Source organism: Rhipicephalus microplus, chromosome 5 (genome assembly GCF_043290135.1).
Source record: "Rhipicephalus microplus isolate Deutch F79 chromosome 5, USDA_Rmic, whole genome shotgun sequence".
In the NCBI taxonomy this organism is placed as follows: Eukaryota; Metazoa; Arthropoda; class Arachnida; order Ixodida; family Ixodidae; genus Rhipicephalus; species Rhipicephalus microplus.
The window spans coordinates 147974583-148046671 of NC_134704.1; the positions used below are offsets into that span (position 1 = coordinate 147974583).

The following is a 72089-nucleotide window of genomic DNA, read 5'->3' on the forward strand; positions in this document are numbered from 1 at the left end:
TGTGGCCCCGTAAGCTCGTCGGGTCGGTGCTTTTGCCGCCGGAGGTTGTGTTAAGTGATTTCGGCTGACTGAAACAGGGCATAGTGAGACATACGCAAAAAAGATGCCTCGGACTGAGAGTGAAGGAGTGGACGTTGACGGTGAGCTGCGTTGTGGCTGCGGACTGACTATACTGTTATTTTCCACGTAACAATATGATTATGAGAGACGCCGTAGTGGAGGGCTCCGGAAATCTCTACCACCTGGGGTTCTTTGACATGCACCCGATTCTGAGCACACGGGCCTACAACATTTCCACCTTCATCGGAAATGCAGCTGCGACAGCCGGCGTTTGATTCCGCGACCCACGGGTCAGCAGGCGAGTGCCTTAGCCACTAGACCACCGTGGTGGGGTGGGCTTTTGGTGTTTACCATAGACGTCATGTTCGAAAAAGTTAATTCTAAGCTAACAGAGTCACGAGTAGACTGACTCGGACGCACTCAGATTGAAACGCGAGTGATTCCGAGTGAGTCGAAGGGAGCAGTAATTCACCGACCTGAAGCACGAGTGAGTCCTGTTCACAGGTGTTTAGGTGGATTCAAGTCCGAGTGAGACCTAAGTGCAAAATATACTTCATGGGTGGGTGTCAGCGAGCTCCACACTTTTTGCCGACCCTGATGTGCATGAAATGTTAAGATGATAATGCAATCAGCCGCAATACCCGGCCCGACAAAGGTGCCAACCAGCCAAACGCGAAATGCACTAACGAAAGTTTCCTTAATTCAGCTCGGCAAAAACTACCCACAATAGGGCTCCGAAACCCACGACTAGCCACCCTCCCGTTAACTGCTCGGCGCGAACACAACTGTGCTTCGTTTATTTCTTTTTTTTCTTTAGTACATTCATAACCTGCAGAGACGTGGCTAGCTTGAAGGACTTTTTTTTTTGTAAACACCTCATACAGTCGCAGTGTGTTGAAAGATAACTATAGATATATTTCGAAATCACAGCCCACAATTCAGTCATTCTGGATATGTGTGTCGATGTATTTCTTGAAACGTTACGTCAAACCCCATAAAAAAAAAAGATCCATATATGCGCTAGGTGAAAGGCCTGTTTTCGAACTGCAACGTCACCTTACATTTCCTCCCCCTCCCACCCCCTTTAACCTCTTTACTCCCGGCTCTTGAAAAAGACAATATCATGACTACGGCCCACCAGCCGATGTTATTTCGAAGACTGTTACCTACATTAAACAAAGAATAAGACTGCAATTTGTTTTATGTATTTAAGAACAGTGCAGCGTTTGCCTATAGTAGTACCGCGCATCTCTCATGAGAGTCAGTTTCCGAATTCATTCAAACTATAGCAGTAAGACGGGAAGTTGGGCCAGTTGGTTGGGATCCATCGTGAACTTGTTAACAGCGCAACAGTTGAAACACAGGGCAGTATTTGAAACCCTGTCCTGTGTTTGACGTGTTGCGCTGTTAACAAGTTCACGATGGATTCAAACTATAGCACACATACCGCCTGGAGTTCCTGCGAGCCCGTCCTTCGTTGCGAGAGCCAATGGTAGCTCAAGGCGGTCGGGGTCCGGGTGCAACTTCGTGGGGAAGCGAGTGCCATCCCCGAGGCTAGTGAACAACGGCAGCAGCCACAGGGGCTTCAACTGCCCGAAGACCTGTTGCAAGGATACGCGTAACACGCTCCATTAGGTCGTGCGATACTAGCTCTACAACAGACATGGAGAAGAGATCATAGCGATGTGTTACATCACCTTTGTTGTGTGCCCAGAGAAGCATTGCCCACCAAACGCAAACAATAAGTGGTCCATTTGAACACCTAAGACTACTCAACATTTTTTCTGAATTTTTTTTTCTGTGAAGCACTGCTGTATAGTTCAAATGCATCTGTTTCTATCCCTTTTCCAAGTTTCTACTGACTTTACTGTGATACGCTTGTACTGATTATGCATTCCATCAGCCCTGAAACAAGTGAATAGCCTCGAAGCGAATCAGCTGCATCGTCAGTGGGCTAACAAAGGAATGATCGCTCATCTTTGACCTTGATTTAGCGTTCAGAAAAACGAGGGTGCTGCTCATTTCTCGGTTCCCAACCTTGCATGCTGATGCTCCAGTTGTTTGGCGCGGTAGAATATAGGCGAACTTGCTACCGAGACCATTTATTTGTGCAAAGGTCTACCCGTGATCGTATTAGAATAACAAAATTACCGGTGTAGTATACTAGCGTGAATTCAGGTGTCCCAAAGAAATCTGCTCCACTTCTCTTAAAATATCGCACGTAAGAGAACACTCGCTACTTCCTTTTTTGTTTAGAGTGTGCTCGAAAATCCGGTTGTGAACTTTGAAGGAAAAACATATTGCTTTAAATATATACTGAGATCGTGTTCCCTGTGTTTTTGCGCTATATTTCCGTGATTTGCTCAATCTACTACCTTAGTACTTACAACAAAAAGTGATACAAAGTGTTTTTATATGTAAGACAATTAAAAATTGGTAGGTCCAACACATCTTAGAAATCGACGTTATGAATAGCCAGCACAGCAACCGTATTAGACGTTTCACGAACAGGGTCTATTTGAAAAGTAGATCAAGGACTACGCATGGCTCTGAGGTACAATGCTTGATATGTGAACTGCCCATATATGTTTTCGTCGTTTCTAAGTTTCAGTCACTTGTGGCGCATACATGCATACCAGTGGCACATACCCGACCACGAATATGTGCTATTAGAGAGTTTTAGTACTGCGTACGCTGCGTACGTGGCGGCGTTGCGTACGTAAGGACGCCACGTTCTGCGTAGTGCGCATGCGCAGACCGCAACACGCACGTATCGCGTTACGTACGCAGCCGCTACGTACGCACGCATGAGATGCGTGCGGGCGTACGCATGAGCTGATCGCGCCGCTCTCGAACAAGTTCACGACAGCGCGAGACTTCGTTTTGCAAAATGGCGGCATTGAAGGCAAGCACCGACCGGCTCTGTGGCTTAAAATATGGCCATAATCTGGCTATAACACTTGGATTGGCTCACATTGGCTGTCAACAGCACGTGCTTCTATTTTGATCTACCAGATGGCCCGACACGCTTCACGCTCGTTACGTACGCGGGTACTACGGCGTACTAAAAGCCAATTAGTGGCAAACGACGCCACGTAACGCAAGGCGCTTGCGTGATGCGTACGTAGCACCATTCCGCAGTACTAAAACTCTCTATTGACCTGCGGGAAGTCTTCGATGACGTAAAGACGGGATGGCGACATTATTCATGTCTTGACCAGCACTTTATATTCGTAAAACCATCTTACCCTCCCATATTAATATTGGTTCACGCCAAGTAAATGGGGTGATGACAAAAGCACCCACACGTAAGAGGTTATAGATAGATATGCAGGTACACGTCAAAAGTGCTTGCAGTGCGCAAAGAAACGCTTTGCATTTAAAACAAAATTACGGCTTATCCACGAAGTGAGTGATGATGAGTGGGTTGCTGACCCGCAGATCGCGGAATCGAGTCCCGGCTGCGGCGGCTGCATTTTCAATGGAGGCGAAAATGCTGTAGGCCTGTGTGCTCAGATTTGGGTGCACGTTAAAGAACCCCTGGGAGTTGAAATTTCTGGAGCCCTTCACTACGATGTATATTCATATAGTGGTTTTGGGACATTAAAGCACACATATCAATCATGATGATGAGTGGGCCAACCTGTAGGATTGTTCGGTGTTACCATAAATCACCCGTGCCAATGATTCCTCAGTATTGTAAATGACCGAAAAATCAGTGTACAGTTATACGCAATGTTTCTTGGAATTGAATGATATATTGTGTATAGCTGTGAGACATCTTGCCTTCATTACTTCTGCTTTGTGGCATCGGATCTAGCCTGAGATTAGCTAAGACGATGCACGTACATGCTCCCCTGGTGGTTGTTGGTTGTTTGCAGTCATACCAAATGCATAGGAGAGCATATCGAGACGTTCTTTGCTGCACAAGTCAGTCATTGTTTGTGACCATTGTCGTCATCATTTTCATCGTCATCGGCGCCGATGTATCTACGTCATGATGACGTAGAGTGGGTGCCTTGCTTGTGCTGTGCCGTGACGACAGAAAGAGAATGTGTTGTCGGGAACGCACTTGTTCTTCGCCAAGAGCATCATCGCCATCGTAATGGTGAAACGGCGCACATATGGCTGAATGCTGAGAACCTGCGCCTCTCAAATGTTCGTAAGATTGCGATATTCCTATATTGGCGATTTTTCAAAAATGCAGTGACTGTAATAGCGTGCTATGGTTTCTCTGCCATTAGTGATTCTTCCTCGTTATATTTTGCACTAATGTCTTAGAAGACTTTTAAAAGCCTCACACGATCATTAGTAATTAGTGCATGCAAATAGTAAACTTGTCATAATTTTAACTGTTATACTGCCACCCAGCACGACCTCGCAAGAATCGCCCTTCTCTACGTAGCACTGAAGATTATTTCAAATATAAAACATTTGAAATCGGCCTTAGTGTAACGTAGGTAGAAATCAGAGAGATAGATAGATAGATAGATAGATAGATAGATAGATAGATAGATAGATAGATAGATAGATAGATAGATAGATAGATAGATAGATAGATAGATGCCAAAGTGCTTACAGCACACTAAGAAAGAAATGCTTCGAATTCAAAATCATATCAATGACCAAGCACTCTGTATACAGATTGTTGACCAGCGAATTTAAAATGTCCGGCCTGAGTGCTCATCACTAGGCCAGTCAGAAAAGTTGGTGAAGGTAATGTCCTTCGTAAGACTTGATTGATTGATATGTAGGGTTAAACGTCCCGAAACCACCATATGATTACGAGAGATGCCGTAGTGGAGGGCTCCAGAAATTTCGACAACCTGGGGTTCTTTAACATGCCCCCAACTCTGAGCACAGAGGCCTAAAACATTTCCGCCTCCATAGAAAATGCAGCCGCCGCAGCCGGGATTTGATCCCGCGACCTGCGGGTCAGCAGCCGAGTACCTTAGCCACTAGACCACCGCGGCGGGGCCCTTCGTAATAATTGGTTACGTCTATAGAAAACTTTAACTCTCTGTATCTACTGTGCGATATTTTTTCTAGTTGATTGCATCGCTCAAGGCACAAAAATACTAAGGTTTCACAGAATTAGACCACTGGTTAGTTCCATGTTATGACTGTTGAGAGCACCACTTTAATGCATTTCTACGATTATTACCTGCAAACCAATGAATATATATTTTTCGCTCTAAATGCCTGCGTAAGTTCAATAAGCGAGACTTGATGTTAACCGATTGTTATTTTGATCATCGCTCCTACTTTCAACATTTAGTGGCCGACCAGCATTATTTGTGTTTGCCACCCGAATGATCACTTATAAAACACATTGTGTCAGTTGCGAATCGCAGAATTTGTCTGATTTCCATGGCGCATATAGGTAAGACTAACCGCATACGCAGGGCAGACAAATTTATCATAATTTCACCTGGACAGAATATTGTTAATATTGCTGTTAATATTGTTGTTGTTGTTGTTGTTGTTGTTGTTGCACCTCATCCCATCTTAACTCATTCATTACCAGGTGAAAATAAGTATTTTTCATATGTCTTGCGAAGAACATTTTTGTCAGTTCGTAAAGTGCTCCAGCACGCATTGCATCATACCAAATTTCGTGCAATAAAATTCTACTTCTAAAAAATTTATGTTCTAAAACAAAAAGTATTTTGAATTGAATAAAAATGCGATAATATGTAATTTTTGGTTGCCGGCCAGTAAACAGTGCAATAAAAGAAACTGTGCAAAAATATTTAAAAGAAAAAATTCCGAATACACACGTTGAAGAAAAAATGATCCAGGAACAGTGGAAAAGTAATAAAAGTTATACAAAAAGTTTCTGTTCACATAGACAAAGAAAATCAGAACCGAAGCGCTACTTCGTTGCCTGAGCCATGCGGTGAAGCATTGCCTGGTTTTTCGTACGACATCAGTGAACACATAAACATTTCTTAGTAAATTGATGTTCTCTTGGTATTAGAGCCTCCATTTGTTACAATATAGATGAATGCCAGTGGTGCGAAAAATTTCTTTGTAATTCAGATGCCTAATGAACTTCGCTATTTAGTGTCACCTCTTTCCATAGCCACCTCACTTCTCTGAGGTTCGCATTAGTATATATGCGTCCAAGCATATTTTTTAGCATTTTGCACACCATATTACAAAACCAACAATGTCGCACGTAGCTCTAAAACGTATCGCGTTGTTTCGTAGTCCGGGCCAAGATGTGCTCCGGTGGCCTTTTTGTTGTGAGGTGAAGCTCTGCAACTGCGCCAGCACACCACGCTCCAGCGCTGTGTGGACCTCGCACGTAAGCAGAGTAGCTATAATATTTTGCGCAAACGTCAGCAGCGAGCTACGCACCACAAACTGCTGTGGACGTCTCAGGCTGACGCAAAACATCGTCTTCATAAAATCTGAAGCTGAGGGGCTGTTATCCTTGAAATTCAAGCTTGTCCTCATTCGACTCATGTGGGGTTGCCAGACAGTTTTGAGCGGCGCATGAGTTTTGCAGCGCTAGCGTGCACCCATGCGCGCACAACGATTACGCCATAGGAGTGACTAGTGACACTATATGCCACCCTGTGTCTCATATAACAATACAAGCAAAACGAAAGCTGCTGGAAACTGGCTGAGAAGGCCATCACGACAATTAAACATGCGGCGGACCCTGAAAAATACTATTCGTAGAATAAACGTTCTCTGAATCCAAGCGACAGTTTATTGTATATTGAATAGCTGGCATAAATTTCTGGCAATTGTTACTGCTGAACACTATCAAATTGCGAAGCTGAAACTTCAATTCGATATTTGGCTTGCAAAGCTTTTTTTTCTCGTTACAGAGTTTCAATGTTGCTGCAGTATAACTACGAGGGACACGCACGTTTGTCAAGTTTGCCAGCCTAGTGCAGTTTTCCAACAATACACGAACACTGGCTCGCCCAAATGTCTGTCAAAAATCACTACAATGCCCAAACGAGCAAATTCAAATCTATTCTGAAAGTTGAGTGGCTGGACTGATTAATAAAAAGTTCTGGGTGCACAAGAAACAAATTTAACACTCTAAAATCAACGAGCTAAAGCGTCAATCACCGGTGATCGTTTGAATAGGCGGGGTAATGAAAGAGGCAAGTCACGCTTGCCTGCTGCAGGTTGTTCTGGCGGCCCAAGTCGAACGAATCGCCAGCCTCCCTGAACACCGTCGCGCGCATCTTTTCGAGCGTGGTAACGTTGCGGAACGTGTTGTCGAGGTGAAGGTAGAAGAAGCTGCCGATGCCGAGCGACAGGTAGATACCGCCAACGACGAGAGCGCTGACGTTGATTGTGGCAAAGGAGAAACCCGGGTTGAACCACGAGTAGACGGCGTGTACAACGGAGGTGATCGCCGAGAAAGCGGCCAGCAGGCACGCGTACGCCGTGGTCAACAGGAACGACTTTTGGCTCGTGAAGGAGACGCAGTTGTTTAACCACGGGCAGTGGTGGTCCATCTTTGGGACGCATCTGGAACCAGAAAGTACACCGAGTTTGGAATTGTAAGCGACCACGACACTTCCCCCTAAATGTAGATACACACAAGCCAGTATCGATGGACGCGCTCAGTGAGGTCAGCCTATATATAGGGTGATTTCAGGACGACGTGCCTATAGTGGCTTACAACATAAAAAAAGTACAAGCTTCGCCTACACAAGTGCAATACGCCGGTCATTATGTGAGCAAGAGACTCGGTATAGATGGCTTACACTGGAAGCTTTACTACTGTGTCACTGCTGATGGACATACAGGTAAGTGTTCGTCGTTCGTAATACGTGAATTGTCTCGTTACCTTAGACAGTATAGCCAACCGAAAAATACTCTGCACCAAGGCCAAAATTACCCTACTTTACTCTATTAAACTTTTTCCATAACCCCATGTTTTACCCTACACCAAAAGTGGTACCGTGCAACAAGGATAACACGCACTCTACGACGTTCAGACGTATGCAGTGCCTCCGGGATCACCGCACTTATTACCGTGCAAGAGTGACACCTGGTTACGCCATCATTTGACGCCACATGGTGATATCACAATGACGCCGCACTGACTTCGTGAGGACACGAGAAATTCTCGCGATATGTCATGCCACAACGACCTGATGAGGCTGCGTCATGATATCACAATTTTTCGAAATAGTGGCGTAAACACCGAGAATCACTTTTCGTATAATATGGGGCACGTAAGGTTTTCGTCTTAATATTTGAACCCGACCACCATCGCGAAATTTAAAAGACCCTGAAATGACCAAGAGAAGAAGAATAAAAAAACATCCTAGGAGAAGAAAAACAATGAAATTACCTACAAGATGCTAGACGTGTTATTTTTTGTCTGTGGTGCTGGTGACATTGAATGAGGACAGTTCCAATTCAGATCTCTCCAGAAATATAACCTTCGTATTTGTAAAGCGGATCTTCAACACTTTGAACTCATCAGTAAGGAGTCAAATATCGAAATTACCCCGCATCAACACCTCACTAGTCTACGCTGACCAAAAGATTGTCAAAATATTGTACAAGTTGCGCTATTCTCCAACGATTGGAAACCCTGTCCCATAGATTCTTAAAATTTTCGCTGGATTTTACAAAAATTTTCAAGGCTCCCACCGAAACTTAGCTATATGATATGTCTAAGGGAAAATTGCCTGCCTGCAGAAATACGTTAAAGATTTTATATGTCACGAAAGCGAGCGCATGCGATCGGATGGGTCATCTAGACCAATTTTACATTGATGGGGCCGTAATGGTTGGAAGCGAAGCCTGAGTTTACTTTTAGGTTTTAACCGACAACTATTACTTCTTGTCCAGTGCTTATTAATCGAAACACGACATCGTAACGTTTAGTGTAACGACATGTGGGTTGAACTCCTCGACATGACCCCGTCACGTCACTGCGAAATTGACCGCTGATCATAAGGTAGGCTCTGATGTTATCTTTCGAGTCGAAACTGCAAAGTTCACACATACTGCAGATGCTGGCAAGGAAAGTACGCGCAATACTAAGTCCAAAATTGTCATGTTTCAGACCGTGAGCAGTGAGCGTTTCGCGTGTATACACACGACGGATCGCTTCGCGGAAATCACTTCCATATCCGCCGTCTGGCTAGGAAGCGCATCCAAATGGTCAACGAAATAACCAGATGCGCTGAAGAGAGTGAGATAGAGTAAAAAAAAATTCGGCAGATCCGACTTACCTGGGAATTGACGTTATACGGAGCATGTAAAAGTAGGGTGACCGTGTTGCATTTTTTTTACCGAGAGACACGTCATGAAATGGCGCTAAATATATGTACAAATGTTGCACGCAAACACATATGTTCAAGGGTTGCATATGTTTATATAACCTATTTTTTGCGCTTGCGCAACGATGCTAACTCGAACATGCGTATTAGCAACATCAGAAGCTGATATAAAACGCTGATGCTCGCGAGGATACTGAACCTGGGCCCTGCTACATAAATCAACCTAAGTGCATTATAATTAACCACAATTCACGTTAGCCCGACGTGACGGCTCTATCAAAATAGTACGTATGTATTGTTTATAAAATTTGGTAGGCAGCACTGCCACCACTATTGACGTTCCAAAAAGATTAGCATCTATTTGAAAAGTATAGCTTGGAGAGCGGGCGTAGCTCTGCGGTAAAATGCTTCATTGCCACGCGTAATGATTCGGTTCGATTCCAGCTGGGACCCTGACATTTATTCTTTGCATTCGTCGGGTCGACGCAAGCGCACGTTAGAACTGCCCATGTGTGTTCTCGTCGTTCCTGGGTAGATACTAAATGTGAATCACCTGTGGAACATACCCGCATACCAGCGGCACATACCCGCATGGTGGTATGTGCCACTATGCCACTATCTGGCGGGAAGTGGTTGACGACGTACGCGACCAGATTGTGACATTATTCATGTCTTGACCAGTGCGTTATATTCGTGAAACCATATGACCCTCCCAAACATGCTAATTTTGGTTCACGCCAAGTTAAGAGGGTGACCACGAGAGCACCCAAACGTAATCGGCTAGATAGATAGATAGATAGATAGATAGATAGATAGATAGATAGATAGATACGCTCATAGTCGCCGAAGTTCGCTAAAAATGCTTCGCATTTAAAAAAAACAATTGAGAGAAAAATGTGTGCTCATTGCCGAACTTATAATGGCACTCTTGGCTAAACCTGCTGTGTTAGTCCACACGTATCTGCTTGCGAAAAAGAGCTTGCCAGTTTTTTTCCGTCGGCGTGGTCGACTGACCCGGCATGGATGGCACAAATCTGTGACGTTTGGCGACGTATTGCATCGTCCGCAGCGGAAAAAATAGATTTAGTTGGTCATGTGAATACACGTTTACGCCATGTACGAATCTAAAGACATTCCTCTGCGTTGGCGAAAGCCCTAACATCCCGAAGAAAAAAAAAACGAGCTACTGACCAACCAACGCGTCGACAGACTACGTCAAGCATTTATCCTACTGCGTTGCAGTATCCATCAATGCATCATTACGAAAAAATATGGAGGAATAGCTCGCAAGTGCTTTACCTAAAACACTGTAACCCACTGTGTTTAGAATACTGTTGTATTGGAGGCTGGACAGTTTTTTTTTCTTTTGAAGTCCATGATCTTTTTTTTTTGTATGTGAGCGTTGTTGAGCCCCCCGCTTCACTCTCGCCATTTTGTTTACCGCGAGCTTTTTAACAGATTAGAAAGACAAATTGGCGACAAATTGACGGAATGCTCCCTTTCTCGTGATGACTGCTCGCTCTTGGCTGACATGACCTGACGCTATACGTCTAATACCCCGACCAGCAGCAATGACAACTTTGGCGGAGACTGGACTAAGTCCGGTAATCACCCGGTCTTCGCTTGGTGCTTGATTTGTCGGAGGCAATTCTTTAGACGACGGCCGCGTATTGTAGGCCAACTCAAGAGCCAATAAAGGTTCGAAAACCGTTTCAAAACTGCCACTACATTGACGAGAACTCATGACGCAGATATCTTTGGTGTTCTCGGGCCCCCGTCATTTCCCAATATACTCCTCAGCGTGTTCTTTTTTATTTCCCAAAAACAACGCTGCATGCGGCTTTTTGGTGCTTGCAGTAAACGGAGGCCTTTAGTTTCAAGTTCTCGCAAAGCGCTTGTTTTGGCTAGTTGCTGTACTTTATTGAACTGCTATATAGCGCCAACTTTAGGGACGACAGACAACATAGTATGACACAAACAGAAGTGCTTGTGTGTCACATTGTCTTGTCTGATGTCCCTAAAGTTAGCTCAAATAGCAGTTCAACAATTCAAAGCATCGCTTTATTTCGTTAAATGACTATGCTGTGTTAATCAGGAACGTATGGTATGATGTCCTTAACGAGACACTTTCAAGAGGAAAGCTAGTTTTCTCCTGTATTTAAATTTCTTTTTACGCAGTATCACTCCTACAGCATAAAGACGCTAGGAAAGCAAGAAACCACGCAAACAAAATGGAGGTGGAGACACCACCGGCATGGCCGCATTACCTTGTCGTAACATAATGAAAGATCTGACCCCTCGCTAAGGCCTTCATTGGGGACCATGACATAGGCTAGCAAGTGTCCGAATATCCCGGAAATATTGACCAATATGCCCGAAATGCAGATTAAAGAGGGCTGACATCCACGACATCAAGCCGGCGCTCATGCGCCAAGATTTCAGCACAGAATTTAGAAACGCGTTCAGCTATGGTAGTGCAGCTAATGGTAGTTGTCTTCTCAAAGAATAAGTTATCCGTTGAAATTCATCCATTTCTTCATTTCAAGGTTTCAACACTCGACTGTGGCTATATTCTTGAGCGATTTCTTTAACAAGCGCACCTCCTGCACCAAGAGCAATGGTGGCATCGGTCAGGTTTAATGCGCTGGCATATGGCGCAGTATCGGACGCAGCCGTCTATGCCCAGCGTCAGCACTCCCCGCCTGTTGCCCAGCTCTTCCAGGTACTGCCGACGCTCGTCGAAACCCTTGGTCGCGTCGAGCCGTTCTCTCTCGTTTTCGCTGAGGCTGAAGTAGACGGGAATCTGCAGTGGGCCTGCGTGAAACGAGTTAGCGACAGGCTCTCCTTGTTATCAGGCGTTCGTACTATGGGAATGAAAAGAAATGTCAGCAGCGCGGCATCTACAAAATGTGATGCCGCTATAGTTTTCATAGTAATGAAAAGACGCTAAGTCATACATCATACAATTCAGAACTATTCTAGCCTCTTCTTATTGCCTTAAAGGTTAGTGGATAGTTTAAAAATACAACAGCGCGGCGCGCTGTTCACGTTTCTATCTTCCTCTACCCCCCGTACATTATATAGAAGCTGCTTAAAACGATCTGCACCACATGTTCTTGTGCTTGGAATGGATTGTCAGTAAGCAGTGGTGTCAACCTCGTATCCTCGCTCTCACCTGATTGTTTTTACCCCATTTTTATTTATTTAGATATGTTCTACACAGATATGTTAGGTCTCAACCGTTACACTTGTTTAGATGCGAAGCATCTTCTGAGCGAGCTTTATTTGGTGGCGTCCGCACTCCATTGCGCGAGCACGTTTCCCCCCCCCCCTCCGTTCTCTCCTCTCCTACGCTTACCCCACGAGTAAAACGTGCCCTTACAGAAGTAGTTTATTGCTTACTGTACATTGATTTCACAAGAAAACTTGCACAATGTCTGCCGGTGTTTGACATCTATAACACTGCGTAACATCGATGTATCCTCGCTTAAGTTAGTCATATACATCTAGATCCGAACGACTAACGTCCATCATTAATTATTAAACAAATTCTTGTAGTCGTAGCTACTTGTGGTAGCAGTAAACGGTGAGAGAAGGAACAGAGAAAGCGATGTGACAGCCAGAAGGACACAAGAGCATGACTGATCGGACTCTGAACTTGAGCTAAGTTCGCCTACAGACGACATATAGAAGGTATTGAACAAAACTGCCCGATCAGAGAGAAAATCCAATACGGCCACTCCCATTCAAATCACCCAGTGGAATTGTCGGGGCTTTAAGGCTCACACTAAGCGCGCCAACCTCCGGCTTTTCCTCGCAGCATTTCAAAACCTTCCTGCTGTGGTAGCCCTCCAGGAGCCAGGGAGTGCTGCCACACTCACAAACCATACTACGTTTCAGCAGGACCCTTTATCTTGCATCTGCGTGCACAAAAGTTATACGGCCAACCTAGTTGATCTCGACCTTAAGCCAGCTTTCTCGTACGTGATGGTGACACTCCTTCCGCTGCGTAAACAGGACCCGCCACTGCACGTGCTAAACATTTATTGCTCACTGAAACTAAGCAACATTACATTCGCAGACCTTTTTAGCCGCGCTTTAAAGGCTGCGGGCAGGGACCCTCTGGTGATTGTGGGTGATTTTAATGCCCCCAGCACACTCTGGGGGTATGCACGTGAAGAGAAACGTGGACGTAAATTGGCGGAACTTATGTCCACGCTGGGCCTAACTCTTCACACCGACCCTGCCTATCCAACTCGCGTGGGTAACTCCGTGACCCGGGACACATGTCCGGACCTTACCCTCACAAAAAACATTCAGTATGCGGATTGGGTCAACACTGAAGAGACCCTCGGCAGCGACCACTGCATACTCAACACCACCATTCGCACATACCCTTTGGCAAGACCCTACGGAGAGGCTAAATTACCCGATTACACGAAGTTTCGGCAAATATACGCCAATTCGACACCCATTGAGGAGCAAGGATACCATGCTTGGTCCCAGCAACTGGTTTCCTCATTACGCTCCACAGAAACACAAATTAAACTTTCCGAGGCGACTCCGGCGGTGGATAACCATCTCCTTCACCTCTGGGAGGCCCTGCGCAGCCTCGTCCGCCGATGGCGCCGGCAAAAACACAACCGAAAGCTCAAAATTCGCATCGCTGAGCTCACCCAGCGAGCAGCAGAGTACGCGGCCCAGCTCGCTGACTCTAACTGGGTGGACCGTTGCAACACGGCCGCTCGACAAATGTCCAGCCGGAGTACCTGGCGCCTCTTCCGCGCCTTGATTGATCCGACCCAAACTCGAACAGAGACACAAAAGCATCTGCAACGAGCATTTCACAGCTTCGACGGAGACACAGCCAAATTGGCATGTAAACTCCGAGACCAATATCTATGCACTCAGCAGGACTCCCAAGGGCCGGCGTACTCGTATGCAGGTACCGAGAACGCGGAGCTGGATCAACTGTTCCAGTTACACGACCTGAAGGCAGCCCTAGCAAAAATGAGGCGAGGAACGGCACCGGGAAGGGTTAAAATTACCGTGAAATTACTTGCCAATCTTCCTGACTCAGCCTACACCATGCTCCTTGCCTACATCAATTCCATTTGGATCGGGAAAACAAGCCTACCAATTGAGTGGAAGACCGCCCTGGTCACCTTCATACCCAAAGCGGGCAAAGCCATTAACACGGACAACCTCCGCCCCATCTCCCTTACTTCTTGTGTGGGAAAATTAATGGAGACGATGGTTCGCGACAGGTTGTCCGCGTTCCTGGAGAGCAAAAATGCATTTGCAGACACCATGTTCGGGTTCCGCCCACACCTGTCCGCGCAAGATGTCTTGCTTCAGCTCGACCATGAGATCCTCGATCCAGTCGAGTATCCCCTGAATGACAAAGCTGTGCTCGCTTTGGATCTGAAGGGGGCTTTTGATAACGTGACCCACGAAATTATTCTAACACATCTCTCACAGGTGGATTGCGGCCAAAACACTTTCAACTATATTAAACAATTCCTCACTGACCGACAATCATACATTCGGATTCAGGACATTGAACACGGCCCTTACCGATTAGGCACGAGAGGGACTCCGCAGGGAGCGGTCCTCTCGCCCCTCCTATTCAATGTGGCAATGATGAGACTCCCCGCTCAGCTGGCGAAAGTCGAAGGCATACAGCATGCGCTGTACGCCGACGACATCACCATATGGGCGTCACACGGCTCGGCAGGAGACATGGAGGCAAGCCTGCAGCAAGCGGCGGACATCGTGGATGACTATGCCCGTCGCTGCGGCCTTCAATGCTCCCCGTCCAAATCGGAATTCGTGCACATACGCCCCTCACCAAAGTGCACCGCAAAGATCGACCTCTCCCTTCACAGTGGGCCAATACCCGAACGCGATGAGATTAGAGTACTGGGGCTTTTCATACACAAAAATCGCAGAGCAGACACAACATTGGCCAAATTGCGTAAGGTGGGGGACCAGGTGGGCCGGATGGTCCGCCGGGTTTCCAACAAGCGCGGGGGGTTACGATGCAAAGATGCCTTGCGGCTGGCGCATGCATTCGTAACCAGCCGAGTCCTGTACTCGGCTCCATACCTCCACCTACGCAAATCCGACGAGAATGCACTCGAAGTCATTCTCCGCAAAATCTACAAGCGCGCCCTCGACCTTCCTGTCAGCACCTCTAACCAGCGCCTTTTGGGCTTGGGAATGGTGAACACCTTCAAGGAGCTGAGAGAGGCGCACTTGACAAACCAATATACTAGACTCTCTAAAACACCGTCGGGTCGCCGCCTCCTTGCCCGGCTACACATCAATCACTCAATACACACGGAAGAGCGCGTACGGATTCCAGAAGTTTGGCGATACTCCTTGCACGTGCGCCCTCTTCCGGCTAACATGACTCGAGACGACTACACTGGCCGACGCCTCGCGCGGGCGGAAGCCTTGGCTCGACACTACGGCCACAAATTCGGGGTATTCTACGTGGACGCCTCCGGCTCGCACCACGGTGGTTGGTATACGGCTGCGGTCGTCCACCAAAACACCGTTGTAAACGGACTCACATTCCGTGCACATAACATTACGCACGCGGAGGAGATCGCCATCGCACTAGCCGCCGCAGATCAGGACTCCAGGGTCATCATCACCGACTCAAGGGGTGCCTGTCGCAATATTGAACAGGGATACATTCCGTACCGTGCTTATAAAATATTGCAGAACAGCAGCTACCTAGGTGCCCCCGCGCACCGAACGATCATATGGGCTCCGGCTCACACGGGCCTCGATGGTAATGAGACGGCCGATGCCGCTGCCCGCACGCTCACTCTCCGGGCACCATCCTCGTCCCCTACCGATCCAGAACTCGAACCTAATCCTGCCTACACCTTTAAGGAGATCACACAATTTTATCAATCCGGCCATAACGTCTATCCAAAACCCTGTAAGGGCCTCACGAAGGCGGAGGAGCGAATCCTCCTTCGCCTTTATACTAAAACTCTATTGTGCCCGGCAATCATAAAACACTTTGACCCCGCATGCACGGGAAAGTGCCCTCATTGTGAGGAAAATTCTTCGGACATTTTCCACATGGAGTGGGCATGCCAAAAAACACCAAACGTTACCCCACTACCCAACCCTTCGCGGGAGGACTGGGAGGCAGCCCTGCTCGGCTGCTCTGACCTGACGGCCCAACGGGCCCTGGTCGAGCGTGCCCGGGCCGCGGCCAACGCCAATGGGCTCCCGTAAGAGGGAGCCCACCTAGTGTTTGTACGGGGCGGCCCCTTAAGTACCGTTCCCACCCTCCCTGTAAATAACATCTGTAAATAAATGTTTTTCAGCAGCAGCAGCAGAGAGAAAGGCAACGCGCGTCGCGTATTCCCTTTGACCGGCTGCAATTATTCTCGGGGTGAGCTCAAGTGGGGAACGTGCCGTTAAAAACAGGCGAAACCGTCGGGCACCACAAGACTCGGTATAAATGAATAATATGAGTGACCTTACGACACTTGAGGTAAGGTCGCCACCTGGTTGTGTATTAAGGCGTTGACAAAAATACACTTCTCCAATTGTGAACGCGCCGAATGGAACGAATGCTTAAAAACGACGCGTTGAAGAAACTAATCGCGAATGCCGCGGTCGTCATGCATTACTGCACTTTACGAAGAACCCTTTGAGAGCACGCTAATAGATATAAAAAGAGTATTTTTTAAAGCGCACAAAGTATAAGACCGTGGCGCAGAGGATACAGCGAAATCCAGCCATTCGAGAGGAGTGCCATATACTGTACAAACCAGTCATCATGATTAAATCAAATGGTAATCCGTCGTCATTCTCTATTGCAGAATACCTGATTCCATGTGAGTAGCAAGACAGTACTTAAATATATCAAGGTTTCTACACGCAGTGAAAACAAATGATTGTGTTCCTTCAAGGTTTGAAAGGGTAGAAGCCCTGCTTACTATGATGGAATTTTAAGGCGCGATGTCATTTAACAGTGCTTCACAGCGGTAGTAAAGTGGCGGTTGTTCTGTGAGCTCTGTTGTGTATTCTAATATTGTAAGCACATTTCAAGTACTTCTTCGTTCTCACTTATACATAGCCATCAACATCGTTCTTTCTCGTTGGTGTTCAGAGCGGAGAGAGACACCGCGGATTAAACGGATCGGCTGGGTTAGCCTGGGCAAATCTTCCTGCTTCTTTCAAAGTTGCGAAGTAGGGCCAAGTTCTTGACGTTCTCCTACGCTCGTGTCCAACCTGGAGCTACGATCTGGTCGCCACTTGCACCCGGCCACCTTCTTAGCTATGCATACACTGAACCCAACACCTAATTTTATTGCTACAACACCAATGCCGATTTATCTTGTCCCATTGTGTGTGACGTCCAACCAGAAACAAAGAAAAGAAAGAAAAGTGACGCAGTGGACAGCGTGCCCGGCATGTGTTCACTTGGACCCAAAAGTCTTGGGTTCGACTGCCGTTGATAAAATGTTTTTTTTCCTTCTCATTGTGCCTATTTAGGACGTCATTCCGTGAGGGAAAGGCGTCAATGAAATTTGCTAGACCGCAGCATTAAACACATTCGTGTTAAAAAATTAGAATGCACTGCACATTATGAACTCATTTCCACTTACCAATTGCGTTCAGTCTCTGTGACTGTTAAATCAGAATTTTATTGCTCAATCGGATATTGTACACGACGTAAAGAGTACGTAAATAAATACTATATGCGCGCATGCCAACGGCACCAGTGCACCTCTTGCAATCGTAAAACAATTACTGAAGCCTCTTCCGTTCGCATGACTTCTGAGCCTGTACGTGTGTTACACGTTCAGGTAGTCGTGAAACAGTCATAATACAGTCAGTTCTGTGATATGTACAGGGCCTACGTCACCAAGACACCACAGACTAATAATGCTGTAGAAGCTAGTGAGAGACCTTACCGGCCAGAATGGTGTAGATGAAGGACCAGAGGCAAAGCAAGAACAACACGTGAAAGACGACCGACAGCAGAGCACGCCAAGCGAGGTCCTCGATCAGACTGCCGCAGAGGACGCTCATGTAGACGTAGTACGTCCAGCTCAACAGCATAACTACGCCTACGACGGGCAGCCACTCGAAGAACGGGTCGACCCAACGCGTTGGACCTCGGGGCATCCTGAGCGTCTTCTTCTTATCGCGTGGCGCTATTTCACGCGCTTGCGCTTGCTTCTCATTTGGTGACACTTGATGACGATGATGAATACGTATGGATTGCTCTCACCTACAAAGGGGAATCGGGAAAAAAGCGCCTGGCAGAACAACTAAAGTAATGGACTGTTAAACTAAGCAAGCTAGAAAATTGCTTTAAAAATGAAACTTTGTATAAGCGAAAATTCTTTCTGAGCGAACGGTCAGACCATCTAAGTTTTCTCGTAGAAATAACGACGAATTACAAACCAATAATATGAAGAGACAGACTATGGTAATCTTTTTATTGCTTTCATGCATTCGAGCACCATAGAGCAGAAATCCCTGCCGCAGTAACCTCTTGAAGTGCTGCGAACTTAAAATTGAATGAAACATTTACTGGCGATCCTAATCTATGAAATGGGGCTTTATCTGCTACCGGCGATGGTCCAGAAAGCTGGCGCGCGTCCGTCAGAGCGCTAGCAAACTGCCCAAAACATCAACAGACCAGACAGTAACGCGATAGCAATAAACAGCCCGTGCCACTGAGGGTGAGAAAACAATATAGTGATCCAAGTTAAAATATATTAAAATAATTCGTTTGAGTGGGAATCAAGCACAGCGCTTGCGCGGAGTGCTCCGGTGTTCTATTACAGAGGGACATCACATTGTTTGTTTTTGTATACCTTCCTGTCCGACTCTTCTTTCCTTTTATTCCTTAAAGTTTTTGTCCGGGAAACGATGAAAAATACCGATTTTTTATTTGCCTGTTCAATTCTGCGTGTCTTTAGAAACTTCAGAAATTACTAAAAGGCGCCTTATTTGCATGATATACGAGGATTTTTCCTCAATACAGAAGTGTTTTAGCCCAGGTTCCGTCGAGCCTCCACCTACGTACTTCCATCACTGTTGTGACCACCATACGACACCATACGACATAGAAAAAAAAAAGCACATTGCAAAGAGTTCTGTGACCGCCCTATTGAAAAAAACGGCCACCATAGGAATGGTGGATTCCCACATCCACCATTTTGGTGGATTATGGTGCTGGAAATATTGGTGGAACATGTTGCATGGTGGTGCATGGTAGATGCTGGAGTGCCGACAATGTTGGAGCGCGAAATGGCGTCAGAACCACCCTGACGAGCTGCCACTGAAAAAAAAAAAAATAGGTGTATAGAAAGTAATGTAGAAACCACCCGTTAAAAAAAAAGACAAGTGACTACGAGAACTTGAACGTGCAACTTTCGCATTTCTAACTGAATATACTAAGCACTGCGTCATGCCGACATAAGAAAAGCTGGCTGTTACACCACTAGTAAACTTAGGAACTGACCGTTCAACTTAAGTTTTGTTTGTCGCGTAATGGAGATAGACGGAATCTGCACCTGCTACTAAAGTTTGCACATTTATTAAACAAAAACAATTGCTGCCCCCTCACTATTGCTACTGCGATAATGGCTACAGTGCTGTGGTTTTGTTACTATTCACAACCACAAGAAAAAAAGAACATGAAAACAAATAAGCACACATTGCTCAGTGTGATTCCGTGTCATTTTAATCTGCTTTTTCCCCGACACCAAGATTGGCCTGCGCGTAAGGCGCAGCTTAGTACAGCGAAAGCTACAACAGCGGCCTTTCAGAGTCTTTTCTAAACAATCATTGGGTAACTACTGCAAGAACACTTGCTTGATATCCACTGGGGCATTATAATGAAAATTTTTGGGGTAGTAGGCCAGCATTCGCTATGCTATTTTTCGTCATTCTTCCGAGAATTGTGGTATCCGCTAAACATATGCGAGGAATTTTGTGCCAATTGTTGATGCAGTGGCTGACGGCAATGAGGAGTTATGCCTGAAGTGGGTATGCCCCACAGTTACTAGGTGAACAAGAAGAAGCTTGTGTAGTGGTTTGGAGCATCAGACGACCCACTCGTTATGCTATTCGCATAATGCGACGACTGGTTATTCTTTCACTGTTTTAAAATGCTTTATAAGTCGTAGTAACGCGATTACTTTCTGGACATCGAACCTGCCTAAGGCAAGTCTGCCAACGCGTAATAAGCACCGGCTTGGCTCAGTGGTGGATTACTGGGCTGGCACTCAGCGGACCAGGGTTCGAGCCCCACTGTGTCGATTGTGCTTGTTTTTTTTTCTAATTTCATGTGATGTGGTTACGGACAACGGAGGCGGCAGCGGTGGAAAACTACGGAGGCGCGTGACCCGAGTTGTGATCTCATAACAGTTTTCGCTGTAAGAAAAACCAAGTGGACTGAGGAGCAGGTACAGTTTACTAGCGGTTACTGTCACGTTAACTATCCGTTTCTCACTCATTCCAATGGCCGACATCTTCTCCGGCTTTATGATGCCTCTAGGCTCATTAGATAGATACGCCTACACAAGTGATGGAGTATTGTGATGTCTTTTCGCGCAACGTACAGCGGAGTCATGCCAGCACACTGCTGTAGCTCTATCGTTCACAACAACTACATAACGACTTGGCCGAAACGAATGCAATGCGTTGGAAACATACTATATGGGTTCAGTAAGCTTACAAATCGACAAGTCTGTGTTCTTGCATAGGAACCAAAGAAGCGCCGGCAAGTACGACCAGAGGTGGTCGGTGAGGTGAGGCGTATATGTTTGCTGTATGAGCTGGAACCGTGTCATATCGGTGTTTGTCGCTTTTAACGCGGACATCGTACACAACAAAAATGGCTTCATTTAGGGTAAATGATGCCACAGCTGTGCTGTATTGTCACTCATACTCGTCGAAATTGCGTATTTTGAAACACAAAAGCACCGACAACACGTGTATGGGTTCAGTCGGTAAGCCTCACCTTGGGTGAAAATAATGGTTGAAGAACAAAAGCGTGAAAGTCAGACTCGTTGGGGCTCGTCTCGATCATGTCGAAGGTAAAAGTTTATGCATTTTATCGTCGCGAGCACTTTTTTAACTTAAAAACACTTCTAATGTAATTGAATGTGCCAGAATTGCAAGAGTTACGTTTATAGCGTGGCAACATCGAGTGACCGCGGTATTCTGGTCTACCGCTGAAAAGGGTAATTGCGAACTGGGGCTCATATATTTCTCGACAACGGCGTGGCGATGTAACACACTTATTGTCGCTGTTCACAGCGCCACCTCTTAAAGTCTTCTATACGTCACAACAAAGCAGCACATCACGCATGTCAAACTGATCTACGTGCATGAAATGTAAACACTCACGGCCGCAATCTACGCTACACAATAGTTGAAGCGTTGTTGAAGCTTCAGGAATAAAAAAAAAAACGTGCTAGAAAGCGTAATGAGTGGCGTCGGTTTCTTTCCACCGCAAGCATAGTTCTCTGCGCAATCCAGAGTGAAACACTACAAATAAGTAATTTCACAATCTGCCATCTGCTTTTTTTTTTTTGATCGTGGCACCATCTCCCACCAAGCTTCCACCACGCCACCGTCATCCAGCTTCTCCACCAAGCCATCCGCCAAACACGTTTTAATCCCCATCATCAGCCGGCATTTTCCACTGTAATCACCATTGGCTTGCCACCACCACCACCACCACCTGCCACCATATTTTACACACTCGCCGTCATCCGCCATTATGAAGACGACAGCTTCCACCATAAACACTTTTGTTTCCAGTATATCTAGTATTCTCTTGGGCCATATTCACCAACAATACCAGCATCCACCAACCCAGGATTAGGGCGAGAGTTTACGACGTTTCTTTTTGCAGCAGACGGAGAGAAAGGACTCGGCCCCAGGCTGTATGCTACTCCGCAAACTGCTTGTTCTTTGGTGTGTGAGCACCTCTCGTCTTCTGTAGGAGTGGTGCAAAGAGTGGGCAAGCTCAGCTCGTATGCGATACTGAAATGGTTAAGGTAACATATTCCATTTTCCTTTCTAATGCTCTCTGAGTCGCCTTCAACAGAAGTTGGTCCCTTTTGTAGGCCTCCGTGTATTTGCTATGCAAGGTAACTAGCGGTACCGGAAATGAATTCAAGACAGGAGTTATGTAGTGCGAGGAGGAAACATGTTACATTGCTAAGGAGGAGCGTATGATTGCATCGCGTGTCCCATATGTGAACTGCATGCAGCAGAGTAACTGAGTAACATTTTAGGTGAGTTGGTTCATTCTTACGGTAGCTTTTAGAGCTTGTTCATCTCTTGTCTTTATTTCGTGCTAAAAGCTACCGTATACATATGTAAACCCTGCACCGACACTTCCTCTATGAGTTGTGTTTAACCTAGATGGATAGACAGCTAGAGGGAGCATCGACTAATACGTCAATGCCATTAACACTCTTTTACGATGCGGCGAACAGTTTACGGGAGCGTTCGACGTTTCTGCAACAGAAGAAAGAAAAATTAGAGCATAGCGAAACTAAACCGAACAGCCCGAAAAGAAGCTATTCCATTTGGATTTTCTGACATCCAAGAACCCAGCATATTTCAGTGGCTCACATTCCGATCGTGGTGCTGACTGCAGACACGACGCGTCATTGCCATCAAAGCGACGTTTGTAGAACGCAGAGGTTGCCATCTAGTGGAAGCATACTCATGTCTTATTGAAGCGAGAAATATTTTTTTTCTGAAGTTAAACATTGCAAAACTACCATATGATTATGGGAGGCGCCGTAGTGGAGGGCTCCGAAAATTTCGACCACCTGGGAATCTTTAACGTGCACCCTGATATGAAGTGCATCGGCCTACACCAAAAGCGAGAAATACCTTGCTAAACTATTTTTCCCACGAGTTGTGCCACTCCCAGCTCCTTCCACCCCTTCCTGTCGGTCCCATATCGGTTCTCGGTCCGTTAGTTTATGTGGGCTTTACACAAAAGCGAGGCCCTCCTCCCACGTCGTGTCGACAAACCGCCTTCCCGCGGTGGCAATATCACGCCTGTATACGCCGCAAAATATCTATCCCACCGTTGACACGTGCCACTGTATCATTAATCTCTGGACCTTTCGTAACATCCTCGCTGGATTAATCTGCTCCCGCTTCTGGGAGCGGGTTCTTCCTCTCCAAATTGACACGTCGCGTCGCCGAAGCGTGCTTGGGCCACGCAGCTCTATGGCGTCGCTCATAATCCTCGTGGCGCGTCGGGAAGCAACATTAGTCGATCATTGATCCGCGATCCCGAAGCCATAATCCACTCCGGGGTTGAACGCTTGATCCGCTTAGGGTATACGGGACACCAGCGACACGCGACCAGCGCCAAAGGTTCCTGCGGCACGTGCTTCCGATATTTAGCGCTGTCGTATCTCTTCCGGTGGCTCTGTGATCTACTCGGAAGTGCGCGGCAACGGGCAGTAGTACCCCACGCAGGCACCCCGTTGTGCCTCATGACAACGCAAAGTGGCGGCTTGCTGCTTGCTTTATGAGGTTCTCCATCATTGTAGCCCCTATTGTATGCTTACAGAAACGACGGTTTGTAATGACGCTTCTGGTGGAACATACATACGGCTCTGGAGAATGCGATGCAGACGGGAAAAAAATATACAAGAAAGAAGTATTCAGTTGTTCTATTCTGAGCTCAATAACGATATATATATATATATATAAAACACATTAAAAACTACTCGTTAAGCTAAGCTCGGGCCAATTAAAGAAAAGTGATAGTATACTGTGATTTTTCTTTGTTTTGTTCAAATTGCATAGATAATGTTCCAATTTACATACTGCTGCGGAAGAGCAACAGTCCTTTCTGTCAGACAAATGCGATTTGCTGAACATTGTGTGGCTAATTAAGACAGTTGTATAACTTCATGCAGGATGTTCCTCTTTTGCAGTCCTAAATTATCAGTAGCTATAAATACATCCCTATATGTATCACTTGGTAGATGCGTGACGTAGCTAAAAGGCCGGGCGCTGCAGGAGAGGTCGTTTTACTGGATGCCATGGTGTAGCCAATTGAAAGCCCTCTGCGTTATTCCGTGGTGTAGAAGGGGAGGGCGTTTCCTCCAAATATGTTCTGTCGATATCTTGTAGACGACGATGAGGCGCTGATGACAATGATGCGGACACAAAGCATCCAATTTCTGTTTCAGACTATTCAACATCGAGAAAGGACAACGTGATCCACCGATAAGAGAACTTATCAATCGCGCAGAATTCCGGCCCAGCAATGCCTCCATCCATCACTACGTGCTTCACTGGGGTGTCCTGTATCACCGACGATTCCGACTTGATGGACAAACCATTTTTCATTGTTATTCTAATCATATACATTGGTGTGCCTAACTTCGCAATTCCCTCACAGCCGGGTATTTTGGCATATTTTGCAGACTAGCGTGTCCGACGTCGTTCTTTCTGTCCAGGCCTCGTTCTTTCAATACAGCAATGCGTGGTCGCTTGTTACTAATTGCTACATAAGCGCATTTACCACCAGAACCCCAATTTAAGTTAACGCGGCATGATGCCTGTAACATAAAAGTACGCATGTTGTGTTTGCTCCTTTCGATTGAATTCTTCGCCAACACAACCACACTTGACGTTGCACCGAGTATACGCCTGAATTGCAAAAACAGTTTCCAGAACTGTACTTGCTCTGCGGTAGAACACATGCCTGCCACGAATAATTCTTGGGTTTGATTTCTGATGGGATACAGGCTTTTTTGTTTTGAATTTGTTGGGTCACCGCTAAAGATTTTGTTTTTTCGGTTGCTACAAATGAAAGAGAGGACGGGGGGGGGGGGGGGTACATTTGAAAATCTCTTCAGACCATGACAATAATCTTGAAACGAATAGGGTGTATGTTTGCTCAAACACTCCATTATGATGATGATGATGACCCTTGATACTCTGGCGCACACCCACAAAGGGGGATCGGCCGAAAACCGGGCGGCAGGATCTAAAGTAAAAGGCTTATGGTTTTTCAAACACAAATTAATTTTGGACTGAAAAAAGTATATAGAACGAAAAGCCAAAAATCGAAAAAGGAGTATATCTGAGCAGGGAGCCATGCAGGCTATCAGATGCGATTTGAGAAAGGGTAATAGTGGGTCTAAAACGTTATATATATATATTCATTTTGCTGAGCGTTCACCTCAGCACTTCGTTGTCGTCATTCCAAGCCATGTTCTTAGGTCGTGATAATATTTTGAAAGGGTGTTAGTGTGTGTGCTTCCTCAAACACTCCATCCCGCTCTTGCCATAACGGTGTAGTTTTGATATTGCACCTTTGAAAATTTATGCATGAAGGATGCAAGTACGTGAAGTATGCCTATAAAAGAGGTGTAATCTTGCTTGTTACGTGCCCGTTGCGTGGGGTGTATTGATGTGTTATATACAATCCAAAGAAATATCGAGTAAAAAGGGTGTATTTTTGTCCCACAACAATAATCGTCATCAGGCTTGCGTGCGCTTCCTTTCTTGAAAACTCGGGGCTGGCCACTTTCCTATCGAGAATGCAATGTAACCCTGATAATGGGCATGTCGATCGTGACCGGAATGTACCGGGCGCGGGGCGATAGCGCAAGGATGGAACGCAATATAGATGACCATTATGTTGTGGGACAAAAAGACACCCTTTTTACTCGCTCTTTTTTTTTTAGTGTAGGCACCATGAACAGCTATATACATGTATAATATACATGGTTTACACTGTACGTCATTTATACACTATGGGCTTAAACCCAGCTTTTCCGACCAGTCGTGGAATTCACATTGCTCATTCTATTACGCGACGTTATACAGCTTCGCGGTTACGCAATACTGTTTCTGAAAGAACAAAGCCGCCTATTTATGTCCCAAGGCCTAAGTTAGTGCTCGACGTAAGACATAGCGACTAAGTTTGGCCCCCTTGAGGCCCGTGGCCATACGAACTCTTGAACATAGCACCCCCATAACGAGCACATCTCTCTCTCTCTCTCTCGACCAAGCGGACTTCTGCCCAATGTTCTCTTGTGATGTATGTTATCGACATGCTCACATATGTCGCCAAACCAGCTTCATTGGACTCTGCTCAGCATTGACCGCCACCTTTTGCGTAAAATTGAATAATCTCGTCTCGATTGATTTGTGGGGTTTAACGTCCCAAAACCACCATTTGATTATGAGAGACGCCGTAGTGGAGGGCTCCGGAAATTTTGACCACCTGGGGTTCTTTAACGTGCACCCAAATCTGAGTACACGGGCCTACAACATTTCCGCCTCCATCGGAAATGCAGCCGCCGCAGCCGGGAGAATAATCTCGTCTCGGCAGGGCCAAATTTATCGTTTCTCTTTATTGTATTCACGAGAGGTGACATTGGCATCGGATACAGTCCTTTGAACTAACCCAGCCGTGAGCGTGTAAGCACGCTATGACATCGGAGAAACGTTAGCACGCCCATGCTCAACTTACAGCGTGGCAAAGCAACAGGTAGGATGCTTCGCGTCGCGTTGTATGTACCATTCATCTCCTGGTACCCTTTTACTTCCTCGGACCCTGGGCGTTTCAAAAGAGGAGAATGTTGCGATATTGCTCGTATACGTGCTTCTTATATGCGATTGGTTCTCTAGAATTGAGGTAGCAGCTACATGACGTTTGTAAAAATTCGGCCTTTTGCATTCCGCTACTTCAGGAGGTAAACATTGCCAAATTTAGAGCTTGACTGTATTCCAGGCTTTAGCAAGTATCAAAAAGAGCAGAGAGAGAGAGAGAGCTTCATAAGTACAATACAGGCGGAAGTGACAACAGCTGCAAGAGAAGTGACGTGGCCAATGGCTCTATCTATACTGCTTGTTAAACCGATGGTAATCAAACCAAGTCTTTAGCTTTGCTTCAATGCGCGTCTGCTATGCATCAGCATCAGCGAAATCCACAGCAGCGGTACTAGCAAGGTAAACGCTAAGCAGCGATCCCCTCATTAGCGCGATTATAAGGACAAGGTACCGCACATCGAAAGTACAAGAACCAGGAAAAGTAGAACGGCGAATTCTGATGCTCGTTAAGTATCATTTAACTTCAAATCCACTGCGGTGAGAAGAAACCGACGGGTGGATCACGAATATAGGAAATGGCGCTGTGTTTACGGGCTACTTGAAGCGAAGGCCATCGTCTGGAAATAAGCATCAGCAGTTAATAGCATTTTCCGTCGTCTTTAATGGGCAGCTTCGAGTTTGTCGCGCTCAACAGATCTATTTTCGTAAAAGCAATTCTTCTACCCATCTCATTATTGTAGGCCTTTTTTTTCTTTCTTTCTTGCTGACTGCTTTTTTCGACACTTGACATTGAATCCTCCTCTAATGCGATCCTTGTTTGTGTTTTTTTTCTGTCTCTACGTCGTTCATTACCTCTCCTGCTTTGTGTTGACTTGCTGTGTTTGTTTTTCCCGTCGATGTCATTCATTACCTTCCGAGGCCTGTGTGCGCGTTCTTTATGTAGCGATCGGTAGTCGTATAACGACCACCGCGGTACGTCTCCGGCGTGCGCGCACACGGCCGCTAATCCCGGCCCATGTGAGCGTAGCCGCCGTCTCCGATATCCTCCCGGGAGCGGTGTCCGTCTAGGTGAGAGAGACGTCGTGGGAAACGACTCGAGCGGCCCGCCGCACTCCATCCTGAACTGGCGGCGCGGGCTGCCCGCAACGGCGCAGGCGATGAGCCGCGCGTCGGCAAGCACACACGAGGCCGCGCGTAGTACGGCGGCGGCTCCGCGAGTCGAGTGACGAAGGGCGACCGGCCTTGTATCTGGCAGGCGGCTCCCTTTGCGTTTTCCCGATCACCGCGGATTAAGTGATTACGGCCGTCGTGCTGTCGGGGAGTCCCCAGGGCCTGCCGTCCGTATCTATATGCTTGATTCCCATTCCTGCCCATGCGAGTGCTTCTCTCTCTCTCTCTCTCTGACGTTTTGTTTTTCTTTTTATTTTGCACTTGGGTGCGTGGCTTACGCTCGTGTGCACACGCATACGGTGGCTTTTGCCCTGTCTATTGGCGTGTAGGAGCACACACAGACATTAGGTATGTGTGTGTGTGTGTGTGTGTGTGTGTGTGTATGCATGCATGCGTTTATAAATGTATCGCTTTCTCATTACGTGTATACCGATAATTTTGCGCGCGCATGGGTGAGTAATAAACAAGGTTATGATGAGAGCATTCCATGTGGTACGTTCGTCGATATTCAAAATGCTGCATCTCTATATGGAAAGACCCTCCGCTATCTCCATCAACCACGAAGACTAGGGCATTCCTTGTATTCAGGACTGTTCACACGCAAGTAGGCGGGCTGAAACGACTATTCAGACACTTGTCGCGAAGGCAATGTCTCGCGGAAAACTTTTTTCTTTTTCAACTACAGCTGAAGTTCTTTCTTTGCCAGATGCTCTTGTTAGGGGCGCTATGTAACGACTTGTCTCAAGGAGGGCGCCTCGAGGAAGAATGAGAGTCTAAACAGAAAAAGATGCATCCGGTTGGTCACTCTGCGCTTCGCGCCAAACCAGGCACTGTGCTGTGCTCCCGACTGGTCTGCAGATATTAGGTGCCTTTCTCCTCTTCTAACCACTACCACCACAACCCCAAACAAGCGAGCTGCCGCTTGCGTCCGCCAAGGCAATCGGGGAGCGACATTCGAACATTTGTTTGCGCGTCAGGGTCGTTTTAGAGATTGTACCTGTTTCAAGAGGCTGCTAAAGTTTTGTTGTGACGCAGGGTTCACGCGACTATAAAAACTCGTGTTGGGATTGGTTATCCTCGGCTTGCCTGATTGGTCCGCGCAGCCCTGGATGCTGAAAAACTCTATTTAAGCAGCGACTCGGGCCCTTTTTGGGGTGAGTGGTCTCGGAGCCAACAGCGCATCTCACCACCGGAGACCAGTCATGCAAGCCGAGGGGTATGCCATCATTTTTCGTGTTTTGTATTTGTTACTTCGTGCATTGTGTAAATTTAAGTTGTATTAGATAAATAAACCCCCAATGAGTGCTCCCCGAAATCATCGTGTCGACTTGTCATACTGTTTCACTGACTGTTGGCGGGTAATTTCGTTCAACCTGGACAACGTTGCCATTTCAGATGGTTGTAAAGAACAGTCTCTTTATTGCTCCAAAATACGGTGTTACCGAGTGCCACTTTTTTCAAACGCAGAAATCAAGTGTACTACACTCGACATGACAAAACTCTGCACCGGAAAATTAGATCTCTGCCGCATACACAAAGTTGTAGATGCAGAGATAGATAGGAAAGAAACAAATGAACAAACAAACAAGAGTGTTTCTCGCCGCGAAAGCATTGTAGACGAATATTATTCCGGACTACACTAAACTGTATAACTGTTTTATTAGGTATACATGGCTGAGTGGTACGAGGCCCTACGAGGCCCTCGAAAGCGTCGGATGTTTTCTCTTGACCACGGGTGTAGCTAAAGGAGGAATAAAGAAAATTGCTGGAGTGGAAATCACTGCCTAGGAGTGAAGCCATGCATCTGGCAAGATGGCGGTGGCGGCGGACATCTTACTAGGGGCATGATAAAGTTTCCACGTTCAGCAATTCAGAACGTAGCGTTTCCCTCGCACGCCCAAGGAGTTTAATGTGGGAACGTTTTCGGCTCAAATATAGTGCTCCAAATGCGTCTTAGTGTTACTAATTTTCCTTAGTAAGCCTGAACTGGCGGCAAAGTTATTTGGAGATTTAGTCACCCTTACTAATTTTAGTAGGTTATTTCGTCGGGAACAAAAAGTTGGAAAAAGTAGGCTTTTATTATGAAACTAACGTAGCATTTACATTAACATATCAAAGCCACTTGATCTCTAAGTGTGCACTACCAGAAAAGAGCATGTTTCGCCATCTTGGCAGTGGAAAAAGCTGGCTTCCCTTTTGCTGACAAGACATTGCGGGAGCTTCCACTCCTGCATTTTTTTTTTAAATCCTCCTTGATGTAGCTCGAGACTGTATATCTCTTTGAATTAGCTGCGCCTTCCGGGGGCACACCAGGGTCGCTCGTGATTGCCAGGCGTTCACGGTGAAACCGAAAGAGGTGAAACCTAAACTGTGTCCTGGCCCCACTCCCCTTTGTAGTAGGAATAAGTACACATGTATGTTGAAGACAGAAGTGTGTTATAGGATCGAATACGTTGACGCACAGTCATTCGGGAACGAGTAGTGCAGGGATGGCTGATTGTCGAACATGGTTTAGTGGTGGTGTCATTTAGCGGTTTCGCCATGTAGGCTGGTTTCAGGCGGTCCACGGAGATGATTTAGGATCGTACACTAACTTCAATAATAGTGAAATTTTTTTAACTGTGACGAAGCACTTTGATTGGGCCATCGTATGGTGTCTGGAGTGCTTTGCTCACCGAGTCATGGCGCAGACAAATTTGAGTATATTGATGTAAGTATTAGATGTGTACACAAAGGTAACCTGGTTTACGTGAGTTGGAAAGGGTTGAAGGCAGTTCATCAGTGTTTGCAAGCGTGATACGTATTGGAGAGAATTGGTCAAGACTTCATCTTTGCTTGTTTTTGCAAACTGAAAGGTGTTTCCGTAGAGAACAAAGTGCTCACGCACTTTGTTCACGCAGTGTTGCTCACGCAGTGTTGTGGGCATGCCAAGCGCTCACGCAGTGTTGTGGGCATGCCAACGAACACGAGTAGGATCACTATAATCAATCGGGAGGGTTCACCATACGTCGTGATGGAATATTAGATGCGAAGCAGCTCTTTGACTAGCCTGTGTAACGCTGTTCCTCCATCCACACCGCTCCCCTCACCGCAGGTGTTGGAGCGGTGCCAAGTTGCTCACGTCGAGAGGCGCCAGTGCGTGCGGCAATGCCTCTCCCTTACCTGCCGTATACTCGCCGCGCGTCAGCTTTTTGACGCTTCACCCTCTCCACCGCTCACAACGCTCGAGCCAACTCTTCACGTGGGTATCATATCCTCGCGATACATCTCTCCACCTGTTGGCGACAAGAAGCCGCGAGCCGGCGAATGCGCGCGCTGCGCACGCCTTGAGAATCTCGCAGCGCCGTCAATGTGGACAGCTCACCACTGCTTGCTGCGCGATCGCACCGACAGGCGGGTCGCCATCATGGCATGCTTCCCGCTAGTGTGCGCGTACCTTTGCCGGTTGTCACCGGCGTTGCGAGGGTTACCGAAGTGGGTCGCCTTCGTGAATGGCGACGTCAACACCGACGAGGCACGAGTAAGGTAAGCCGAACGCAAATGTCGGTAGTGGAAGACCAGCGAGACCTACACTGTAAACCGAAATTCGGCAAAGTTGGACTAACTGCATTCGTTAATCCAACCGACGAACGGTTCGTCCAACAGGGACTAAATGCGTGACAAGGTGCGTCGTGCGCAAACGTACGGCAATGAAGGGACCAACGGGTAGGGCAACTACGCTGCAATCACCTCCAATCGACGCTGCACTGCAATGCTCGGCGTGATCGGCGATCATGAAAACGAGTTAGGCTATACTCCACTGAAAGCGAAGCACTATGAAACGAAGAAAAGATGTTATGAGAGGCAAGTATTGCAACACGCAGTCAGTGCACACAGCAAGCACCCTCGCTTTTCCACCATGCCGGCACGGGTGGGCCGAAACCAAGTGAAAGTTGTCGAGCACGGGCAAGGTGGATAACTCGCTTCAATGTGCTGAATTAATTTAAACTACGAAGAACACTGACAACGCTAATAAAAGTAGGCTGTTCGTCAGCGGTCGTGTAACCACACAGTGACCACAACTTCAAAGCGATAAATAGAGAAAGTAGGCTTCGTACGTCATCGGTATCAAGCTGGCTGCTGGTGTGAGTGCATTGCCGGATCACGCGAAGGAAACGTCGCATACAATTTCTTTCACAGAAAATATAGTCTCCTGCATTATAGCCCAGACAAACCAATGTCTTTTTCTCCATCCAACAATCGTTATCAAAAATGAAGCATGTAGGCGATCACGGATACGACCTATCGTGTGGCCAGCGGTACACAATGAGCAACTTACCCGCACGATGAAAGAACCATGCCTGCAAACCGTCTCGTCGCTGTAAGTATACAGATATCAACATCACTCTATAAGGCACCGTGTATATGGGACACTTATCTATTGTTCATTTGTGACTATAAAATAACGACGACGGAAATCCCACGTGAGCCGCATGTTGCGATCGGTGGTGGTCATTTAGCCGTACTCATCGCAAGCCTAGCGACGCCGTCGGCAAGCCGACACGGTATGGCATCGGCGGGGCACCTGGCTGCTTTGCCAGCTTTCCTGCATAAGCGCCGCTGCTATGTTTGTGTTTGCGCACTCGTGCACCAGCACTAGGAACACTGGTTCTGCCGACATGATCGAATGCCAGCTGATAATTCGTATTCCCAGGCTGGAGGAATGTTGAAGAATTAATGAATTCATAATAAAAAATCAGTGTGCTTCGGTGCTACGAATTAGCCCATGTAAATTTTCACGTTACAGTGTCAATATTTATTGATTTTAAGCAGATTAAAAGTCGCCTACTAGCATTACATGGGAGGTCAAAATACTGTGCTATATATATATGATAGTTCGTTCTCTGTAGTGTAGCGCGGGTGGTCAATGTTCGCGGTGTTTTACTTTGAAATAATAGTGCGTAGGTATATATATGTGTGTGCATTGAATGACCAATATACTGTGTTCTTCAGTGCTGATAAAAGTGGAATACACATAAGATATACTCCACAAATGCAGTGTCACTATTTTTTGCCATTCGACCAGATGGTTTAACCGTTAGTCACACTGGAGCATTCTACTGGGACCAACATTTAAACCAAGTGGAGTAAGTGCTTAAGAGTAACAGTTTAAACTTTGCAGTTGCTCCCACAGTTAGTTCAAAATGGGTTCAATAACTGTGACAGCGCATTTAGTCCCCTAAAGGACCAATGGCAAACCCCACTTTTGTCCTTTTCGGCTTAGTGTGAATGAGGTGCGAGTCAAGAACACCTACCGCGTTCCACCACAGTACACAGTATAAATTTTTACACCCAGAAGGGTGTAAATGAGCTTGTCCCGTGGACGACACACTAAGGGTGTTAATTCAGCACCTTCCAAAAAGGGTGCTTTTTCATGAACCCTTAGAATAGGGTGTACATGTAAAAAAACTGTAGGGTGTTACAAAAACACCCTTAAGGAAGGGTGCCTTCGATGTCCATCACTTTTTTAGCACCCTCTGAGGAGGGTGCGAGAATGGTGCACAAGGGTGTTGAGTGCCCATGGCAGGGGTGCCGGTATTCTTTTAGACTGCACTAATAGATATCAGCATGCACTGATTGCACACTACTTGAAGAAAGTGGTCCTAATTATCAATGGTGCGCCACCTGTCGAGCTCCATTCATTGCGTCTGGGCAAAAATATAAACGCATACTATCGTGTATGAACCTGTGCTGGATCTATATATACTTCAGAGTATATGCATAATGCGCGTTACAGAAAATGAAGCCTTGCTGCCCTTGCATATTGCGTTTATTTATAGGCAAATAAAACATAAACATTTCTTTTGCCACACAACTTTTTCACCAGATATACGTTCACGTGTACGTACACTACACATGCAACACCTCAAATGTTTATTATATTTATTCAGTTTCACTTCATTGACAATTCTTTGCAACATACAATTACAGTGGTTTCGGTTTAGTATACTGCTTCAAGTACATAGAGACTACAAACGAAATATACGCTAATAGATCCCTATAATTATTTCAAGTATCTACAATCCCAGTGGTTTCCAGTTTAATACTCCTTCATGTACACAATCGGTTAATAGGAATGAAATACAGGCAAATATATACTTATGATTCTTTCAAATATATACAATCCCCATGATTTCACTATATACGCCTTCATGTACACAATCGTTCCCAAGAAGTGATGCACACAAAAATATATATGGATGGTGTTTTCAAATGTATACAATCACAGTGGATTAAGCTTTGTATTCCTAGATGTATAACAATTGGTTATGAGAAATGACGTACATGCATACATATACGGGTTTTCGTACATATAACTTTAGCGAATACTTAAGAAACCAATACAATGATCAGAAACACAATAAGCTAAAAACGAACACAAAACTGAGTCAAAACACACAAAAAACAAAAGAGGTAATGCATAATTATGGCTAATGACACAGCTGGACACTTTATGCCAAATGTTCCAGCCATTTTGGCAACCATCTCAAATGTATTCGAAAAACTCGTGCTGCATTGAAAATAGTGAACTTCTGGAATATTTAGGAGAGGAAAAATATTTGGTCACGTGGCTGCCTTCTGAACTTCCTGGAATGCCGTCTAGGTGTTGTATGTGAAAAATTTTATTTTAAAAGCACCGCTCCTTCTTTCCATACGAAACTCGGTCTACGTGTTACGTAACAAGAGCTTAATTTGGGAGAGTTGGTTCATCGTGGTTGTGTGCTAATCACAGCGCGACAACTTTAGGAAGAGACAGAAAGGACAGGAAAGAGCACAGACTGTCAACTGAATTTAATGAATGTGCTACGAGCGCTTTTATACGGAGTACAAGAACCGTGTTCATGCGCGACGACACGTGTGAGCACTACAAAATAATCTTAACTGTTAAAAGAATACTCCCTCTCGGAAAGGATAAGTGAACGTGTAGTGATGCACTGATCATTGGTTTACCTGATAAAGAATACTTCTACAAACGTTAAATTGACATTAAGTAAACCTATTCTCGTGACGAATGGGGCGAGATTGACTATTCCTGTTGCTGTTTAGTACACACACTTTTGAAAGCTTGCAAGGGGTGGAAAACAACACGCTAATATCATATCTGCTGGCTATTTTTTTAATTGTGAGACACATGATGTGGTATAACATGCAAAGGTTTTGGTCGTTGTTTTTTGTTGGTCCTGTCTTCTTTAACTTTACTTTCTGCAGGAGGGTTTTGCAAACGGGTGTGATGATTCTGTTGGGATACCCAGCATCTTTTAGTCTTATAATCTGATTTTTAAGCCTGACCTCACCCTTGTGCTACCATGACTTCAGAAGGGCGGCCTGAGTACATGTGGTATCAATTCCTCTTTCTACTAATTTTGAATGCCCACTATCAAAAGGCAGAACATTCTTAGCACTCCCGGGCTGATAGCACCAGCCAATACCCCAACAGCATTATCACACTTGTTTGCAAAACCCTCCTGCAGAAAGTAAAGTTAAAGGAAACAGGACCAAAAGAAAAAGAGAATGACCAATCACCTTTGCATGTCACACGGTACTACATACATAAGGTGTCTCACAATTTTGGGAAAAGAGCCAGCAGATATGACATTGTTGTTTTCCACCCCTTGCAAGCTTTCAAAAGTGCATGCACTTACAGCAACAGGAATAGTCAATCTCGCACCATTCGTCACTAGAATAGGTTTACTGAATGCCAATCTAATGTGTATGAGATACCGCTAACACGTGGAAAAGTAAACATAGGGCAAACTGGGCAATCCTTCAATGATCAAGCAAGACAGCATGCTTTAAATGTTAAGAGGGGCTATAGTAGTCTCATGGCCGGACACCGTAAAGAATGTAATTGCAGTCCTCGGTTTCATAAAACACGGTTTTTGAAAAAAAGCAAGCAGAAAAAATGAGAGATTTTAAAACTTTTTATCGGGAAGGCCAAGGATCAATGTATCAGTACACCTTCACTTATCTTTTCCAAAAAAGAGTATTCTTTTCTCGGTTAAAATTATTTTGTCATGGTCACACATGTGTTGTTGCAGATGAGCCCTGGTCTTGTGCTCAGTATCAAAACGCTCGTAGCACCTTCAATAAAATTCAGTTGACTGCGCTCTTTCCTGTCCTTTTTGCGACAAGATTTTTATTACAGAAAGAATTTCATTTTCTTACAATTTAGTTATAATGATGAGTTTTCATTGTATCACAACATGGAGCAAATTGCCTCTCACTACGGACAAAAATCACAATTTTGTGAAATTCGTAATATCTTCTCGTATATTTCAGCAGCTTGAGAGGTCAAAAGATATTTTTTCCTCAAAATATACCTTCTGTGGAGTAAGTATACACTGCTCAGATGTTCATACAAAGTGCAATATTGCAATAAAAAATGCAAACATAACACATTTTGGCTTTATTCTTGGAAGCGAATGTGGCAAAAAAATTGCACTATTATTATTGAGCTTCAAATACCTTACAGAAGCACATCTACTTAACAGGTAGACCGAATTTGCTTTAGAAAAATTAAGCGGTAGTTTTAAAACGAAATTTTCCACAAACAGCACACAGACGGCACCATGCCAGGAAATTATAAGCCGGCCTCATGAACAAAACTTTTTTTCTCGCTGAAATATTCTAGCAGTTCACTGTTTTCAACGCAGTAGGTCAGCACATTTTTTTTCAATACAATTCAGATGGTCGCAAAGTGGCTGGGACGTTTGGCATGGAATGGTCCAGCTATATTTAAGGAAAATAACTTACACAAATAACAATGTTTGTTCATCTACCATGACCACACTAGAAAAAGTTGTTCAGGCATTGTGACACTAAAATTTTCAGCGTCGTACTGCCTGAACAACTTCTTTGATAAACTCCAAACTCACGCCGAGAAAAAGCCGCTCAACCACGGTGGTTGTTAAAGGCCTTGCGGCCGTAGACAATGTTGAAAATTAAAAAAAATCAACTCATCAATGCTGTCACTCCTTCTTCGTCATTACTGACACGCAAAATTTTTCGGTTATCCATGTGGAGGTTCAGGAAGTAGGCTTGCTCTATAGGCTGGGGCCGGGGTAGACTACGTAGGACGTCAGCGGCACCCTCTCATCCTGTAATAAGAGCAAATATGACTTCTCATAAAAGGATGTTTGTGCTGTTCTGGCAGCACCATATATAAAGAATGTGTAGTGTGTATCCTTCGAAATGGCGTGTACTTGACATTACACTGAACTCGAAGCATACAACCCATACATTCCAATAATTTCGTATGATAAAGATAAGAGTTTTCCAGCATACAGCAAATTCCCGAAATGAGGTGAAGTGTAAGACTACAGCTCAAAAATGGCACTTACGAAAGCCTGAACTCACCTAAGAATCAAATTCCTTCTAGGGTAGTGAGCCAGTGTGAAAAACAATTCCTAAAGTACAACGTTCAGAACATGTAGCATTAATCAAAATGCACAAGAAACTTACCTCTTCATGTACAAACGGTGAAGACATCTCTGCTTTCTCTTTTACATGAGAACAAATGATCTTGGGCGTGGCACTAGCGAAGAGGTCTGCAAAAAAAAAAGTAAAGGATTTACTGACTTTAATCACACCTTTAACAATCTGAGGAATTGTTACAAGTCACCAATCAGTGCAATTCTGACTGCCTCTATAAGGGCATCAAAAATGAACAATTTTCTCGTTCTTTCTACCCTCACAAGACGCTCCGTCAATGGAATCTAATCCAAATTTGACGCTGTGCTTCCTATTTGCCTCCTTTCTAGACGTAGGGTTGCGAACATGTGTTTTGTGCACCTAATCTAGCACAGAAATTCGTCATCTATAATTCAATCATCTTAATTCATTGTAATTTGATAAAAGATGTGATAGCTCGTCCAGTTTTTAAAGAGTTGCGGGCCTGCAATAGGCACTGCCTAACACGTATGAAAGTATTTCTTTAAAAAAATTTTTTCAAAGCTTGCTTTCAGAAAAAGCGTCTGGCATATTTCGACAACCAAGCCCATCCTCTGACGGCAATCAGGAGCACGCTATTAGCGATTATTGACCACGGGATTTACAAACGTAACCCGTGCCTAAATACTCAGTTAAACACAATCAAGCAAGTAGGAGCGCTCGAACGACACCAACGCCCGCGGACGCCGTCTACGTTGCAGCAGCCATGGCTTATGCTAGAGCTACCGCACATAGCTCCCACAGTCACGTTTACTCTCTCGATTCTGTTATAACACCGAAAGTTGTCGCAGATGAAGGCAAAGCACGAAAACAGCAAACAGAAACGAGGGAAAACAACGCACGGCGATGGCCACAACAACGCGCCTTTGGAAGTCTGCTAGATATTTCCCTGTTGCTGGTGACACTTGTCCTAAATAGCTTAAAAGACCGAGGCGCACGTGCTCGGAGCATCGCGGCATATCAGCACCTCCAACTATACCGTCTTTAAGCAAAAAAAAAGCCATTTCGTACAGTGCGCCTCTGTACATAATTTTTGCTTTTTCTTTCTTTTTTTACGCTTACACCTACAGAACCACGTTGCACATTTGAGTATTAATAGAAATGTTATTACGATGTAGCCCAAAGCACATCTTAAAACAATATCAACCACTTTGTGCAGTGTAGAGGCAATGTGCGATCAGCAACTAATCCCGCCCTTGTTAAGTGATCACATCACTCACTGTATGAGTGATGCAGGCACTTACACAACATCGCGCATAGCAGTGTGAACTCGTTAAGTCACACGTTTAATCGGGCATCTGCAACAGGCCGGCGAACGCATGCTGTTGTAAATGGCTGGCAGCCTACTTCGGCAGAGCTGCTGCAGGCGCCCAGCTAGCGCTGTATGATTACTGCCTACGAAAACAGTACACTCACCGTTAACAGGCCCACGTTGTCCGTGTCCGCCACTCCATGAATATTCCTTAATCCGAGCGTCACTTCGAACACGGTGTCATGCGTGACCACCATTGAATATGCGCCTGTTCGCTAGAACACACACAGCGACCAAGACCCCAGACCAACGCAACGCATTTGAAAGACGATGGGACAGAGAGAGCAACGTTGAGAGAGAGAAGGAGGAGGCACTGGCGGCGGTGCCGCAGCTGTCGACGCAGGTGCTCGGTGACGCAACTATTCGCTTATCTACGCCGCCGTTGTGGGAGCAACGCTGGCCGGGGTGAGGGCGGGGGGAGGAGCGGGAAACCCGCCAGGACGGCGCCGAAAGGCAAACGCTATGGCGCATACGGTGGACGGCCGTTCGACACGGAATGACTCCTTGTAAATGGCAACTCTCCTTCCAGCCAGTCGCACTGCGACGCAGGTTATTTACCAGCCTCGGGTTCTTTGAGTATTTTGACGGAATGCGATTGCAGTGGGCGAAAAATAGTGAAGCAAAAGTTGGCGAAAACAAAGTGCACCATGGAATGGCCAGAAACAATAATTATTTCGACCTCGGTGGCATTAGCGGGAGAACATCGCTACACCTTTTTCCAGAGGAATTTCTTTTCGCATTGTCTGTGTCTGGCACTTCCTTGATGGTGCCGCAAACACTGAATGCGTAGTCGAAGCTGGAACAAATTAATCCACAGTCGCGGTTGTTTAGAAGGCTTGTCAGGCACCACGAAACGTGCCGAGGTTGTTATAACAAACGTTTTCCTGACCACATGATCAGCACATAATTCCATATGGTTGCCCAATGAGCTAGCTAAGCACCTGTAGCAAAGGCAGGGCACGTTCTTGTTAAACGTTGTTAATATAAACGATGGTTGTGCATAAGTGCAGTGACAGCTTTCCGTGTGAGTGGGTCCTAACCCACGTTTTCGAGCGTAGAAGCACCTCAGCGGACCTAATCAGCTACCACAGCAAGTTCGTAAGCAACGATCAGGTACGAAAATGTGCAGCTGTTTTCCATGTACTGAATAGTCCGTGTACAGTGCGTTGACCACCGCCATTCCTTAAGCCACCTCCCATATAGACTCCCACTCTGAACAGGTGTGGGACCTTAAACACTAAGCCCCCCCCCCCCGCACACATACACACACACGAAATTCGAGGGCGCACAGGCTGATACACACGCATACTTATTCACAGGCGCACACACATACACGTATACACACATACGGCCACACACACGCGCGGCCGTAAACGCACGCATGCATGGTCGTACACATGTGCACAGGCACGCTTAACACAAGCACGGACTCGCACATACACGCGCACGCACACATGCACGGGTGTACACACAATCGCGCTTACACGCGAACACATGCGTAGGCTCACGCACACACACCCATACTCGGGCGAACATTATTTGTGTGTATATAATCCATAGCAAACATGCAGCTTATAACCAACGCTAAGGAAAGCTTTCGTAACATGGATTGCAGTTAATTGCCATTATATATGAAACGCGATTTGCTTTTGCTGACATTCTGCTGTATTCGGAGAGCACCTTCACACATTCTAAGTCAATTAGGCCGTCATTTAACGCAAGGTCCACATATTCGTGCAGTAGCTGCGCTGCTCGGTCGCCAATCCGAAGGTCGCGGGTTCGATGCCGGCCGTGGCAGTCGAATTAAGGCGGAGGCGAAAAGGTAAAAGCCTTTGCACTGTGCGATATGAGTGCTCATTAAAGAACACCAAATGGTGAAAATCTCTGCAGCTTTCCACTACGACGACCCTCATAATCATATCGAGGTTTTTGAGACGTAAAATCCCAAATATTATAATTATGTGTTCTTCTTATGCTGCATATTCCATCTGATGAATCGTCACCTACACCCTTCTCAGGCACAAAAGCACCCTTAGAGCCTATTTTAGGGTGCTATCGAGGCAAGCACCCAAACAAATGGGTGCTTTTGTTTTCAATCGACCATTTATAGGTGTTAAAGGGTGTTGCAAAGGGTGCTTTCTCGTAAAAGCACCCTTTTTACACCCTTTTGGGTGCAAAAATTTTTACTGTGTACAGACGACGTGCGGGTAAAACCGACGAGACGCGAGCATGGAAGCTGAGAGCAAGCGTCTTCAACGCGTCCCGCCTCCCGTGTCCTTGCGTTTCAAACAAACGTTTACTCGAGTAAACGCTACACCGAGTTTCGATTCAAGCCGGTCTTCCAGGACTCGCATCGACGCACGTTTCATCCGAATAAACACTGTGTGCACCGCTGCTGTTTCGCCCCCCGTCAGCTATAGGTGTCAACGGCACGACAGAGACCTGTCCACGCTTTACATATTTGGCGAGTGCCTGCTCTTTTGGTGATTGCACAGAATCAAGAGTAAGCGTTTGATTGTTTTATCAGCTACATTATCAATTCCGTTTTCGTCATTCACCTTCAGCTTGACAAAAGCAAAAAAGTGAATGCCAACATCGAAACACCACACGAAGCGAGCACAATTTATGTAGGCGCGCTGCACCTATGCCGCGGTGGGCATAGGAGAGTAAATGCCATGATGTCACGCCGTCCTCCCACCAGTAGGCGCCTCCCCAACTTCTCGGAGCTAATATACACAGTTGGTCCTTGGCTACGTTCCCGATATTGCTGCTCCATTACTAGCTGTGGCGACCGCTTCATTTGCTGGCCAGAAGCCGTTGCTATGTGAGATATGCTGGTTTAAATTGTCTCGAAGGAATTCTTGCAGACATGGATGGCAGGCTTCAGAATGCTATCCACCATTACATCTGATCATGGACGCCAATTTGAATATGCCCTCTTCAAGAAACTTCTCACTCTCCTCGGCACACATCGCTCCGCTCAACAGCATATAATCCAGCAGCCAACAGATGTCAGGCGAATGCACAGACAGCTAAAAAAACCTACGGGCCATATCCCCGAAGGGAACCATATATAAAGGGTCCCATTCCTCGCCCCGACAGCTGCATTCGGCTCGCTCACTGGATTTCATGCCGACTGGTTGTGCACTCGCGATCTCTGACGACAGTGCAGCTTTGGCCGACTGGGTTGGTCCTAGGCCACCTCCTGACGCCGGTCCCTGACGACGACGACGACAACATAGCTCTGGCCTGCTGGATTAGCCCTATGCCATCTCCTGTCGCCGACAAAAGCTCTCACCGTGGTGCCCTGTCCTCGGACTCCTGCGACCATCTCCATCTTTCCTATCTTCTCCTCACTTCCGTCGTTCGCTATCCCCGTGCCTCACTCTCTCCTTCCTCTCTCTCTATCTGTTTATCTTTTAATCCTATTTTTTTAATCCTATTCGTTTAATCCCTCCTTTGCCCCCACCCCTTGTGAGCTACTATTGATGTGTCCTCCCACTGAGAGACAGTTATGGGGCTCACTTTTCTTCATTTTAAAATCATTTCCCTCAGCCGCATTCCAACGGGTGTGAAAAGTAAGATCATGCTGTGACCTTCCCACATCAAACTTACTGTCGCCTAATCATGTCGTGATCTTCAGCTTCAATACACTATATTTACTGAAAAGGAAAATTATCGATCGGCGAAGAAACCAGACCGGATGCAGTTAATGGTTACAACTTCCCCTTTTTCTACATACTCCCTCCCCCCAAGTAGAGCTCTACAACTCGAGCTTGAACAACTCTTGTACGAAACATTTCGGCACTGTTCATCTTAAAAGCTGTCCATCTTGGGATTTCACTCTTGGAAAATCGGGTTATGTCATCTTAACCAGAGTGGACCTTTGTGATTCGTCTTGGGGAGCCTAGTACTTTGCAAGTGTCACGTTCCTCGGAACGGACCACACCATCTAAACTTGGAGACTGCTGCTGCAGAGTGTTTAGTAAAGAGGAACCGCTCGTTGTTCTAATTGTTACCCTTCCTTGGATTGAATTAGCCTGTGATCTACCAGCTCCTGACAGTACTGTAGGGGTGCCTTGAAAACTCGTAATACGTCATGCTGTCAGCACACGTCCCCACACAAGAAACAGAAAAATGTCTGTATATTCCCTTTCTTTTCTATATTATTTATTAATATTTCCTCTCTCTTTTCTTGCCTTTCAGTCCCCAATCCCCTTCCCCACGCAATGTAGCAAGTCAGCCACACACACACACGCCAGCTGCATTCTCTGCTCTTCAATAAAGAGCTGTCTTTTTTTCTCAGGTTCTTTCTGTCCCGTAGAGTGGCCCAAGGGCTTCGAGCTTCATAGTCATAGTTGTTTCTCTCCGGGGAAGGCTGGGATGAACGTAAAAGTAGAAATTGCACCAGAAACATCGGGGGGGGTTCTTTGGCATGCGCATTCGTGTAGGTGAGCTGTCTCGATTCGGCAGCTGCCTCTACTTCTAAAGGTCGCTGGTTCGTTCCCATGCTTGGGCACCACAATACAAAGTAAAACTATCGATTGGTGAGGAAACCAGACCGAACGCCGTTAATGGTTGCAACTTCTCCTTCTTTTTCTACATTTACATTGTCAGGTTAAGTTGTTGATCATAGGCGATTCCTTCAGGAGATATGAGCATTTTTCCCTCCTCCATGGTTGCTTGTATCGCACTGATCCACGGATATACGGTAAGGGCTCTTGGTGGTATGCCAAGCCCCACGCAAGCATGCAGTCTCGCAAGATATCTTGAATGCGCAATCCTAGCTGCTGTGTCTGTTTTCCTTTTGTTTTTCTTGTGGCGGTCGTTCACCATGTTCCTGATGTGCTTCTCCCTGAATAATATTTTGGTGCTTCACTCCACCGAAACTTTTCGGGTAAATTGTGCGTGTGGTTATGAGCACAAATTTTTTATTATTGCTGTCAGATTCTTTCATGCTGCATCATAGCAGTGGTGCTGACGTGCTCGTACGAGTTTAGGTAGTCATGTTATGAATTAAATCTCCTTGCAGTTGTTTACGTGTATGTACACAAGACATGTGAGACCAGTCGTCACCTCATCGAAGAGAAGGATATTTAAATATTACTTGGGTCACGTCGTTCAGTGCACCACTTAGACTTTCTCACATTTCCTTTAGTATGGTCGCTATTAGCGGTGCTCCACGTGACGTGAACATTATCGTTTGTGAGGTGTTAGCGAATCGGAGCAGCATTTGACGAAAATCAGGCTATACGACTACCTAATTTCTGGCGAATGTTGCGAAGAAATGTGCACATGTAGATATGATGCGAGTGAACGGACATCTCAACATTTTTAAAATCATTGTGTGTGGCAGTAGTTTTTTACTTTGTTATTTTTCGAATATTTTAAGGGACGGCTTATCACAGCCAGATTCATGTAAAGTGCTCCGTTGGAGATAACGCAGTTGTGGCAGATGTTTTAGATTAAGCAGAATCCCGAATCGGGCAGTTGATGGATGTTCATCGTAGAATATTTTACAGCACAACAGGTAAGAGACAGACAGAGAATGGATACAGCGCTGAAATCATAACTGATATTTATTTGGAAGAGGAAAGAACTTATATAAAGAACAGAAAGTAACCGTGACTCAGCGGTACAGCATCGGACGCATTATTGAAAGGTCGCAGTTTTGCATCCTGCTGGTGGCAAGTAATCTTTGAATCCACTTTTCTTTCTTCAAAATTTACGTTACAATTACTTCAAATAACATCTTTATTTTTCCTTCTATCATTGTGTGTTAGTCCTCATTATTAAGGCGCATATTAATGATAGCGAGCATTTAAATTTACTTTCCTTCATATTGAACGGAAAGATTCCTAAATCTCGGAGCGCTTCGTGCTATATTTGAGCTAATGCCATTTTGTTAAAGTCGGCAGAAGTTAAAAGCTGAGCGACACCGCTCATCTGGAAACGCGAGAGTGCATCAGCTGCGGCCATCGTAGAGCCCGCGACATGACAAATATCGGTGCTTGATTCGGACAAAAGCGCCAGTTGTCGAACTTCTGTTGGCGAAAGTCCATCCGATGGGGTCGTGAAGGCGTGAGGGGCTTGTAGTTAGCGCGAATGTAGAATGGCCTGCCTCCTAGAAAGTGGCTGAAATATTTCACTGCAAAATAAAAAGCGAGTGACTCACGTCCGTATGTGATGTGGCGGGGGTTTAGGGTACAGCGTCTTTGAAAAGAGTGTGACAAGCTTCCATTTGTCGCCAATGCATGGCTGCAGTATAGCCCCGACGCCATTGCTGGAGGCGTCCAGCTAGAGGCTGCACTGTCAGGCTGCGGGTGAGTTAGGAGTGCTGCCGTGAAGAGGTCGATATTGATTTTGTCGAAGGCAGCACAGGCATCTTCCGTCCACTCTAGTGAAGCAATGCCCAGCTCAGAGGTTCACAATTAATCATTCAATGGTTTTAGAGTGTGTGCATAACCTTTAGAGTGTGTGACGATGCGCGCCATACACACAGCCGAGGGATGAATGCGTTGTGCGCTAACCGTGGAAAGCACCATGCCACAGAGAGATGCGGTCACTTTCTTCAGTTTCCGACAAAATTTTGCGTTCATCACAGAAACGGTGGCCCCGGTATCAATTAGCGCTAGTGTGGCTACTCCCTCCACATCGACATCAATAACATTTTGCGGCGAAAATGGAGGCTTTGAGAATTGCGCACAAGTTGCAGTTCTTGCCTACGGAACTGGACTCATTAGTTTCCGTCCTCAGGAGGTGGCGACGAGGAGCTGGGAAAGGAGCAGTTGATGAGCGGCTATCCGAGTTGGAGTGCCTCTGTTTATATGCAGACGTAGTGGCCTGCTGCGGTGCGTAGGTAGAAGTTCCGAAGTAGGCGTGCGCAGGTGCGGGACGGCGGCGGCAGAAGCGTGCAATGTGGCCAGCGATGCCACACGCAAAGAAGGATGATTGTCTTGGGTGCGCCACTCATTAAATGGACAGAAAAAGCGAGGTTGGGGCCTGTAAACTGTAGGTGAGGCCGGTGGAGGTGGAGCCGATAAGGAGACTGGATGCGGTGGGGGCCGTGCGACCACACACAGTAAAAAATTTTACACCCAAAAGGGTGTAAAAAGGGTGCTTTTACGAGAAAGCACCCTTTGCAACACCCTTTAACACCTATAAATGGTCGATTGAAAAAAAAAGCACCCATTTGTTTGGGTGCTTGCCTCGATAGCACCCTAAAATAGGCTCTAAGGGTGCTTTTGTGCCTGAGAAGGGTGTAGGTGACGATTCATCAGATGGAATATGCAGCATAAGAAGAACACATAATTATAATATTTGGTATTTTACGTCTCAAAAACCTCGATATGATTATGAGGGTCGTCGTAGTGGAAAGCTCTAGAGATTTTGACCATTTGGTGTTCTTTAACGGGCGCTCATATCGCACAGTGCAAAGGCTTCTACCTTTTGGCCTCCCCCTTAATTCGACTGCCACGGCCGGCATCGAACCCGCGACCTTCGGCTTGGCGGCCGAGCAGCGTAGCAACTGCACCAATATGTGGACCTTGCGTTAAATGACGGCCTAGACTTAGAATGTGTGAAGGTGCTCTCCGAATACAGCAGAATGTCACAGAAGCAAATCGCGTTTCCTCTATAATGGCAATTAACTGCAATCAACGTTACGAAAGCTCACCTTAGCGTTGGTTATAAGCTACATGTTTGCTGTGGATTATATACAGGAACATAATGTTCGCCCGAGTATAGGTGTGTGTGCGTGAGCCTGCGCATGTGTTCGCGTGTAAGTGGGATTGTGTGTACACCCGTGCATGTGTGCGTGCGCGTGTATGTGCGAGTCCGTGCTTGTGTTAAGCGTGCCTGTGCACATGTGTACGACCATGCATGCGTGCGTTTACGGCCGCGCGTGTGTGTGGCCGTATGTGTGTATACGTGTATGTGTGTGCGCCTGTGAATAAGTATGCGTGTGTATCAGCCCGTGCACCCTCAAATTTCGTGTGTGTGTGCGGGGGGGGGGCACTGCTTCTTAGTGTTTAAGGTCCCACACCTGTTCAGACTGGGAGTCTATATGGGAGGTGGCTTAAGAAATGGCGGTGGTCAAGGCACTGTACACTAACTATTCAGTACATGGAAAACAGCTGCACATTTTGGTACCTCATCATTGCCTACGAACTTTCTGTGGTAACTGATTAGCTCCGTTGAGGCGCTTCTACGCTCGAAAACGTGGGTTATGACCAATTCACACGAAAGCTGTCACTGCACTTATGCACAACCATCGTTTATATTAACAACGTTTAACAAGAACGTGCACTGCCTTTGCTACAGGTGCTTAGCTAGCTTATTGGGCAACCATGTGGAATTATGTGCTGATCATGTGGTCAGCAAAAAGTTTGTTATAACAACCTCGGCACGTTTCGTGGTGCATGACAAGCCTTCTAAACATCCGCTACTGTGGATTAATTTCTTCCAGCTTCGACTACGCATTCAGTGTTTGCGGCACCATACGCGGAATCGCCTGACACAGACAATGCAAAAAGAAATTTCTCTGGAAAAAGGTGTAGCGATGTTCTCCCGCTAATGCCACCGAGGACGAAATAATTATTGTTTCTGGCCATTCCATGGTGCACTTTGTTTTCCGCAAGTTTTGCTTCACTATTTTTCGCCCACTGCAATCGCATTCCGTCAAAAAACTCAAAGAACCCGAGGCTAGTAAATAACCTGCGTCGCTGTGCGACTGGCTGGAAGGAGAGCGGCCGTTTACAAGGAGTCATTCCGCGTTGAACGGCCGTCCGCCGTATGCGCCATAGCGTTTGCCTTTCGGCGCCGTCTCGGCGGGTTTGCCGCTCCTCCCCCCCCCTTTCACCCCGGCCAGCGTTGCTCCCACAACGGCGGCGTAGATAAGCGAAGAGTTGCGTCACCGAACACCTGCGTCGACAGCTGCGGCGCCGCCACGCCGCCGCCAGTGCCTCCTCCTTCTCTCTCCCAATGTTTCTCTCTCTGTCTCATCGGTCTTTCAAATGCGTTGCGTTGGTCTGGGGTCTTGGTCGCTGTGCGAGTTCTAGCGAACAGGCGCATCTTCAATGGTGGTCACGCATGACACCGTGTTCGAAGTGACGCTCGGATTAAGGAATATTCATGAAGTGGTGGACACTGACAACGTGGGCCTGTTAACGGTGAGTGTACTGTTTTCGTAGGTAGTAATCATACAGCGCTAGCTGGGCGCCTGCAGCAGCTCTGCCGAAGTAGGCTGCCAGCCATTTACAACAGCATGCGTTCGCGGGCCTGTTGCAGATGCCCGATTAAACGCGGGACTTAACGAGTTCACACTGCTATGCGCGATGTTGTGTAAGTGCCTGCATCACTCATACAGTGAGTGATGTGATCACTTAACAAGGGCGGGATTAGTTGCTGATCGCACATTGTCTCTACGCTGCACAAAGTGATTGATATTGTTTTAAGATGTGCTTTGGGCTACATCGTAATAACATTTCTATTAATACTCAAATGTGCAACGTGCTTCTGTAGGTGTAAGCGTAAAAAAGAAAGAAAAAGAAAAAACTATGTACAGAGGCGCACTGTACGAAATGGTTTTTTTTTGCTTAAAGATGGTGTAGTTGGAGGTGCTGATATGCCGCGATGCTCCGAGCACGTGCGCCTCGGTCTTTTAAGCTATTTAGGACAAGTGTCACCAGCAACAGGGAAAGATCTAGCAGACTTCCAAAGGCGCGTTGTTGTGGCCATCGCCGTGCGTTGTTTTCCCTCGTTTCTGTTTGCTGTTTTCGTGCTTTGCATTCATCTGCGACAACGTTAGGTGTTATAACAGAATCGAGAGAGTAAACGTGACTGTGGGAGCTATGTGCGGTAGCTCTAGCATAAGCCATGGCTGCTGCAACGTAGACGGCGTCCGCGGGCGTTGGTGTCGTTCGAGCGCTCCTACTTGCTTGATTGTGTTTAACTGAGTATTTAGGCACGGGTTACGTTTGTAAATCCCGTGGTCAATAATCGCTAATAGCGTGCCCCTGATTGCCGTCAGAGGATGGGCTTGGTTGTCGAAATATGCCAGACGCTTTTTCTGAAAGCAAGCTTTGAAAAAATTTTTTTAAAGAAATACTTTCATACGTGCTAGGCAGTGCCTATTGCAGGCCCGCAACTCTTTAAAAACTGGACGAGCTATCACATCTTTTATCAAATTACAATGAATCAAGATGATTGAATTATAGATGACGAATTTCTGTGCTAGATTAGGTGCACAAAACACATGTTCGCAACCCTACGTCTAGAAAGGAGGCAAATAGGAAGCACAGCGTCAAATTTGGATTAGATTCCATTGACGGAGCGTCTTGTGAGGGTAGAAAGAACGAGAAAATTGTTCATTTTTGATGCCCTTATAGAGGCAGTCAGAATTGCACTGATTGGTGACTTGTAACAATTCCTCAGATTGTTAGAGGCGTGATTTAAGGAAGTAAATCTTTTACTTTTTTTTTGCAGACCTCTTCGCTAGTGTCACGCCCAAGATCATTTGTTCTCATGTAAAAGAGAAAGCAGAGATGTCTTCACTGTTTGTACATGAAGAGGTAAGTTTCTTGTGCGTTTTGATTAATGCTACATGTTCTAAACGTTGTACTTTAAGAATTGTTTTTCACACTGGCTCACTACCCTAGAAGGAATTTGATTCTTAAGTGAGTTCAGGCTTTCGTAAGTGCCATTTTTGAGCTGTAGTCTTACACTTCACCTCATTTCGGGAATTCGCTGTATGCTGGAAAACTCTTATCTTTATCATACGAAATTATTGGAATGTATGGGTTGTATGCTTCGAGTTCAGTGTAATGTCAATTACACGCCATTTCGAAGGATACACACTACACATTCTTTATATATGGTGCTGCCCGAACAGCACGAAAATCCTTTTATGAGAAGTCATATTTGCTCTTATTACAGGATGAGAGGGTGCCGCTGACGTCCTACGTAGTCTACCCCGGCCCCAGCCTATAGAGCAAGCCTACTTCCTGAACCTCCACATGGATAACCGAAAAATCTTCCATGTCAGTAATGACGAAGAAGGAAGGAGTGACAGCACTGATGAGTTGATTTTTTTTCATTTTCAACATTGTCTACGGCCGCAAGGCCTTTAACAACCACCGTGATTGAGCGGCGTTTTCTCGGCGTGAGTTTAGAGTTTATCAAAGAAGTTGTTCAGGCAGTACGACGCTGAAAATTTTTGTGTCACAATGCCTGAACAAATTTTCTAGTGTGGTCATGGTAGATGAACAAATATTGTTATTTGTGTAAGTTATTTTGCTTAAATATAGCAGGACCATTCCATGCCAAACGTCCCAGCCACTTTGGCGACCATCTGAATTGTATTTGAAAAAAAAATGTGCTGACTTACTGCGTTGAAAACAGCGAACTGCTAGAATACTTCAGCGAGAAAAAAAGTTTTGTTCATGTGGCTGGCTTATAACTTCCTGGCATAATGACGTCTGTGTGCTGTTTGTGAAAAATTTTGTTTTAAAACTACCGCTTATTTTTTCTAAAGCAAATTCGGTCTACCTGTTAAGTAAATGTGCTTCTGTAAGGTATCAAGCTCAATAATAATAGTGCAATTTTTTCGCCACATTCGCTTCCAAGAATAAAGCCAAAATGTGTTATGTTTGCATTTTTTATTGCAATATTGCACTTTGTATGAATATCTGAGCAGTGAATACTTACTCCACAGAAGGTATATTTTGAGGAAAAAATATCTTTAGACCTCTCAAGCTGCTGAAATATACGAGAAAATATCACGAATTTCACAAAATCGTGATTTTTGTCCGTATTGAGATGCAATTTGCTCCATGTTGTGATACAATGAAAACTCATCATTATACCTAAACTGTAAGAAAATGAAATTCTTTTCTGTAATAAAAATCTTATCGCAAAAAGGACAGGAAAGAGCGCTGTCAACTGAATTTTATTGAAGGTGCTACGAGCGTTTTTATACTGAGCACAAGACCAGGGCTCATCTGCAACAACACATGTGTGACCATGACAAAATAATTTTAACCGAGAAAAGAATACTCTTCTTCGGAAAAGATAAGTGAAGGTGTACTGATGCATTGATCCTTGGCCTTCCTGATAAAGAGTTCTAAAATCTCTCATTTTTCTGCTTGCTTTTTTTTTTCAAAAACCGTGTTTTATGAAACCTAGGACTACACTTACATTCTTTACGGTGTCCGGCCATGAGACTATAGCCCTTCTTAACATTTGAAGCATGCTGTCTTGCTTGATCATTGAAGCATTGCCCAGTTTGTCCTATGTTTACTTTTCCACGTGTTAGCGGTATCTCATACACATTAGATTGGCATTCAATAAACCTATTCTAGTGACGAATGGTGCAAGATTGACTATTCCTGTTGCTGTAAGTGCATGCACTTTTGAAAGCTTGCAAGGGGTGGAAAACAACAATGTCATATCTGCTGGCTCTTTTCCTAAAATTGTGAGACACCTTATGTACGTAGTACCATGTGACATGCAAAGGTGATTGGTCATTTTCTTTTTCTTTTGGTCCTGTTTCCTTTACCTTTAATTTCTGCAGGAGGGTTTCGCTAACAAGTGTGATGATGCTGTCTGGGTATTGGCTGGTGCTATCAGCCCAGGAGTGCTAAGAATGTTCTGCCTTTTGATAGTGGGCATTCAAAATTAACAGAAAGAGGAATTGATACCACATGTATTCAGGCCACCCTTCAGAAGTCATGTTAGCACAAGGGTGAGGTCAGGCTTAAAAACCAGATTAAAAGACTAAAAGATGCTGGGTATCCCAACAGAATCTTCACACCCGTTTGCAAAACCCTCCTGCAGAAAGTAAAGTTAAAGAAGACAGGACCAACAAAAAACAATGACCAAAACCTTTGCATGTTATACCACGTCACGTGTCTCACAACTAGAAAAATAGCCAGCAGATATGATATTAGCGTGTTGTTTTCCACCCCTTGCAAGCTTCCAAAAGTGTGTTTACTAAACAGCAACAGGAATAGTCAATCTTGCCCCATTCGTCACGAGAATAGGTTTACTTAATGCCAATTTAACATTTGTAGAAGTATTTTTTATCAGGTAAACCAATGATCAGTGCATCGCTACACGTTCACTTATCCTTTCCGAGAGGGAGTCTTCTTTTCACAGTTAAAATTATTTTGTAGTGCTCACACGTGTCGTCGCGCATGAACACGGTTCTTGTACTCCGTATAAAAGCGCTCGTAGCACATTCATTAAATTCAGTTGACAGTCTGTGCTCTTTCCTGTCCTTTCTGTCTCTTCCTAAAGTTGTCGCGCTGTGACTAGCACACAACCACGATGAACCAACTCTCCCAAATTAAGCTCTTGTTACGTAACACGTAGACCGAGTTTCATATGGAAAGAAGGAGTGGTGCTTTTACAATAATATTTTTCACATACAACACCTAGACGGCATTCCAGAAAGTTCAGAAGGCAGCCACGTGACCAAATATTTTTCCTCTCCTAAATATTCCAGAAGTTCGCTATTTTCAATGCAGCACGAGTTTTTTGAATACATTTGAGATGGTTGCCAAAATGGCTGGGACATTTGGCATTAAGTGACCCAGCTGTGTCATTAGCCATAATTATGCATTACCTCTTTTGTTTCTTGTGTGTCCTGACTCAGTTTTGTGTTCGTTTTTAGCATATTGTGTTTCTGACCATTGTATTGGTTTCTTAAGTATTCGCTAAAGTTATATGTGCGAAAACCCGTATATGTTTGCATGTACATCATTTCTCATAACCAATTGTTATACATCCAGGAATACAAAGCTTAAAGCACTGTGATTGTATACCTTTGAAAACACTATCCATATATATTTTTGTGTGCATCACTTCTTGGGAACGATTGTGTACATGAAGGCGTATATAGTGAAATCATGGGGATTGTATATATTTGAAAGAATCATAAGTATATATTTGCCTGTATTTCATTCCTATTAACCGATTGTGTACACGAAGGAGTATTAAACTGGAAACCACTGAGATTGTAGATACTTGAAAGAATTATAGGGATATATTAGCGTGTATTTCATTTGTAGTCTCTATGTACTTGAAGCAGTATACTAAACTGAAACCAGTGTAATTGTATGTTGCAAAGAATTGTCAATAAAGTGAAACTGAAAAAATATAATAAACATTTGAGGTGTTGCATGTGTAGTGTACGTATACATGAACGTATATCTGGTGAAAAAGTTGTGTGGGAGAAGAAAAGTTTATGTTTTATTTGCCTATTAAATAAACGCAATATGCAAGGGCAGCAAGGCTTCATTTTCTGTAACGCGCATTATGCATATACACTGAAGTATATATAGATCCAGCACAAGTTCATACACGATTGTACGCGTATATATTTTTGCCCACACGCAATGAATGGAGCTCGACAGGTGGCGCACCATCGATAATCAGGACCACTTTGTTCAAGTAGTGTTTAATCAGTGCATGCTGATATCTATTGGTGGCAGTATTCGCCACCCCTGCCATGGGCACTCAACACCCTTGTGCACCCTTCTCGCACCCTCCTCAGAGGGTGATAAAAAAGTGATGGGCATCGAAGGCACCCTTCCTTAAGGGTGTTTTTTTAACACCTTACAGTTTTTTTACATGTACACCCTATTCTAAGGGTGCATGGTAAAGCACCCTTTTTGGAAGGTGCTGAATTAACACCCTTAGGGTGTCGACCACGGCACAAGCTCATTTACACCCTTCTGCGTGTAAAAATTTTTACTGTGCAGCTGCGTAGCTGAGAGGTGAAGGTGGCGCAGGTGGTGCGTAGCCGGCAGTTGAGAGATGAGATGGTACCGAAGTGCATGGGCAGCGCCGAAACAGGTAGACGGGGCAGCCGATGGTGCTGGTTGTGCTGGGATGGGCTGATTGGCGACTGCGTCAGTCATGTTGTACGGTGGTCTTTCGGCCAACTTGCGAGAGCGGAGCTCCAGGTCTCCTTTGGGATCTTAGCAGCGTCCACTAAATGTGATGATGTTTATTCAAACAGAGAAGTCGCAACGAGGTCGCAGCGGAAAATGGCCGTACGGCAAGTTTGGCAAAGGCGGCACTGGTTCTCACGCAATCAGAGCACGGGATTTTTCGTTATCTTCCGAAGGCGCATATGCGTTGGTGCGTTTCAGGTGGAGGAAAAGTTCGAATAGCTCGAACCTAGTCATCCAGTGGTTTCATACCTTCACTTGTGAGGTGGTGTTTGAAATGCCGATCTCTCGTGCACCGAAGAAGCAATTTTCGGATTCATGATAATTTCATATTTGTCCAGACGTGAAATTAGTTACCGTAGATAGGTCACATGTTGTTCAGGCGAAAAGCTAGCATTCACAATGTCGTCGACGTATGTATAGCAGAAATTCATGCCTCGCGTCACCTAATCGATGAACCAGTACAAAGTCTGTCATGCACTGCGCTGCCCTATTGACATTCTGGTTGTATTAGATTAAGTCAAATGATGTTGTTTCTGCTGTTTTTGGATGTGGGTCTCTTCGGGTGGAATCGGGTGGTGGTCTTTTTACCAGATCAGTTTTGGTAAGATAGGTGGTGCCGTTTAGTGTTCGCGCAAAATCATGCACACGGGGAATTACATTGTGATCCGGTTGGGTCATATTATTGAGAGAATGATAATCGCCACATGGATGCCAGTCATTTGGAATAGACATTGGAACCAAGTGGAGTGGTCATGACCATGGGCAAATAGATGGACACACAACACCAATGCAGTTCTAGCATATGCTTCAAATCCTGTCGGCTTCTGAGGTGGCTGTCGGCGAGGACGTAGATGAACTCGTGGTCCTATTGTCATTATGTGATGCGTCACGTGGATATTGACCTGGCATGTTTCGTTCACAGGAGACGTGATGCGAGGAAAGTTTTTCAAAAAAGATTATAAAGTAGGGGCTGGAATTAGGTAACTGGTTTGAAGTAGAGTTGACGTCATCGTTTATATGGTTCGCTGTGATACCATGAATGCTAAAATGCGTTGTAGCACCTAGTAGGCGGCTGTTTCTTATGTGCATAAGAAGACTGAAATGACAAAGCAAGTCAGCTCCAATGACTGCGTGCACATGCTTCACGTCAGCTACCAACACACTCAACGAAACGTTTCGGCGCAGACCGAAGTTCACTGTAAGGAGGCGCTGGCCGATCGTTGCAATTCTCGACGCTTTCACAGCTTGCAAGTTGTATATTGGTTGGCCTTGTCGATCTGCACCTTCAACAGAACCACATTGATTTCAGCACCACTGTACACCAAAAAGCGCGTTTTTGAAAATTCACCCACAACATAAAATAGATGGGATTCAGATTGACCGGATAGTTTGGACAAAATCTTTGGTGTGGTTTACGGGTTCTCGGATTCAGATGCCGGCTGCTAATCAGATGTAAATCAAACTTTTTTTAGATGATTTTGAACTTTATGGATGCTTTCGATAGGAAATGATTAGTGGCATCACGTTGGTCCTAGTGCACCAGTCACACTTGGTGCATGGCTGGTACGTTTTCTTGTGGGCACAAGATGACACGCCATAAGTTGCGTCATCCCCAAAGTGGTGATAGTACCAGCAGATGGATCTAAAGTCAGAAGACCAAGACGGCACGTGATTGGGTAAAGTGGAATGAGGTCATCTTTTTACTCAAATTTTTATTGCTTACAGAGTACGCGCAAACCTCTGGGCTTTTTCGTTTAGCGACTGTCATTCCGTAGTAAAATTCTCAAGCGATATAACGATAGAAGCTTGGCTTTTTTACGCAGCCCTCAAAAGCATAGATTGCCGGTGTCGCCACCTCCAGTACCTTGTTAGTGAGAGCAGCCAGGTCATCAAAGGGGAAGTCGCCGGTTTCCGCAAGTACCATGCAAACATTTGCTGGGAGGCGCTGGAGAAAAAGTTCGCGGCGGAGAGAGTCATATTTTCGACGTCTTCCCTCTCAAGAGTTGACGCATGCCGCGGAGTAGGTGCGATGGTTATTGGTCTCCCAGATTTTGCGCTCTTATTAGCTGTTGCAGGCACTTCTCCCTGGAGAAGTTGGTGCGGTGGATGAGCTCACGTTTCAACGCATCGTACGGCTGCTCGGTCTGAAGGGCGACAATAATGTCGTGAACGTCTGCTGATTCGATTGGCGTTATAGGGCTACAATGAAGTGGGAGAATCTAGTTTCCTGAGGCAAAATTTTTCTTGTTTTGAACTGGGCCCCAACTTTCGCGAACCAAAAAGCAGGGTCTGCAGGCCAGAAACAACGAAGCTTGAGGGCAACCGCTGAGACTGCCGTATATTGCGGCGCTTCGTGAGGTCTCTCCGTCTGGGTAGCGTCGGTGGTCGCCATTGCGCTTACCTTTGATGAACAGCTGCAACGCATGTCGCTACGCGCCCGTGCCATTCAGCCCGTTTTGAACAGGAGTGCAATTTTGTCGACGTTTAACATACTACGAGGCTGAGACTTTATTCTGAGCGTCGGCCTCGCTTATAGCGTCCATCCAAACCAAAGAAATTGAAGGACACTTTAAGATTTCAAAGTGTGTTCAGTGAAAGCCTGTGGCCATTCATTCGACTGAATTTGCCATGCCTTTTTAGGAGCGAAGCTTCTTAGCACCTCTCTCTGACTTCCGTTGTGGTCGTGGTTAGGACCCTTGCTATAGTCTCAAGATATGTGAGACATAAAAAAGCTTAAAAAAAACTAGGGGATCCTAAAGCTTCGCCTACAAGAGTTGAGCTCGATAATGATATCTTCTAGCTATATATTGTGCTTCAAATACACTTAGTGCATGAAACCTTTTCCAACTTGCTATGCACTCACTGCTTCGCCTAAAGGTAATCGGTGCAGCATCGTGTGCGCTTCTTGTAATGGGTGACCGGCTTTAAATCACGAAGTAATTATGATAATCAGATTTTCGGACGCCCACTGCCAATAGCGCTGAGCCCTTGTACTACGCACTATTGCGGCAATATTTCATGCTGCATTGTGAAGCATGTGTACAGGACACGTCTGTTTGTGGGGCATGAAAGCTACTTTCTTTGCATTTCTAAGCAGATAAAGTTATTTTCATTGTATTCACAAGCAGGTGCGTGGCCGTTGTAATAAAGAAAAAAAAGACGCCTGGCGGTGTGCTAGAACGTCCGCTTGCTACGCAAACAACCCTGGTTTTGTTACCACTGTGATCTACCATTTCTTTGTCATTCATTTCACTTGCATCGATCTCGATTTTTCCGTCACGCATAGATGATTTTTTGCTCACATCCAACGAAGCCGGCATCGCAGCGGAACGAGCTCTTTTAACTCTAACGCGATAATCCAATTCAACGAACACATTGGCTTATATCAGACAACATATCACTGTTCCCAGGAAAAATAACCTATCGAGAAGACTACTTTACAAATTGATACCTGCTAAAATGTACCTCAATATTAAAGCTTACCAAAGAAGCCTGTAAGACAAACGCACACGTAGAGAACTATATGTGCCAACAAATTAGCCAATCTAAAATATCTTACCACCAGTAAGACAGCAAGTTCTTGAATAGGCACATCCTCCACTCCAAAAATTTTCTCTACCTTCAATAATTAAACTACAATCATTTTTTTTCTTCAATTGCCTAAGACGACATGGAGGCCAAATAAATTTACCCTTATTTCACTCCTGTTACATATTGTGGTGCAAAAATCAGGTGACGAACGGTTACTCACACACACCATGCCCAGAACGTCGTCAACTCATCATGATGAAGTTCGTGAAGATGCACGAATTTTTTTTTTGGTTTACTATCTCCCAGCAATCAAGTCATTTTTGAGCGAGTTTAATGGGAAGGGGCCACAGCTGACACCACTCCAGGGCACGGATGAATGGGGACGAGTTTGAAACAAAATAGGCTTTGGCCGGGATAGCTCTGAGACGAGGCCTGGCTTCACCTGGCTGTCATAGCGTGTTTTTGTCGAGCCTGTAGTGCCTGGCACGCCTATACCGACTGTGGCGTTCGTTCTATCATGCGTGCTTGTGCCATGAGATGGTGACCTTGGCCAAAGTTATGCGCTCGATCAGAGACGCTCTTCTTGGGGTGGTCGCTGATGCTGGTATTCTCGAGGTGGATGGTGATGATGGAGCGAAGCTACGTCTTAAAGCCCATGATGTCTACGTTGAAGTTGCCGACAGTATAAAGGACCGCCATATAGACACATGCGCACGCACAGACGGACGGACAGTGGGCCAACGCATAAATACATAGAAGGACGTATGGATGGACAGACAGATGAACGAATGGTCTATTTTTAAACAATATATGAGCTCTGTGGACGTTTTCGCGCACAGATGTTTTGCACCTGTGCTTCGATGGTGCACGGCGCACGGACGAATTGAAGCCGGATGCAGATCGTGAGGTCTCGCAGAGCTTCATTAATGTATTATATGAATGTCATGTAGTGAAATGAGTATCCTTAATGTATCATATATTGCTTGGCAAAAGAGCAGACTCACACCAGACGTAAAGAATGTCAATTTAGCCACGAGTGGGTCTTTTAGAGGTGCACTCATCGCAAAGCGTTCAGATATATTTAACCCTTATCAGCAGCCGAACAATCACGTGATTGGTTCTGTAGGTTCGCCTGGTGCCCTACGGAGGTGTTGTGGACCCTTCGCTTATTTGCAAAAAAAAAAAAGAATATATGTAGGGCTAAGTGGGGCCTTAACAACTCTGCTTGCAATGAGCATTCAATGATTCTTTGGAACGAACTATGTTACTTGCACAGTCGTTTGTTTTCTAACGGCACGGTTTGGGCATTTCCACCGAGAACCTAAGCAGTCTGGCACTTGGGAACAAAAGACAATGCGCATAAATCCTGAATATGCTATCGCGATCCACTCTTGAAGGCGAATCTCAGGCATCCTTCATTTTTTTTTTAAATTATGATAGTGACAGTGTGAGTACAAGCGCATCTATAACAGCAGTATAGAAAAGATGGAAAAAAAATCAGACGCACTTGGTAAATAGCAAGTTGCAGACCGATAGCTATCACCACTTAGCATAAAATGCACAAAAATGTGGCTTTCTTAATACATAAACTATGAACAGAACCGTGTAAATGTAGACAGCAGTACTAACTTACAAAGTGAGATCAGTGGATGCTAAAGGTATGGAAATAGCATGAATGAGGCGGACGCTGCTAGCCCTGCGGGGGCATGAATTGTTTGTGTCGATATACAACTGCGGGTGGTCAATTATGATAATATATAGGCATGTCAAAAATATGACTGTCTAGGTCTATTCCTTCGTCTGGTGGCGCAAATTGCAAGTGTTGGAAGGGGTCGGAAGATTAACTTTTACACCAGCCATGCAACACGAGTGGTTATGGAACTTGACTGCAAAACAAAGGTTGCGGGATGAAATCGCGGCTGCAACGGATGCATTGTGATGCAGTCGGAATACTTGTGGTCCATGTGATTGCACTTAGGTGGCCACTAACGAGCACCAATTCGTAAAAATTTTTGGAGCGCTTCACTACGGCGTTTCTCATGATATGGCGGTTTGGTGCCTGAAACTCCAGCAATCTCTTAAATCAAAAGTAGAGTTCTACGTAAAAAATTCTGCAAACGTTGCTTCGTACATTCAAAGAAAGAATTGATAGGAAAGACCTCCTTCCCGACGCGCATAAGCTGTATGAACTGGTTCTTTATTCTATCTGGAACATGCGATGCAGATACGACACCACTTTACCGTCGCAAGCCGAAGAACCTTTGAAATGCGCCATTCGGTAACCGGAACAAATTACTGAGCTGGATGAACTGATATTACAAAAAAAAAAGTTTCTCTTCCGGATAACGATTGTGAAAGAGCTCTGGTCGACATAACTTCGTTGGTAACGATTAACGACTGCTTTATCTGAAAACTATATGTGGAACAGGATTAAGATTAGACTCAACAAAAACTTTTATGCGCACAAACAATTTAGTATGCGTCCTTGAACGCTTAAAAACTTGTGTCTTTTGTGAAAAATACAGAAACCTTTGGTCGAGCTTTTATTTCATAACGAGCATTTTCACGAACACGCAGGTGGCCCGGGAGTTGGAAAGCACTGGCGCACTCGCGAAGCGTGGCGTGACGAGCCGCTTGCTTTGTTAGCGTCTACATTCTGGCCAACTGTTTTGTTTCGTGGTCAGTTGCTAATACAATGGGGCTAATATAGCTTTCTTACGTTCGGTATTGCAAACGTAACAGTTAGCAGTGGCTGAAATTTATTTAGAAGGCGACACCTCCAGTGTATGAGGCACATGACATCACGCACACCCTGGCAAAATGGCGGTCGCCGACGGTGGGTGTGGATTACAGCCGGTGACTTCGGCTGAGCTTGCAAATAAATATTACTTTTCGGTGCATTTTTTGTATATGTACAGGCACGACAACCCATATACTTTTGTTTTTTTGGCTGATAACTGCAATTCGGGGAATGAACGTGCGATGGCCATCCTAAACATTAATGCCAGCTCGCTCCTTCTTCAAAATGGATAGGCACAAAGCGTTTGAAGAAACACGCCAAACCTGGAGCTATTCCGTAAATCTCTGCGCAAGTGCTTAAACATAAAGAAATGAAGTGTAAATGTGTTATGTAGACAGAAAAAGGCAACAGTAAAACTTTGAGCAAAAAGTTAAATTAAAGCTGGAAGAACGAACATTGACAGCACAAGTCTTAGCAATACCAACGCGCTGCAATATAAAAGTCTACGTAAGATAATCGCGCATTGGCAGGTGCTTACCCTACACACAAAGTGCGAGGCATAGAAAATAGAGGGCGAAAAATCGATATACGGGATACGAGAGCCCCGTGTATAAATGATATGAGATACCGAACGAGCAAGATTCGCTCCTTCCGCTCCAGGCATGCACTCGCCATCGCTGATCTGGGAGGGGTGGCTGGCAGGTGATGCATATAGGGCGCCCACCATGACGAGTATCGCACGCCACATTGACTCCATAACCAAGAGTCGTCGTCCCCCCCTCCCATCGCGAGCCTCTTGGCTGCTCACGTACGAGCAGGGTTGGCGCTCTGTTCCGATCGCACTCGGTGCGCAACCATGCGGCAAAACACTCATGCGAGCCACCACTCTCCTCGGCCTCCTTCCGTTTTTCTCCCCAACGCCCGCGCTTTTATGACTCCCGGATCCCTTCAGACGTACACGCAGGCTGCAGGGCTCTGTAGCGCTCCTCCTGGATCGTGGCCGGGGGAAGCGGCGGCGCAATATAGAAAGCGCGCGCGCGGTGGCAGCGCAGCGAAAGTGATGAATGCGCCCTTACATCCCGCGCGGTGACGGGCGTTTCTCGCTTCCGTCCGTATATATACACACAGGTCCCGCTCGGAGCCACTATTGTGCGCCGACTGCTCAGCCGTGCCCCGAACTCGATGCGCGTCGCGTAATGTTACGGGCGAAGGGCGACGCGGGGATGCGGAGTGTATATACATTTATGCTGCCGACAAACGGGCCTGCCGGGCGTACAGGCGAACATCAGCTCCAGTTTTTTTTTCTTTTTATAAGTCACTCTCTCTTTTGGCAGTACGCTGAAAAGAACTTCATTTCGGGCAAAGGAGAGGGCTGTCCTTAAGTCCGTAGTATTACCGAGAGAAACTTCTCGTTTGTCAGGAATGCCTTGTGGTATGCACTCTAGGTAACAATATCTTCACTCTGAAAGTAGCACCGAGCGTGAGATACCAGGTACTCCGTATTTGAGAAGTAATGTTAGCTCACACGAGTGCACTTTTGGGTCATAATAATTTTGCTGCTATAGAGAAGGAATACTAAGTGCATATGGCTAGTAGAAACATGTAGAAGGAAGTAACATCAAGAAAAAGTGCAGGCACCACACCGAACGTTAATGCACATACGCATGGAGGTACGAAGAAAAAAAAAACGTTAAAATTCAACTTCTGTTTACACTTGTCTTTACCGAAGCAACTCTCAGCCAGTGATGTACCGTGCAAAAATTTGTTTTTTTTTCGAGGAATTTTCACCTGTTATTTTGAGCCAAAGAGAAAAGGGGAATCTTTGTGATATTGCGAAGAATTTCAGAAATGGTTAAATTCTCTTATGACGACCAATTATTAGCAGTCACTTAGGCGCCTTCATCTGCTGTAATTGGTTCTGGTGCAAGCACCGCGCAAGCCTTGCCTTTGAGATATGTTTCTGATATTTACGCGGAGCGACTTCTAGTTCACTATTGGTGTTAGACTTGAAGCCCACAATGTGAAGTGTATACTACATAAACTAATAAAGTAATGTTTCTGTTGTGCGGGAGTGGAGGGACTAGTCACGATTTCAAAAGTCGCCAGTACGTGAGACACGTGTAATTATAGTGTGTGTGTGCGTGGATGAGTCAGAAATTAGTACTCCTGTGCAGGGAAATACGCTAGGATTTTCGTCAACGTTTGCGGGAAAAAATTTGAAAGCGGAAATTTCCATGTCTCTGAATGCGAATTCTTCGGCGTAGTACGAAACATCACTGCTCTCTCCATGTACACCCGTCACATCTTTCTAAGCATGTGGCGTAATCACTGGCCGCAGATATTTATAATATAGGTGGCATAATCACGTAAGCATGCGATTTTTGTTATATATAATATTGTAGTCGCTAGCCAGCAAGCTTCGCCTCCTGGTGCGCTACCTTTGACGTTGCATGCTCATCCCGGAATCACGTTATAGGGCCCATGGAACATACAACGGGATCAGTGACAAGCACCAAACTGGAAACCAATACTTACAGGTGACGTTTTTGATGTCTGATACACAGACCTTCTATATTCCTTGCCAGATGAACCTGAAGGTTTTCAACAGTATTTGACGAGATCAGGCTCACTAGCATAAAGTGGTCACTGAATTATGAAGGCAGCGGGTGCAATTATGAACATCAAGACAGCCTTTAACAGTCACCAAAGTAGCAAAATTATCAACACAGTTGTAGGCATAGCTCACTGCAGATAAAGAGCATTTCAATGTTTTCCAAAAAGTTTCCAAGAACTGCGTTCTCTGTTACCTCCAAATAGTATGCCCTAACTCCAAGTACTGCTTCAAGGACCCCTGACACTAAATTTGTTAACTCGAGATGCTTGTGTTGTTTGATAGCCCTTCATGTGGGGTGCCCTCTAACCGAATATTAGTGGCGAACGCAAACATAATCTAGAAGAAATTTTAATTTGGTATTAAAGTAGGGGTGCGTGCTCTTACTAGTATTCAGGTGCAATGAACATTTTCTCTGACGTTGCAGGGTCAACATTTGCGGAACGCGCACAATACCACGACTGGCACCCGGCGAGGACTATTGTTCCTCACCCCTCTTGCGCTGTTGTAGGGCTACCCCAAGGAGGATAAAAAAAAAATTGCTGGAGTAAAAATGACTGCCCAAGAGTGAAGCCGTTCCACTGGCAAGATGGCGGCTGTGGCGGTCATCTTACTAGGGGCATGATAAATTATCACCGTTCAGCGAATAAGAACGAATCGTTTCCCTTGCACGCCCAACAAGTTTAATGTGGGAATTTTTTTCTGGTCAGTCCGCCAAGTGCGTGTTACAGTTACTAGTTTTTCTTAGTCAGCCTCTAATTTGAGGCAAAGCTCCTTGAAGATTCAGTCATCTATACTCGTTTCTGCGTGTTATTTCGTCAGGAACAACAATCTTTTAACCTAGAACTAACGTAGAATTTACATAACATATCAAAGCCACTTGATCTTTAAGTGGGCACCATCAGAAAAGAGCACGTTTCTGCCATCTTGGAAGTGGCGAAAAATGGCTTCACTTCTGCTGGAAAGGCATTGCGGGGCTTCCAGTCCAGCAATTTTTCTTTATTCCTCCTTGGGCTGCCCTCAATGTGGTTTTGGCTGCTTACGCCAGGATTGCTTTTCTTTTTTCTGAGGAATACATGCTCGAAACACCCACAGCGTTTCATTCTTAACCGCACATGGCTCTCAGCCGATGCTCCACTGTGAGGCGGTAGTTTCTTACGTTATTTAGGCGGGCGTTTTGAACGGATGTGAAATCGTTCTGAATTGACGCCGCTTGAAATAATCATATAATGCGTTATTTAAATGATATAATTTCAGCATCAACAGACGCAAAGCTACACATTACTGTAAAAAACTCGCAAACAAAACTTTCACTGTCAGGAGTCCTTTACAAAGAGCGAATTCTGGTAAATGTGCCTCCATTTGCGCAACGATTTCAGCGCAAGAGAAATAATTAAATAACGGCAGGTCCTTCATCATTTCTGAAAGTACACCACCTGATTTTGCATTTTGCCAGATCAGGCGTGGTAGCAGCGATGCCATGCATGAAGGATCACTTTCAGTTCATTCCATCCTGTTTGGGTTAAACAGATTTGGTGGACAAGGAAATTTTTTTTTCTTCTTTTAAACAACTCAACTCTATTCCACCTGCGTCTGGACAGGGCCCCCGCAGCACGTGCGCAATAACTCGTGACGCGAGTGCTCTCTCTCGAAGTGTGCTAAATTTCGGAGATCCAGTTTGAGCCCCTTTCTGCGTGCGCGTGAACACATATGTGCGCAACTGTGGCTAATCGTCCGGCGCGGGTCACGTTTAGAGCGTCGAAACACAGGTGGCCGCTGCCGTAGCAAATCGAGACCAAGCGCCCCCTACTACTTTACGTTCTCTTTCCTCTTGCTTCTATCGTACAGAGCACGTTTCACTTCCGATCTCCTCCGTCGAGTCCCCCCCCCCCCCCCCCCAGGGATTCCGTGGCCATTGATGACGAGACAACTACCCCCCTCAACCGCCCCTCCCCCGCCCACCATGCGGTGCGGATGATCTCGGTGCGGTGTGGGCATGAATTGGCACCCTCTGCCCTGCGATTATGCCACCGTGTTTTTGTTTCGCCCGTTCCACTCCGTGCGGTGAGGTCGATTAGGGGGCGTGGATGGGGGATTTTCACTCACTTGAACACCCCACAGAGAGTGATAAAAAGTTGCGCGAAACATATGACCCACGCTTTGACGACTTTTGCTACCGCTCCAAGGTTCATTTCATACAATCTGCAGCTGTATTGTACGCTGCCACGCGTTATGAATTCGCTTCGTCACCCTTATGAGTCAAAATTAGTTTTCCTACTGGTCTGAAACGACAGCATCTTGCTTGCCTTTGAACGAAAGTAACTTGACAATTCTTATATTTCTTATTGGTGGCAGTTAAGACCCAGTCATAAACAGTAAAAAAAAAACTTGGAGGATGCTTGAGCTGCACTTTCAAGAGTATAACGTGACAACGTCATCGGGCCTTACGACTATATGCACACTATCAATTGCTAACCTGGCTTCGGTTTTAGGTGCATGTTTTAACTGCGGTGTAATGAGATCAACGACTGCGCTAGTAAATGAGAGCCGTGAGTGTTAAATAACATTTCTTTTAGTGTAAGTTTAGCGTTGAAACTGTCCAAGAATGCCTCCTTCAAGTGAAGCTGTTCAGTGGCCACTAAACGACGGTTCTCCTCCTGCGAATCAGCCAAGGGCCCACTACGGATCCGTAACAACCCGTGAACCTACGCAGCTGCTCGCTCTGTCGATGCTTTTGCAGCACATTATCAAACATCTCTTATCGTATTGAAGAGGGGGGGGGGGCTTAAATACAACCACTCTTCTCGCAATTTACATGTATTGACACTTGGCGCGATTCTACCCTTCTGCCGCGAGTGCGTTAGGGAGACTCCGTACAGTGCACTACATCCAAAACTTCTCACTTTTTTTTTTCGAAGCATTTTAGAGCATAGCATAACTCTGTGGTAGAGAGCCCGCTCACCACGCAAACCCCTCCAATTGCGTTCTCAGTCGAACAGATGATGTTTGCATCTTACTCAATTTTCAGTTAGGGACACGAGGATGATTTTTCGCTCACAACCAACCACACCGACGCGGACATGAGAATTTCTCCGAAACGACCGCTGTTGCCTTAAAAAGACATCACCGGGATGGTATGTGAAAAAATCACAGCACATTCAACTTGGGAGTGATGATTGGTGGGGCAAAACGTTCGTCAGTCCATCCATGATTCTGTCCGTCCATTCGTTCTTGCTTCCGCCCGTCCCTGCGTCCGTCCCTGCGTCCGTCCATGCGTCTGTCTATGCATCCGTACATGTGTCCGTCCTTCCGTGCGACCATCTGTGTGTCCGGCCATCCGTGCGTTCGTTCTTTCATCTGTCTGTCCGTCCGTCTGTCTGTCTGTCTCTTTGTCCAACCGTGCGTCTATTTGTGCGGCCATCTCTTTGTCTGTCCGTTCATCCATCCGTCCGTGCGTCCGCCCCTCTGTCTGTCTGTCTGTCTGTCTGTCTGTCTGTCTGTCTGTCCGCCCCTCTGTCTGTGTGTTTGTCTGTCTGTCTGCCTGCCTGTCTGTCTGTCCGTCCGTCCGTCTGTCCGACCATCTGTATATCCGTCCGTCCATCCATTTAGTGACCACTCCACATACCGCCATCTCACATCTTTTCATTATGTATTCATCATATACAAGTACCGCCATCCAGCGGACATTCCAAGGACCACTCTTTCGGGTATGTTCTACCGGTGGTTACGGACTACAACGAGGAACGCACAAGTTACCCCATAAGGAGCTTCGCCCTTAAAAGCAAATTACGAGCCTGATGTTTGTTGTACGCGTTGCGATTGAAAGAATGTCCCAATTTTCGCGCAATGCGGCAATGATACATGGTAAATCTTCTGCGAATGTACACGCGAAAAAGAGAACCTTAAAATTTACGAAATATCATACGATGGCTTGTGAATTCAGCTCAATATTGCAGTATAAACCACGCGTACTAATTATTTATTTTTAATAAATATTGTGTACCCTTAGAAAGTATGGGTAAATTTCTTTTTCACTATACCTTTTTTTAGAGTTTTTCCATTTATTTCTAAATAGCTGTGCTATGCGTGTGCCTTTTCATTCAAGTTTTACGTGTACTTAGTGGAAACACTGGTAAACTTGAAGGCTCGTATTCCTTGTTAAAAAGAATATTAATGGGAACTGAAAGACAATTATGTCAAGGAAAGTACAGAAGAGTCTTATTAGAAATAATTGTAATGTAAATCTGAACTAACAAAAGTGGATGCAAAGATAACTTTCCATTGGCAGGGACCGAAACTGCCCCCTTCGAGTAACGCACCCTATGCTTAACCAACCGAACTACTTCGGTGGCTTTCCACCCATACACTTTATGGGGTATGTACGTACGTGCGTTAAACGTGCAAGCGTCAGCCAGTGCCGTCAGACAGGCAGCGCTGACGGACTTGCTTCAGACAGACCTCTGGCAGTATTGCCTCTACAGCAAGATGAAAATGTTTTTGGTAGAGCAGTGTATTGTACATGTCATCATTATTACCATGCCTGGACCTTTAGTTACAGAACTTCCCCTCAATGGTGGCTTCATGGGCCATTTTAGCATGGCATTCTTATGAGCAGGTGTTTATGGTGGTCGATCCATCTCCCAGTGTTCAAATCGGGGCGAGATGCACGAACACGCATTCACTTGGATTAAGTGGTGCATCACAAGTAAAGAACATTGATCTAAGTTCGTCTTCTACTGTATCACCCATAATTGTCGGGTCGAGAAAAAAATACATGAGCAGGGTTTGCGTGCTCGATTGGATGTTTTGACAAGTGGACTTCTTCAAGGCTGGAGCTGATTTTTGCAGAGCCTGCGCTATATGCTTCGCATCTCTCCTGCAACCTATGGCGTTGTTTTTTAAAGACGATAGTCTTTCTTGGGGACCTTCAACGAAAAAATTTTGGTCTGTCTGTCTGTCTGTCTGTACATTTGTCTGTTTGGCCACCCTTAACGTTACCTTAAACGGTCAATCCCATCGGCAGCGCCCACCAATATTGCTCAAGATCCAGCGTTCATACTTTTGTGATTGTCAATTAAAAAGCAATAATTGCTCATATCTGAGGTACCATAACAACACGTCGATGTTTTGTATGTGTGCCTTTACACTAGAGAAGGCACGCACAAGTAATTCTAAGTACCATAGCGTTCAACACGCTGCGCTGACAGTGCAACGCTGAGCTCGAAAAGGCAAGTGTTATCAACGCTTTGCTAAAACAACATGGGGGTGGCACCTGCCCATCGCTTTGCGTTCAACACCTTATCGCCTTCGAGAGTGGCACGCATCTTTCTCCGCCAGCGCGCACAGGCCTTCCTTCGTTATCGAAGATCACTGCCAGATGGCGCTCATGTCTAACGTGCCTCAATGCGCTCGTTTGCCTCCGCTGCACGCCCAAGGCACTCTAACACTCCGCTTCCAAAATACCATTCACCGATTTTCTTGCGCAGAACATCAAATAAATGTTTTGTTCACTTTCTACAGATGCAAGACTATCATCTTTCGACGTCATTTGCAATATAACATGCCGATCTGGGGCCAATTTTTTTAAGCTATAGCTCACAGCATCCATCCGTGCCTCACTAAAAGCTTCTTGTTCATTTTGACTGTCTCTTCATACTGACCATAACGGTGGCCGCGCACCAATTATCTCAGCAGTCGCCACGATTGAGATCGGACCACGCCGCTGCAGCCCACTTTCGCGAGAGGTGCTCCTACGCAGGACAGGGCGTGCTACCACTGGACTAAGTTCCGAGCACCACTAGACATGCCGCGTAATATGTGGAGCTTTGACACCGGAATCACCCCCGTCTATTATTGCTGCCCACTTCCCTATTCTTCTTGTCGTCCTTCCATCTTTTTCTTTCTCCTCTCTCTTTCCACCTCCCAGTGGCACGTGCACCGATCCCCCACGGAGCTGTTACGGCCAAAGGGGAAGCCGATTAATTTTTGCGTTTTATGAACACACCACCCGCTGGCAAGGGGCGCGATTTGGGGTCGGCTCGATGACTGCGTGGAGCTTGGATGTGCGTCCACGCCGTAAGCCTATTGTGCACAGCTCCGAAGTCGTCGACAGCGTCCATGCAAGCCCCCGTGGCACGATCCACCACTCCGGATCAGGCAGGCGCCTCGCTGAAAGCACCGGAAAGCCCAGCCGTAATCGATGTCAGGCGCTGAGCGGCGGCGTACGCACCACGTCTCCCCCCATCTCACGCCCCCCCCCCTTCCACCTCAGGAGGCTCATCGCTCTCTTTCCCGATGCCCTGGCTTAGCGATATTGACCCGCTGATTTGTGAGAAGAGGTGAAGAGCGCTGGGGCCGTTTTTATTGCTTGGGCCCTAACGGAGACTCGCCTTTTGTTTTGGTTGGGTTTGCTTCTGCATTATACTCGATTTTTCTGCTTCGTACCTACGACGCTGTTGGCAATTCCTGCGACCTCGGAGTTCGAGCATAGTGCGCCCGCAGTCGCAGCCCAATGGGTAGAGCATTGGATACGTGATTCTCCACTATTGTGGGTGCGGCAAACGCCGACGGCAAAGGCGTTTTTTTTCGTCCGCTTTAATTCAGTTCAATTCATGTCACGATTGCTGCTCCACAGTCAAAGCAAGAAATAAGGTTATTTGTGCAACCCTCGCTTTATTTTTTGGTTTCTTTGTTTACTTTATGAGTAAAAAGAAACAGGCAACCCGAACAATTTGTCTTCTTTCGTTCTATTGAGCGTGAATACCCTATGTTAAGGTGTACCTAAAATCACTTGAGAGTGTCTGAAAGTGTTTGAAGGTGCCTTTAATTGCTAAAACCTATTTTGTTCATACAGTAGGTATTAGCAGTAGAAATAAACTTCATCGAAATTGTAAAGTATCATTTTGGGAGACGCAGCAAAAGCCTGACGAAAAGTTTTACTTGGCCGCGCCACACCGGCAGTATAGCAAGCTAGACGGTACGGCACTATAACAACTACAAAAAATACATCAAACGAAGCCTAGATTGTTCAAATTCAGAGAGGCTATCAACTGCCCTCCCAATGAAGCATCCTCAACATATCGCATGCAGACTACTTCAACCCGTCTGTTCATTCAACTATGCCTCAGATGCTGCAGACATCCCACCTATTGATAAAAATGAAACAGAACAAAAATAGCCCACATGTCCGCGTAAATGGAGCCCTCAGTAGAATGCGAAGAAGCCATCGGCCAATTTAAAGTTGTGTACAGAGAAGCTCTTTATTCATCGCCGCAGTCGATCATGCTTGCGTTTACTACAGAATCAACATCAAGCTACAACCTCTGGAGATCCATTCACTTTTAGTGAGACTGAAGCTTCGCCAGCCCTCGGTTCCAGGTCGGCTTGCCGGCGCTGGCACCTCGCTTCTGTTTCGCGAGCTCTCAACTTCAGGTTTTACCAGCACTGCCGCGCTGCAGCCGCTTTGCGAGCGCTCACCTCCACCGCACTCTTGTCCTCGACCACACTACAGCACTGTGTCTGTGAAAGAGGAGCAAGTACTTGAACAGATCAGCGCAACACCGCTAGCGGTCTCCACTCATACCGGAGCATGCTCCGGAGTGGAGCTAGTGTTCTACTGCAGTGCCATCTAGTGGGTGCTCCGAGTACTAGTGTGGCTACGATGATGGGGAAAAAGAAAAGCTACGACCATAAGCTGCTCCGCGTCTTAGAGGGATGCTCTAAACCTTATTTGATGTAGCGTGCAGGTGTTTATATTTTTTACACCCATTCGTGCGCGAGAGTTGTGTTCGCACGTTATGCTGAACTTAATACTGTATGAAGTATTTCGTTTTATTAGTCCATGTTTCTGAATTTACACGTATGTTTTTAGAACTTGTAAAAACCTTCATATCTAGTGGCCAACTTCAACGCATTTCCACGGCCACGTTATTATTAGGAGGCCCACAGGCTCAGCGTCATCGATATAAAGAAAGCCGTTGTCGTCGACATATGATTAATGCTGACCATATTGTACTTCGCTTGTTAAGGCTATATTGTCACTATATGACGTCACTATATGAGGTCATCACATCACCATTCGTCAAAATCTCCAATGTCGTCATAACGCCAATGAAGTTACGTCACACAAAAATGGCATGACATGGTATTGATACCTCATCAAAGAGCGACCTATCGTGGAGGCAGAGCAAAACCAGGCGTGGTGTGGAAAGCTTGCAAGGCCTCCGATACCGGGGTCATTGCGGAACCACGTTTGGTGCATAGAGCTTTTGGAGGGGGGCTTGAAGAATCTATACGTCGATTGAGAAGAAAAGAAAGATGGCCTTCGCTTCAGAGTCAGCCGCCTCGTGCTAATGCGTAAGACATCGGGCGACATTTTGTTTTCAGTGCACCTTAGAAAAGCACTGCTTCCGCACACACTGATTGATGCCCATGCAAATCATGCGTTTCGTGGAATTTGAAATGTAACTTGCTACCATTATGCTTTCGCTTCACTGTATAGCAACGCCCTGTGTGTACCACTGCTCCTTCGATTGTCCCAACCTTTGGGGCTAGCTCCCTATTCTTTTGCCTTGACCTTCATTATGAGAAACAGTGATAAGTTCAGAGCTGCCGGACCTGTGCAGTGTGATACAGAGGGCGCACTGTGAGGTGCAAGCTCATTTGGTCTTGAACCAACAGCTGCACATCAGGAGGAAGATTCCTCGGTGGTTGTTTGGTTAGTTCTTAAGGTCCTGGCGAGACCCACGGGGGACCAGCCTTGAAGCCTACAGTACCTTAATTTAAATATAAAATATTTTACCAGCCAAATACAATTCAAAATAAATGTTTTCATGTTAATAAACATCTCTCTCCGTCTTTCTTTTTCTTTCTCCCGGGCGTCTGCGCAAGCAGGCGTTTGGTGTGTAGTGACACCACGGACCCGAGCTAAGGGAGAGGGGAGGGGTTTCGACCCCCTCCCACGCCTAGCCGTGCGTGGCTTTGCTGTGTCCGGAGAAAAGGGGATCCTGGGGGTTGAGCCAATGCTGGGTGATTGGACCTGGAAGGCCCCCCAGCGGCGGCAACACACGCCTTTGGCCCCGGCTCCGCGTAGACGGCACCCCTGGGCTGACCCACCCAGGGGAAATCGGCAGTCGCCTTTTCCTATCTCTCTCTCCCTACATCTTCATCTTTATCTCCCACTTTTTATCTGTCCTGTCATTTTCTCTTTTCTATCTACTTCCAAATCTCCTGGCGGCAAGGGTTAACCTTGTGTGCTTATCCAACCTAGGATAAACCATATTAGGTTATAGTGATGGCGTACTGCTGGCGTTTCGCAGACGTGTACACATGCTCTGCC

At 45.8% G+C, this 72089-nt stretch overlaps 2 protein-coding genes across 2 annotated transcripts; one reads left to right on the forward strand and one right to left on the reverse strand.

Moving 5' to 3' along the window:
• Positions 1–11906: 11906 nt before the first annotated feature.
• On the reverse strand, positions 11907–18505 carry LOC119173687 (palmitoyltransferase ZDHHC2-like). Its single transcript, XM_075894428.1, has 2 exons — positions 18284–18505; positions 11907–12146 (listed from the first exon to the last, which is right to left on the reverse strand). Exons 1-2 carry the CDS (start codon positions 18495–18497, stop codon positions 11920–11922), a joined length of 441 nt encoding a protein of 146 aa, XP_075750543.1. The 5' UTR covers positions 18498–18505; the 3' UTR covers positions 11907–11919.
• Positions 15744–16619, forward strand: LOC142817404 (uncharacterized). Its single transcript, XM_075894427.1, has one exon. It carries the CDS (start codon positions 15744–15746, stop codon positions 16590–16592), a length of 849 nt encoding a protein of 282 aa, XP_075750542.1. The 3' UTR covers positions 16593–16619.
• Positions 18506–72089: the final 53584 nt, after the last annotated feature.

Excerpts from the sequence above, each read along its gene's own strand:
- LOC119173687 (XM_075894428.1), bottom strand. The coding sequence starts at position 18,497 with ATGCCCCGAGGTCCAACGCGTTGGGTCGACCCGTTCTTCGAGTGGCTG. Across the intron at positions 12,147-18,283 it reads CATCTACACCATTCTGGCCG|GCCCACTGCAGATTCCCGTC; the intron begins GTAAGGTCTCTC and ends CGTTTCACGCAG.
- LOC142817404 (XM_075894427.1), top strand. The coding sequence starts at position 15,744 with ATGACTCGAGACGACTACACTGGCCGACGCCTCGCGCGGGCGGAAGCC.